The sequence below is a fragment of the Prunus persica genome, chromosome G5, assembly GCF_000346465.2.
Source record: "Prunus persica cultivar Lovell chromosome G5, Prunus_persica_NCBIv2, whole genome shotgun sequence".
NCBI classification, from domain to species: domain Eukaryota; kingdom Viridiplantae; phylum Streptophyta; class Magnoliopsida; order Rosales; family Rosaceae; genus Prunus; species Prunus persica.
This window is the reverse complement of record NC_034013.1, coordinates 6,567,083-6,639,171: the sequence shown is the minus strand read 5'-3', so window position 1 is coordinate 6,639,171 and position 72,089 is coordinate 6,567,083. Positions and strand designations below refer to the sequence as shown.

Below are 72,089 nucleotides of genomic sequence, written 5' to 3'. Positions count from 1 at the left end.
AGCAAAGTAATAAGCCCTTTTTAAATCCAAGGTGTTGGCTAGATGTGAACAAAGTAGATAAAGCTAAGATTGATATGATTGCCTTTATGCCCTCACCTACTTCTATCAAAGAAGTACGCCTTGGCCAAGCAGGTTTCTATAGGTGTTTCATTAAGGATTTTTCGAAGATTGCAAGGCCTTTGTGCAATCTCCTTGCCAAGGACATGGATTTTGTGTTTGATCAAGACTGTAAGAATGCTTTCAATGTTTTAAAAGAGACCAAGAATAGTCCACAAAAAGTTCGCGCCCCTCTTTATCTCTAAAGATAGGATGTCCTAACCACCCAACAGCTATTCCATCCCCGTTGTCCATTGAGCCCACTCTGAATAACCCCCCCTTTGCCGGATTATTGCCGATGTAATCATAAAAAGCCAGTTTTTTTAGGAATTTTAGACCAAGCTTTAGATAAACTTTGATTTTCAGCTAACCCAGCACCAATTTCTGCGATATATTTCTTGTTGGAAGTATCCTTGATCCCATTGATAACGAGTGGGACCAAATAATTCAATCGGGGTAGTTGCTGAACCATACCACATAGTTCCGGCAACTACAAAAGCTGCAAAAAAGATAGCAGCAATACTACTGGAAAGGACAGTTTCGATATTTCCCATACGTAATCCTTTGTATAGGCGTTAAGAGGTGGACGGACACTAAGATGGAATAGACCCGCCAATATGCCCAATGTCCCTGCTGCAATATGATGAGAGGCTATTCCTCCCAGAACAAAAGGATCAAAACCCCCCACACCCCACGCTGGATTTACGGATTGTACCCTTCCCGTTAGTCCATAAGGATCAGACACCCATATTCCAGGACCATACAATCCTGTTACATGAAATGCACCAAAACCAAAGCAAGCCACCCTGGATAGAAATAAATGAATTCCAAAGATCTTAGGCAAATCCAAAGAGGGTTTCCCGGTACGTTCATCAGTAAATATTTCTAGATCCCAATACACCCAATGCTAGATAGCTGCCAAAAAGCACAAGCCAGAAAACACAATATGTGCTCCGGCCACACCTTCGTAACTCCAAATACCTGGATTCGTTACAGTACCCCCTGTGATACTCCAACCGCCCCATGAATTGGTTATTCCTAAACGAGTCATGAAAGGTATAACGAACATTCCCTGTCTCCACATTGGATCAAGAACAGGATCAGAAGGATCAAAAACTGCTAATTCGTATAGAGCCATCGAACCGGCCCAACCAGCAACCAGAGCTGTATGCATTATATGGACAGCAATCAAACGGCCGGGATCATTCAATACAACGGTATGAACACGATACCAAGGCAAACCCATGGAATACCCCTTTATCAACGAAAAATAGACACAATGTAACTTTATTGCATTGGAAAAAAATATGTTGTGGACCGTGGATTATCTTGGGGAAAGGATTAATATTTGTTTGATTCTTTTCGTAATAATTACTTTTAGTAATAATGAAACTATTTTGTTCGTAGGAACAAAAAGAAGCAGATCTATTCTACACCCGATAAGTACCAATACGCAATGGTAGGGGAGTTGATACCATTTTATATGAGTGAATGCATATATATATATTTGTTCATCATCCAAAGGACTTATTTGTAAGAATTTTCCTTTATTCATTTTGTCTTCTTTATCTTTTTTTATGAACTTTATCAATCTATGGATAAAATATGATAAAAGGCCAATATTATTAGGACAATAAACCCATTGTTACGCTTTCACATCAAAGTGAGATATAGTACTTAATTTTCTTTTATTTAATGCCTATTGGTGTTCCGAGAGTACCTTTTCGAAGTCTCGGAGAGGAAGATGCATTGTGGATTGACGTATAGTGCGGCTTGTCAGATATATTGGGTCATATGGTATTTCCTCGTTCTCTTCCCCGATCGAGATATCCTCCCTTTCGCCCAAGAAAGATTGATTGAATTATCAAAAATTTGGAGCGTGAAGTGCAATTAGATCTATTTTTTCGGGAGGGTATACAGATTAATATTATCAATTAGAATACTTTATGGTTGGCTTGGTTAGGCCAATAAAATGAAGTATCCAGGCTCCGTTTAGAAAAAAAAACCAATGGGTAATAAATATATTTATGATTACTATTTATATCATATTCTATTTCTTTATAAATAGAAGTGATCTCAAACTGTTAATCAATCGAGTAATATGATGAATGCGGTGAATATTTGTTGTAAGACATGAAATAAATTGAAAAAAAGAAAAAAGAAAAAGGAAGCCGTAGCAAAAGGACGTGGTATTGGGGCATTTGTCCTATATGTGCAAATCCAAATTGGGCGTATCTTTACTCGGAGTAGAGCATAAACCTAAAAAAAATTGAAGAAGCCCATTCAGGAACAAGAAAATTACATCACGATTTAGATTGTATCTTGATGAAACAATACATCAACGAGAAGTTAGTTAGATAAGTTTAGTAAAAAAATTTTATAGATAAACAAAACAGGCTAAAAACCACCCTTCTTGAAAAATGAAAGAAAAGCCCCTTTTTATAAGTTAAAAGCCTGTTATGAAAAAAAAAAAAGTGCTAGAATCTACATTTACACATTGATTCTTTTTTTTTTCGTGATTTTTGTTGAACCGTATGCATCAAAAGGTGCATGTACGGTTTCTAAGGGATACAACTTTATCCCAATCAACCGACTTTATCGAGAAAGATTACTTTTTTTAGGACAAGGGGTTGATAGCGAGATCTCGAATCAACTTATTGGTCTTATGGTATATCTCAGTATAGAGGATGATACCAAAGATCTTTATTTGTTTATAAACTCTCCTGGCGGATGGGTAATACCCGGAGTGGCTATTTATGATACTATGCAATTTGTGCGACCAGATATACAGACAATATGCATGGGATTAGCCGCTTCAATGGGATCTTTTATTCTGGTCGGAGGAGAAATTACCAAACGTCTAGCATTCCCTCACGCTTGGCGCCAATGAGTTTTTTATTTGATTTGAGAGAAAAAAGAAGACTATGCCTTCGCGCTATATGAAATATAAATATTAAGTAATAATAGCATGGCACTTCGAATTCGATATAAGAATTTTTTTCTACCCTTAAATTATGTATCGAAAGAGTAGTATGAGATAAAAGGCATTTCCGATTTTATACGATCTATCGAGAGTCCTATTTCAGCGTCACAAACTTTTTTGTTTTCACACCGGGAGCTCTTAATCTTAACAATATTTATGTTATGAAAAAATATGAAAATAAAAAAAAGAAACTTTGGGATTGCTAAATAACAAACGAAATAAAATATAAAGCAACGAAGCCATCATAGTATTTTTGAACTAATCCAAAAAGAAGGGTGATTATTGGATCATTTACCAACCTGAGTCTGATAGGCCCTATATTTATTTATTTAAAATTTTTTCCATGTAAGTGTAAGTAAGGTAAAAAAAAAAGTTAATTCCATTATAGAGCCGTATGCAATGCGCAAAAGAAGATGCATGTACGGTTGTTCAATTATATCTTTTTTTTTATTATTATTCTTTATCTCTTCACCTTTCATTATGCGAGATAGAATAAACATTTATTATGTTATATCATCAGGGTAATGATCCACCAACCTGCTGCCTCTTTTTATGAGGCACAGACGGGAGAATTTATCTTGGAAGCGGAAGAACTACTGAAGCTGCGCGAAACCCTCACAAGGGTTTATGCACAAAGGACAGGCAAACCCTTATGGGTTGTATCCGAAGACATGGAAAGAGATGTTTTTATGTCAGCAATAGAAGCCCAAGCTCATGGAATTGTTGATCTTGTAGCGACTGAATAAAAAAGAAAAAATAACAAGGATTTCACACGAATTCGTTATTTGAGATTTTATCTTCTTACCGGATTTAATATTCTATTATTTAATATTCTATTAATTAATCTCATTAATCTATTAATATAGAAATAAAATAATTCATAAGCATCTAAACCAGCCCATTATGTATATGATTCAACATGCCAACTATTAAACAACTTATTAGAAACACAAGACAGCCAATCAGAAATGTCACGAAATCCCCCGCTCTTGGGGGATGTCCTCAACGACGAGGAACATGTACTAGGGTGTATGTGCGACTCGTTCAGATCATGGGCTAGGACCATAGAAAGAAAACAATTGATCCAGTATCAACGATCAGTACTAGTGAATAGAAGAACTCCAGTCAATATCTAAAAATAAAAAAGATCTATCCTTCTATTATGGTACCAAATGTATGGTTTCCGTTGGTGCAAATCCAATCACCTCAATTTAAAAAATTTAAATTTAAGATGAGAAAGAATTCTCCATTGATAGCAAATGGTATCCATTAAGCAGGGGAAATCCTATTTTAAAAAGCAGAAAAATTCTGCCTTACTCTTGCAAGAACGGACTAACAGGGTCAGCTACCCAGCTAATCTTCATAATTAAATACCGTTACTGTATAAGTGGATATCGTTGTGAAAGACCTAGGACTGGATAATTATGGGTAGAGCCAAAGAGTTTGAACTGTACAAGTTAACAATAACATTGATTAAATGAAAGAAAGAAGGGCTCCGGTGTATAGAGAAGACCTCACCGTTTAAGAAGTAACCATACAAACGATGGAACCCACTATATCCATTTATATTTATTACTTTTTTAAAATCTTTATTGTGATAATGATAATAAGGCGCTCTTAGTTCAGTTCGGTAGAACGTGGGTCTACAATAGTGATTCTGTGTTCTTGTTAATCGCGTTAGGTCGAAAATTACACTTAAAAAATTGAACAGCAATCTAAATTTGACCTCCCGCGGATTAAAGGAAGTAGGAGGTCAATAAAAAAAGAGATGTTAATTAATCAAAGGTCCAACTGATCACCACGTCTGTATTGTAAATAGGCAATTACGAATAATCCGGCCAAAGTAATAGGAATTATACCTAAGACGATTCCAAATAGAAAAACTTCAATCATTTCAATTTATTTGAAAGGGGAAAGGGGAGGTAATATTTATCATTAAATATTAATCTGTATTGAGTATAAATCTCAATGACCAAGAATTGGAAATTGATACGTTAAGTAACTGTAGAAGATATGAACTGCCATAGAAAGATTTTTTTTATGAATTGTTCATGTTCATTTAATTAATTTCAAATAAGTCGTATCTTGCTCAGACCGATAAATAGAGCTGAGGTGATAGTCAAAGCTGCTAGTAGAAAACCAAAATAACTAGTTATAGTAGGCATGAAAAGGCTAAATGAAATATGTTCTTTTTATACATATGTTTATAAAGCACTTCCCTAAGTTTCAATTTTTGAAAGATACGAGGATAAGCAAAAATACAAACCAATTGAAAGAATAAATTCAATTGAAAATGTTTGATTCATCTATTATTATAGACGATACTAACAAAAATAGAGTAACATAAGTAAGAAATCAATTCATCATTTGTGACATTTACTCATGTCGCACTTTTGAATCAACAGATTCATCGGTCAACTCTGGAGTTGACTAAACTAATATATGCATATAACTAATACATGTATATATATAGAATATTTAAATTTAAATTATAAATAAAGTAATAATAAGAACTTTTTTTTTATAACTTTATTCACAAAATTAAACTTTCTTTGAATCACTAATCACTGTGGAATAAAATTGGAAAATCATTTTGATCATTTTTTATTGTATCGAAATATCGAATACTTTTTTTTTTTTTTCGAACTACAAGTGCCCTTGTAATGCACTTTATTTTTTTACTTTAAAGTGAACTCAGTAGTAGTTCATTCACATAATCTTGCGATTGAAAAGAAAAAAAGTATCGCATGATAAGATCAATCGAAACTAGGTTTTACATTTTGTCTTTCCATATTAGAAAGCCCACACTTGTAATTAGGTCAAGAAGGACATTCCTTCCTGATTGAATAACGGAATTCCTACGGCCCCAACGAACAACGTAAATAAAACTAATACAAGCATCGGAAATAACATAGTATTGTCGGACTCGTGGGGATATGAGAAAGTGTTTTTAGTGCCAAAACGAGCAATACTAATAAACAGATGTACCATACTTCTTACATTTTCATTACTATCAATCCGATACGTGTTTAAAAAATAAGTTTTTTCGTTTTTTTTCGTAGTTAAAAAATCTAATAAACGAAAGCTTGTTTTAATAATTTTTTTTCCTTCTTTACCCCAGAGAGACATTGAATAGAACGAGCTATTTTTTTGGCCGCTGTAATTTTGAAAATAAACATTTAAATGTCCTTCAAAAGTAAGTAAATAGATACGAAACATATAACCAAAAACCTATTAATAGATAAGAACACATTCCAACCAATTCCCAAAAAATATAAATTTGTATCAAATTAGAACTAGTAACTAATCCCAACATTGAAGTATTGGAAAAACTCATATAAGCAAAAAATCTCAAATATCCCTGATCATGAGACATATAATTATCACTATAAATAAGAACCATCATTCCAACAGTAGTGATTAATATTGACATAATAGAAGTAAGTGGATCAACCAAGCAGCCAAATTCTAAATAAAAATCATTATTGATGGTCCAAGACCATACATATTGATATATGGAATTGTTATTTATTTCCTGAATAGAAAAATGGGCTGAAAAAATCATAACTATACTTAACAATAAAACACTCGAAAAAGCCCACATACGGCGAAGATTTTTTGTTGCCGTTGGAAAAAGTAGAAGTCCTGCTCCAATTAACATTGGAACTGGAAGTGGAATGAAAGGTATAATCCATGAATATTGATATGTATATTCCATAAAAAAAATATTTTTCTTAATTAATTGTTTCTGATTCACCGGTTCTTATTTGTTTTCTGTTGAAAGGGGTCAGTTAATAAAAAAAAATTAAGATATATAAAATAAAACTTAAATAAAATTTGCATTCTAATTATTACGTATTACAATAATTTATTTATATCTTTTATATCTATAGAGCGAGGATAAATAATTACACCAAAAATAGTGTTTGGTATGAATCATAAAGCGCATAACTTGACGCATAAAAACTATTTATTGTAATTGTAATTCGGTTATTCAGAATTATTAAACAATTTGTTTTGTAACTAACTGATTGTCTTCCATTACAATAAAAGCTATTTGTAGGAAATGCTATGATATCCAACACTTTATTTTATGTAAAATAAAAAAAAAGGGCAAATAAAATGCCTTTAATAATAAAAAATTATATATTTTGTATCCTTTAACAGATTAACTACCAGTCCCACTCGAATTTGAGAATTAAAGTTGGGTGTACTCTTTCTTCGAGTTTGACCAATTAAATTAATTAAAATTAATATAATAGAAAATTATTAAAGTTTTTTAATTAAGCAATAGAGGGGTTGGGTTATTAAACTTTTGATGTATTTTATTACATGTATAAATGTAACACGACGAAAATAGAAAGAAAACTAAACGCACAATCTTTTCTTTTTTGTTTGTATTGTATTTTATCAACTTCAATCAATTCTATTCTATTTGGCATAGGGGATTGTTGTTAGTAATATTTTATGCGATTTTTACACACCCCCCTTTTTTATTTTTTTATGGAGGGAGTATAATTTAGAGAATAAATAGATAGAGAACAGTAAAGAAATTTTTTTTTTGAACAATAGATGTCTTTCACATCCAACCGAAGAACCTATTATAATTTTTTAATGGCAGTTCCAAAAAAACGCACCTCTATTTCAAAAAAACGGATTCGTAAAAATATTTGGAAAAGGAAGGGATATCGGGCAGCATTGAAAGCTTTTTCGTTAGCGAAATCTCTTTCTACCGGGAGTTCTAAAAGTTTTTTTTGTGTAACAAATAAATAATAGTAATCAAACAATACAATAAAAAATCTGAATCGGTCTAATTAGAAAAGTAATATAATTTTGTTTCTAATTTTTTTATAAGATTTATAAGTTATAAGAATTTTAATTAACATCATAATAGTAAAATAATATAAATTTATATTTATATAAAATAATAAATAAAAATAATTAGTTTCATAATATTTTAATTTAGAAGGCGTCTTTTTTCTTTAATTTAGAAGGCGTCTTTTTTCTTTCATTTCTGATATAGATAAGAATTCTGTTGTCTACTTAATTCGAAAAATTAATGGTACTTTTTTGTTTGAAAAAAGGATAAATGCAAGCACAAGGGTTCACCTTTCGTTTTAGTATATTTTATAATTTTCAGGATGGGGATTCTCACTTTCCCCATCGACTTGACTCAATAATAAAAATAAATTTATTTTTTATTATAATTATATATTAATATTATAATTATATATTAAAATTAGAATTATATATTAAAAGAAGGGTTCGTTGAAACTAATTGATTTAGTTTTAAATATGTTTTATAATCTTCTAAATCATTATTTTTCTAAATTATTTTACATATTTAATTAATAAAATCCCCTTTTACATTTTTAGGTAGTTATATGACGAATGTGCCAATTTTGAGTGATCTGTTTTAGATCCTATGGTTCGATTGGAAGATCGATCAAAATATAATATATATCAAAGATATAATATATATTAATTTATAAATTTATAAAGTATTTTTTGAAGTACGGTACAATTTCGATAGAAATATAAAATATTGTTATATAATTGATACAACCATACTAATACCTAACTTAATCGGGTTGCTAAATCTTAACACAAATTCTCTACACAACGAAAAACCCTAAAAATTCATATAAAACTAACTATGCAAATATTTACAAAAACCCCTTGAGTGTATCGTTGAAATTGTGTTATATAAAAATTATATTTTATCAATAAAATTATTTTTTTATTTTAGATTAATAAATGATAAAATAAATGAATCATTAAAAAATGCAAACGAGACAGAACATTGTTTTTAGTTCTATCTATGGATTGAAGTCAAAATAATCTAGTTCCAACCGTAACATTTTTGTTTTAGGAAAACATAAAGTAATAACTTACGAAAAACTACATTTTTAGTTCAGTTAAATAAAATTGACATTCTAAAATAATAAATAAAAAGATAATAAATATTATTAACGAAAACGTTTAAATCCCTAATTCTTAAACAAGTTTTTATTCATCAATTTAATGGTTTCCTAAAAAAATATTGCATTTAATTAACTCCTTCAATCTCGATGATTGAATAAAAATAGGTTATTATGATTTCGAATAAGCCGCTATGGTGAAATAGGTAGACACGCTGCTCTTAGGAAGCAGTGCTAGAGCATCTTGGTTCGAGTCCGAGTGGCGGCATGGCATCTTCTAAAAGAGTAAGCCCTATAATGAATTCAATTCCCGATTTCAATTCCTATAATTGCGGGACCCCCTTTTAATATTTTTATGATATTTTCAACTTTAGAGCATATATTAACTCATATATCCTTTTCTATCGTTTCAATTGTAATTACAATTCATTTGATAACTTTATTAGTCGATGAAATCGTAGGACTATATGATTCGTCAGAAAAGGGTATGATAGTTACTTTTTTCTGCATAACAGGATTATTAGTTACTCGTTGGGTGTGTTTGGGGCATTTACCATTAAGCGATTTATATGAATCATTAATTTTTCTTTCATGGAGTTTTTCCATTATTCATATGATTCCGTATTTTAAAAAACATAAAAACCATTTAAGCGCAATAACCGCGCCAAGTGCTATTTTTACTCAAGGTTTTGCTACTTCGGGTCTTTTAACTGAAATGCATCAATCCGAAATATTAGTACCCGTGCTCCAATCCCATTGGTTAATGATGCATGTAAGTATGATGGTATTGAGCTATGCAGCTCTTTTGTGTGGATCATTATTATCATTAGCTCTTCTAGTCATTACATTTCGAAAATTCAGAAGGATTTTTAGTAAAGGCAATAATTTAGTATTAGTAAATGAGTCATTTTACTTTGGTGAGATTCAATACGTGAACGAAAGAAACAATGTCTTACGAAACACTTCTATTTCGTCTCAAAATTATTACAGGTATCAATTGATTCAACAATTGGATCGGTGGAGTTATCGTATTATTAGTCTAGGGTTTATCTTTTTAACCGTAGGTATTCTTTCGGGAGCAGTATGGGCTAATGAAGCATGGGGATCATATTGGAATTGGGATCCAAAGGAGACTTGGGCATTTATTACTTGGACCGTATTTGCGATTTATTTACATATTAGAACAAATAAAATTTTTGAAAGTATAAATTCTGCAATTGTGGCCTCAATGGGCTTTCTTATAATTTGGATATGCTATTTTGGGGTTAATCTATTAGGAATAGGGTTGCATAGTTATGGTTCATTTACATTAACATCTTATTGAATTAAATAAAGGACTTGACTGACTTGACGAATAGAAACATAGGATGGCATACGTGTATATATACGAAAACTTCATGTAAACCATTAAGAACCATTTGAATCATTCCATTTCCATTACTTGATTCAAATGGTTCTCAAAAATGCCAGACAATTTACATATAGTAATGTACATGTTTTACCAAAAACAAGTCATTTGTGGATATTATCAGGAGGTTCGTGCAGATCCAGTGCAGTCCCTTTTTCACTCCACAAGGATCAAGATCAAACGAACGTTCATTCTCTTTCTGCTGAAGGAAGATATATTTATAGCCTTTCAGTAAATAATGATCAAGTGAAACACAAAAGTTTGAATCTTACCAGCCAAAAGGGAGGACAAATTTGGCACTATATAAATAGAGATTCAAGGAGACACAGACATTCATTTCTTCTATTACTCATACACACATTCAGATTCCATCCTCCACCACAAAGAGAGAAGAGAACTAGTTGCAAAGGAAGGAGAGCTTGGAGCTGTCCTGGGAACTACCTTGTTGCCATCACCTAGTTCTTCTCTTCTCTTTGTCCTATCTATGTGTTTCTTATTTTCTCTATTCCTAGTTATGTCTAACTAATCCATTTAGTTAAGGCTTAGGATGAAGCCCTAGTCATGAATATTCAATGTTATGGATGATTTCATAGTTAATTGAATTCCTTGCTTTCAGTATCAAGTTGTTAACCTCCAGTTTATTATGTGCTTGATGTATGTTTCCTTGGAGTAGCTAACTAGGATTTTATGCATCTAGCACATGTTGGGAAGGGGTTTAGATTCACCAATTCTACTCTCCCATCACAAGCAACATATGAATGGCCTAAGAATCATTCAAGGGGTTAATAACCATAGGTTGACTAGGACAGATACCATGTTCTAAGACTTGTGTGATTATCATATTCTCAAGGATCTTAATGATTCTTGTATGCTTTATTCTAAGTAGATACCATGCTTAGGTTGCATATTAGAGATCACGTGTTGTATAGATACCATGCACAATCACATGCCTTAGGAGAATCATGCATCCTAACCTAGATACCATAGGCTTGTATGCGATAATCTATTGTTGATGAGCTTGAGTCAATTTCTATGTATTCATAACTTGGATAGGAAGACTAGTGGTGGATTCCAAGGCCCTAACACCTCAAAATCATTGTTTCACAACTTTTTGATTACTGTTAGTGTTTAGTTTTCAGCACTTTCATTTCGTGTTCTTGTTTTCATTTCAACAACAAAACCCCCCATTTCGAGTGCGTGTGTGGTGCTAGGATTGTATTCTAAACCTTGCCGTTTGTTAGTTAGTTTTGTTTCCTTGATTTTCTGTTATGCTGAATTCTAAGTAATTTACATAAGCTATTCTATAAACGGCTCGTGCACTTGAGAGAATTAAAATTGCTATGTTTAAAATTGCATAGTTTTAGTGATTCGATTTCACTCAAAACTCACCAATTCACTCCTCCCACCATATAATGATGTTGCCCATGTTTTGGGCTCAATCCAATATCGATTGCGCAAAGAAATTGGACACTTCAAGTTAGTACGAAGTTCGTTCCGAAAATGGAGTGGTTGGTGTATTGCATAGTTTAAGAGGTTGGATTTCGCTCAAAACTCACCAAATGACACGTCTCGCAATATTATGATGTTGCCCAAGGTTTGGGCTCAATCCGATATCGATTGGTCAAAGAAATTGGACACTTCAAGTTCGTACGAAGTTCGTTCCGAAAATGGAGTGGTTGGTGTATTGCATAGTTTAAGAGATTGGATTTCGCTCAAAACTCACCAAATGACACGTCCCGCAATATTATGATGTTGCCCAAGGTTTGGGCTCAATCCGATATCGATTGGTCAAAGAAATTGGACACTTCAAGTTCGTACGAAGTTCGTTCTGTAAATGGAGGGGTTGGTGTATTGCAGAGTTTTAGCGATTGGATTTCACTCAAAACTCACCAAATGACTCATCCCACCATATTATGATGTTGCCCAAGGTTTGGGCTCGATCTGAAATCAATAGGTCATAGAAGTTGGACACTTCAAGTTCGTATGAAATTCATTCCATAAATGGAGTGGTTGGCGTTTTGTATAGTTTTTGCGGTTGAATTTCACTCGAAACTCACCAATTCACTCTTCCCGCCACATTATGACGTTGGCCAGGTTTTGGGCTCAATCCAAGATCGATTGGCCAAAGAAATTGGACACTTCAAGTTCGTACGAAGTTCGTTCTGTAAATGGAGTGGTTGGTGTATTGCAGAGTTTTAGTGATTGGATTTCACTCAAAACTCACCAAATGACTGCTCCCACAATATTATGATGTTGCCTAGGTTTTGGGCTTAATTCGATATTGATTGGCCATAGAAATTGGACACTTCCGGTTCGCACGAAGTTCGTTCCGTGAATGGAGTGGTTGGTATATTCGTGGTTTTTTGATTTTTTATTTCACTCAAAACTCACCAATTCACTCCTCCCACCATATTATGATGTTGCCCATGTTTTGGCCTCAGTCCGATAACAATTGTCCAAAGAAACAGGACACTTCAAGTTCATACGATGTTCATTCCGTAAATGGAGTGGTTGGTGTATTGCATAGTTTTATTGATTGGATTTCACTCAAAAGCAACCAAATGACTAATCCCACCATATTATGATGTTGCCCAAGGTTTGGGCTCAATCCGATATCGATTGGTCAAAGAAATTGGACACTTCAAGCTCGTACGAAGTTCGTTCTGTAAATGGAGCGGTTGGTGTATTGCAGAGTTTTAGCGATTGAATTTCACTCAAAACTCGCCAAATGACTCCTCCCACCATATTATGATGTTGCCCATATGTTTTGGCCTCAGTCCGATAACAATTGTCCAAAGAAATAGGACACTTCAAGTTCATATGATGTTCGTTCCGTAAATGGAGTGGTTGGTGTATTGCATAGTTTTATTGATTGGATTTCACTCAAAAGCAACCAAATGACTCATCCCACCATATTATGATGTTGCCCAAGGTTTGGCTCAATCTGATATCGATTGGTCAAAGAAATTGGACACTTCAAGCTCGTACGAAGTTCGTTTTGTAAATGGAGTGGTTGGTGTATTTAGTACTTTTAGGGATTGGATTTCACTCAAAATTCACCAAATGATTTCTCCCACCATATTATGATGTGGCCCAAGTTTTGGGCTCAATCCGATATCGTTTGGCCAAACAAATTGGACACTTCAAGTTGGTAAGAAGTTTGTTCCGTAAATGGAGTGGTTGGTGTATTGCATAGTTTTACTGACTGGATTTCACTCAAAACTCGCCAATTCACTCCTCCCACCACATGATGATGTAGCTCAAGTTTTGGGCTCGATCCGAAATCAATAGGTCAATGAAATTGGACGCTTCAAGTTCGTAGGAAATTCGTTCCGTAAATGGAGTAATTGGTGTGTTGCACAGTTTTAGCGATTGGATTTCACTCAAAACTCACCAAATGACTCCTCCCACCATATTAAGATGTTGCGCAAGTTTTGGGCTCCATCCGAAATCAATAGGCCAAAGAAATTGGACACTTTGAGTTCGTAGGAATTTTGTTCTATAAATGGAGTGTTTGGGGTATAGCATAGTTTTAGAGATTGGATTTCACTCAAAATTCACCAAATGATTCCTCCCACCATATTATGAAGTGGCCCAAGTTTCGAGCTCAATCCGATATCGATTGGCCAAACAAATTGGACACTTCAAGTTGGCAAGAAGTTCGTTCCGTAAATGGAGTGGTTGGTGTATTGCATAGTTTTATCAATTGGATTTCACTCAAAACTCGCCAATTCACTCCTCCCACCATATTATGATGTTGCCCACGTTTTAGATTCGATCCGAAATCAATAGGTCAAAGAAATTGGACACTTCAAGTTCATACGAAGTTCATTCCGTCAATAGAGTGGTTGGTGTATTGCATTGTTTTAGTGAATGGATTTCACTGAAAACTCACCAATTCACTCCTCCCACCATATTATGTTGTTGCCCCAGTTTTGGGATCGATCCAAAATCAGTAGGTCAAAGAAATTGGATGCCCAAGTTCGTAGGAAATTCGTTCCGTAAATAGAGTGGTTGGTGTATTGCAAAGTTTTAGAGATTGAATTTCACTCAAAACTCGCCGAATGACTCCTCTCACCATATTATGATGTTGCCCAAGTTTTGGGCTCAATACGATATCGATTGGCCAAAGAAATTGGACACTTCAAGTTCATACGAAATTCGTTCCGTAAATGGAGTGGTTGGTGTATTGCAAAGTTTTAGAGATTGGATTTCACTCAAAACTCGCCGAATGACTCCTCTCACCATATTATGATGTTGCCCAAGTTTTGGGCTCAATACGATATCGATTGGCCAAAGAAATTGGACACTTCAAGTTCATACAAAGTTCGTTCCATAAATGTAGTGGTTGGTGTATTGCATAGTTTTAGCGATTGGATTTCACTCAATACACACCAATTCACTCCTCCCACCGTATTACGACGTTGCCCATGTTTAGGGCTCAATCCGATATCGATTGGCCAAACGAATTGGACAATTCAGGTTCGTTCGAAGTTCGTTCCGTAAATAGAGTGGTTGGTATATTGCGTAGTTTTAGTGATTGGATTTCTCTCAAAACTCACCAAATGACTCCTCCCACCATATTATGATGTTGACCAAGTTTTGGGCTCAATCCGATCTCGATTGAACTAAGAAAGTGGACAATTCAAGTTCATTTGCAGTTCGTTCTGTGAATTGAGTGGTTGGTGTATAGCACAGTTTTAGCGATTGGATTTCACTGAAAACTCAACAAACAACTACTCCCACCATATTATGTTGTTGACCATGTTTTGGGCTCAATCTGATATCGATTGAACCAAGAAATTGGGCAATTCAAGTTCGTTTGCAGTTCGTTCCATAAATGAGGTGGTTGGTGTATTGCACAGTTTTAGCTTTTGGATTTCACTCAATACACACCAATTCACTCCTCCCACCATATTATGAGGTTGACCAAGTTTTGGGCTCAATCCGATCTTGATTGAACTAAGAAAGTGGACAATTCAAGTTCATTTGCAGTTCGTTGTGTGAATGGAGTGGTTGGTGTATAGCACAGTTTTAGCGATTGGATTTAACTGAAAACTTAACAAACAACTACTCCCACCATATTATGTTGTTGACCCAGTTTTGGGCTCAATCTGATATCGATTGAACCTAGAAATTGGACAATTCAAGTTCATTTGCAGTTCGTTTCGTAAATGAAGTGGTTGGTGTATTGTATAGTTTTAGCGTTTGGATTTCACACAAAACTCACCAAATAACTTCTCCCACCTTATTATGGTGTTAAACCAGTTTTGGGATCAATCTAATATCCACAGGCCAATGAAATTGGACACTTCAAGTTCGTACGATGTTCGTTATGTAAATGGAGTGGTTGGTGTATTGCATAGTTTTAGTGATTTGATTTCACTCAAAACTCAACAAATGACTCCTCCCACCACATTACGATGTTGAACCAGTTTTTGGATCAATCTAATATCCACAGGCCAATGAAATTGGACACTTCAAGTTCGTACCATGTTCGTTATGTAAATGGAGTGGTTGGTGTATTGCATAGTTTTAGTGATTTGATTTCACTCAAAACTCACCAAATGACTCCTCCCACCACATCATGATGTTGAACCAGTTTTTGGATCAATCCAATATCGATTGCCAAAGGATTGGACAATTCAAGTTCGTACATAGTTCGTTCCGTAAATGCATTGCTTGGTGTACTGCTTAGTTTTGGCAATTGAATTTCATTGAAAACTCACCAAATGACTCCTCCCACCATTTTACGATCTTGACCAAGTTTTGGGCTCATTCCGATATCAATTCAACCAAGAAATTGGACAATTCAGGTTCGTACGAAGTTCGTTCCATAAATGGAGTGTTGGTGTATTGCATAGTTTTAGCGATTGAATTTCACTCAAAACTCACTGAATGACTACTCACACCATATTATGGTGTTGATCAACTTTTGGGCTCAATCGGATATCGATTGAGCCAAGAATTTGGATAATTCAAGTTCGTATGAAGTTCGTTCCGTAAATTGAGTGGTTGGTGTATTGCATACTTTTAGCCATTGAATTTCACTAAAACCGCACCAAATGACCCCACCCACCATATTATAATGATGACCATGTTTTGGGCTCAATTCGATATCGATTGGCCAATGAAATTGGACAGTTCACGTTCATACAAAGTTCGTTCCATAAATGGAGTGGTTGGTGTATTGCGTAGTTTTAGCAATTGGATTTCACTCAAAACTCACCAAATGACTCCTCGTACCATATCATGATGTTGACCAAGTTTTGGGCTCAATCTGATCTTGATTGAACTAAGAAGTTGGACTATTCAAGTTCGTTCACAGTACGTTCCGTAAATGGAGTGGTTGGTGTATTACTGTTTGGGCCAAAATCTGGCGCACCCAGCCCAACACTAAAAGAGCCTAGAATAACAAAAGGCCACCAGGCCCATATCCAAACTTTGCAAACAGGAATCGAAGGACCAAAGTCTAAAAGGACCCAGTCCGGAATCTATCAAGACATAGCAAAACTTGGGCCTAGGAAAAACCAGAAAGAGAGAAATCAGCCCATAGCTTCGGAAATTCAAACTGGGCCCTGCATGATAGAAAAAGAAGGAGAACCCAAGACCAAATCAAGGGGCCCATGATTTTTACAAAATGGCAAATCAACCACTGAAGCTGATCAAAAGAAAGCAAAAATCCTTTTTGGAAAACCTATTTTCAGAAATCGCGTGGCTACCTGACTTAGAAAAAGTCAACAATTCCAACTATCATTGAAGAAGTGATTGGGAATTAAATGAAAGCAGGTAATTTAGCAAAAAGACTTCTCTGGAAACTCTGGGGCTAAAAAATCAGAATCCTTTTTATATAGTTTTGTGTCAGAAAAGGTGATCCTTCCGAGAGATAAGCAGGCTATGTTCTCAAAAAGAGATAAGCAGGAAGACAGGGAGTTGTTCATACTGGAAAAGCAAACTGACCATCACGGTTGAGCTCTCACAAGGGGCAGTTGGAAATTAACTAAGGGTTATGTTCTCTTTCAAAATACAGGGAAGTGACTGCTGTAGGAATTGACTGTTGAGACCTTATTTGCCAGAATTGAGAAAACCCGTATTTCTTTACATTTAAAAATGAAAGATCTTTTGAGAATTTTGCCGCCCATTATTAAAAGAAAGAAACCCTACTCCAAAGCATTTCTTATAAATATAGGAGAGGGTGAACAGGGCAAAAAAATAAAAAATTCAACAATCAATCAAACAATCGAAAATCAACCAAAGGCAAAAACTCAAAATGATCACTTGATCACTGAGAACCTTCAAAACAAACTGGAGCAACTAAAAGCTCAGTTAATCCACAAAAAGAGGTCAACTATAGATTAGAACTTCCAAGTTCAGACTTAGAGAAATAAGTCATTCAAAACGAGAATTCTCTCGTTACAAATTTGGTTCAGCAAAAGCCAAGACAAGCAGAGTTTGAGTTTTCACAAATATGAAAACCTCAACAAATTTATGGAGAGCCCTGATCAAGCAGAACAGGTACTACAGTGCAGTTCCAGCTCAGTAAGTCCTTAAATCCAGCCACTTCCACCCCTTCAAACTGAAGAGGCCGCAGTTCTGCCCATTCAAAAGTCTCCCAAGGCTTGTGATAAATTAAAAGCTCTGCCAAAATTAAACTTTGGTATCGATTTACAACTGAAGCTAAGCAGTTGAAGTTGTTGACAGTTCAGTCCAGCACAGACATACCCAGTCCAGCCCGGATCCTCGTTACTTCTACCCAGGCAGAAATGGAATTCCAGCTTTCCTTTTGTCTTTCTAATGCTGATTCTTTCCTTTCTAGTTTTGTAAAGGGCAGTTCTGCCTAAAAACAGTCCACTTTATTATCATTTATTCTGGCTAGAAGTACCAATCTTGTACTGAGATAAATTTCGAAGTCCTCACCAATCTGAGGCAGGAAAAGAACTTACTTGGGAGATATTCCTCACCCAAATTCATGATCGCTTGTTGAGAAATCAGTAACTTGGGGCGCAAGTTATCTGCTTCAAAGAAATCTGCTAAGGTTTTCATTGCTAGCAGTGGCACGCACGCACACTAAAGAAAGCTGACTTGTTGACCAGTCAATGATTTTCAAGCCAGTAGGGAACTTTACCCTTCCATCATAGGAACAAACATAATACGGGCGAACAATTTGGCATGCCTAGTGGGACTGGAGTCAAGAGAAAGTGATGCCAGACACTCAGCTCATGGCAGCACCGGAAGCAAACGTTCCAGGACCAGCTCCAGGAGGTTGAATCAGATACATGAAGCTGTGTTTCGATAGAAGGCTAGAGCACAAAGGAGCCAGGATACTCTGAACAACATGACAGTTCAGGAAGGACCGAGAGGCTGCCATGGCCAGAATTCCAAACCCATATGTTGTAGTCCAGCAGCTAGACCTCCCTTATGGCCCTCCACCAGGATTAGCTTGGCACAGATAGTTGGAGTACAAGGGCATGGAGAGATCCAAGCTGGACAGAGGGGAGGAGCCCTTCCTGACCAAGAGCATGAGGGTCCAGTCAGGCCAGAAGGCCCTTCACTGGTTTAGGTTACTTAAAATCAGCCAGAACCTCCATCTATTCCACAACCCGTGGCCCCACGTGATCAACCCTTGGCACTTCTGCCTGAGGCACCAGCTGTGTTGCCTTATAGACCCAGAAGGATGGATCCCAATCCATTCCCTCCACTATTAAGAGGCAGAAGAGGCAAAGGGGGAATTAACCCCTTTGCCAACAATGACAGGAATAGACCAGGGGCAAATTGGAGAAACCATCTAGATTTTGAAGAAGGGGAAAAACACAGGGAAGAAGTTCTGCCCAGGCCATACAGAATGGAGCACAGGATTGACCACATCCAGCCAGAATAGGGATGAAATCTACACCTTGTCAATGCTTTAAATGACATAGGGGCACTACAGAGAATGATCAGGGAGATGATGGAGCCTGAAGCCAGAAGAGGAGAGAGGTCCACTTACAGAAAGCCATATCTATCTTATATTGATCAAATACCTCTATCCCCCGGTTTCAAGGTGCCAAACTTCACCTTGTTCAACGGAGAAGATCCCTATGCTTCATCAGTGGAACATATAGGCAAATTTTATGTCTAGTGCATAGCCATAAAGCTAAGGCTTTTTGGGAATTCTCTCTCTGGACAAGCCTTCACCTAGTACGCCAGTCTACCAGCTAACTCTGTTCAAACCTGGGAGCAAATGGAAAATGTTTTCCATGACTACTATTTCAGGATCCAGCCAGAAGTCACCATCAGTGATGTTGCTGCCCTCAAACAGAGTGAAGATGAACCTGCTCAAGACTTCATAATCAGGTTCAGAAAGCTCAAAATGAAATGCCGAATCCCTATGGAAGAGAGGCACTTCATCCAGATGGCTTAAGCTGGCCTTAAAATCTCTCTGAGGAAAAGATTTAATGGGATGCTGTTTGGAGATTTGGCAGAACTGGCAGATAAAGCATCTAGTTATGAGGAGTTGCTTAAGGAAGAACAACAGAAGAGAAACTCTTCCAAGAGCACATACTATAAAACCCCTTCCCCTTCAATCCATTTGGTTGAGGTGGAATCATAGGAAAACACAGAAGGCTCGGAGGAAAGAGAAATTGCAGTGGTAGAAATGGAAAAGTTGAAACATCCCATCAAAGGATCATAAGCCGCCACCATTCACATGAGGGTTTGTGCCAAACAAACCAACACAGAACAAGGTCTATTCCTTTGATTTAACCAAGGTTGATGCTTTGTTTGATGAGATGCTGCTACAGAAGGCAATAGAGACACCCCATAGGTTGCCCAAGCCAGAAGAACTTAAGGGCAGACAGTATTGCAGGTGGCACAACTCTTGGAACCATTCCACCATTTTTTGTGTTGTTTTCAGGGATGTCATATAGGAAGGAATAACAGTAGGAAGGCTAAAATTGGCGGAGAAACCTCCATCAGTTACAACAGATCCCTTTCCCCAGCCACAAGTCAACATGGCCAACTTAAATTGGCCAGAACAGAAGAGAAGCAAGACAGCGACAGAAGCTAGCTCCAGCAGAGGCAGAAGAGTCACGAAGGAGGCTAATCAAAGGCCAAAGGCAACTATCTCCGCTGGGGTAGTATTGTGCAGCAGGTGCAAGTGTGAGAGTGAGTTAGAAGTGATTCTTGACAGGCAGAATCAGCCCACACCCAACATGTTTGACAGGATTGGAACATCATACCAACATAGTCCAGTTTCGGTTTCATCTAAAGATAGAGCCAGACAAAAGGACTATCTTACGCCTGCTCAGAACAATAAGAGAATGGCAGAGCAGTCAAAGAAAGAAATACCAATCAAGATGCCCGGGAATGAAAAGCCCTTGGCAACTATTATAGAAGGCAGATGGTATTCTGTCGAAAAGAGCGGTAAACCGACTCTGGAGTTAACCAGAACTCAGAAAAAGAGAATTCAAAGGCAGTACTGCACCTTCCTCAAGAACAGGAATGACACACAGGCACTTCTAGGGACCAGTTCTGCCAGAGGAAGGAAAAGTCCAGAAATAGCTCCTCAGGCAGACCTTCTACCCATCCTGCCTCATCCCCAATCAATCGGCTTGAGCCTTCACAAATACAAGGTGAATCCGAACCTATTCTAGTTGAAGGACAAGAAGACTCGACTGAAGAGTATGAAGAGGGGGAGTTGGACTATGAGCCATCTGCAGATGACCAGACTAGGCTCCTCAAAACAAGAGAACAGGAAGACTGGACAGAAGAATATGGGGAAGAACAAATGAAGTATGACAGATAGCTAGATGAAGAAACTGAGGCTTTCGGTGCAGAATTAGAAAGCCTTTTGCAGGGTGATCTAGGTATCAACATGGTGTTCATCTTGCCGGAGAAATTTAGAGCAGCAGAAGGACAAGAAAACACTCTGGAAGGAGACGTGTTTTCTTAGGAAAGCTTTGAGTGCAGGTTGGCAGAGGTAGAGGAAGCACCAGAACAGCAAACACCTATTGCCAAGACAGGCGAAACTACCATGAAACTGGCTGCAGAACAGCTTTGTTTCTCCAAATCGACCAAGGAGATGGCTAATCACCTCAGACCTCCGTTCATAACATCAAACTTTGGGGGTGTTCCCATTCCTAAAGTCATGGTAGATGGAGGTGCAGCCATTAATCTTCTACCTCATAGATTGTTGAGCAAGATGGGCAGAACAGAGAAGGATTTAATCCCAACACGCTTGACTGTCACCAACTTTGCTGGGGGCATCACTAAAACTCACGGAATCCTGGATGTAGATGTCATAGTTGGAACCAAAGAGCTAAAGATTGCGTTCTTTGTGGTGGACACCACGTCAACCACTTACAATGCATTACTTGGCAGGGACTGGATTCACCAAAGCTTATGTGTTCCTTCCACTCAGCATCAGCAACTAGCTCGACGGAATGAAGAGGGTTACATGGAGATAGTAGAGGTCGATCCACAGCCATTTCTCCCCTCTACCATGTGTTTTGAGGCAAGGTATTATCATGATGACCTTGAACCTTTCACTTTCCTTAGAGTCAACCAGAACGGCCGCCCCCATGGTGTCACGGCCCAGAGACTCATTGAAGATGGTTTTGCCAGTTCTCTAGAAGACTGGAATAGACCTTTCGTTCTAAACCTTTAGAATTCTAATGTTTAGTCCTAATCAACAAGAAAAGGATCGAGCTGCAACAATCCGATCCATTAAAAAAATATTGTTGATATATTGGGAAGAAAGGAAGCTCTTTATGCAGACTCCAACCATCAATATGGCAGAATTCACTCATGAGAGCACGGAAGAACAAGAAGAAGAGAGTTTACAAGACGAAGTTTTAGAATTTGCACCAGCAGCACTAGATGATTCTTTACCATAAGTGGAAGATCCATTACAAGAGATAAACTTTGGGACAGAAGAGGATCCAAGACCAACTTTCATTAGTGCACTGTTGAAAGAACCACTCAAGAGTGAAATCATTACACTTTTGCGTGATTTTGGAGACTGTTTTGCTTGGCATTATCATGAGATGCCTGGACTAGACAGAAAACTGGTAGAACACAAATTTCCAATCAAAGAAGGCTACCTTCCAGTCAGACAGACCAGAAGAAGAATGTCTATGGAAACAGAACTCAAAGTCAAGGAAGAAATAGAAAGATTGCTCAAGGCAAGATTCATCAGACCGGCCATTTATGCTGATTGGTTAGCCAATATTGTGCCAGTCTTGAAAAGAAAAACAGGGACAGTTAGGATCTGTGTGGATTACAGGAATCTGAATGAAGCATCTCCCAAGGATGAATATCCTATGCCAATGGCAGATATGCTAGTAGATGAAGCTGCTCATAACCAAATGCTATCTTTTATGGATGGTAATGCAGGATATAATCAGATTATGGTGGCAGAAGAAGACATCCATAAGACAGCTTTCATATGCCCAGGACATATAGGTGCTTTTGAATACACTGTAATGCCTTTTGGCTTAAGAAATGCAGGGGTCACTTATCAAAGAGCAATGAATTCTGTTTTTCATGATATGATAGGTCATTCTCTAGAGGTATATATAGATGATGTAGTGATTAAATCCCCATAAGAGGGAGATCATGTATCAAATATGAGAAAAGCATTCTTAAGAATGAGACAACATAAGTTGAAAATGATTCCCAAGAAGTGTGTTTTTGGAGTTCAAGCAGGAAATTTCTTAGGTTTCTTGGTCCACCAAAGGGGCATATATATTGACAAAAATAAAGCAAAGTCCATCATAGAAGCTTTGCCACCTCAGAACAAGAAAGAACTGCAGAGTCTCCTTGGAAAAATTAATTTTCTAAGGAGATTCATATCCAATTCTGGTGGAAAAATTCAGCCCTTCTCCTCCTTGCTGAGGTTAAAGCAAGAACAGACATTTAAATGGGAAGAATAGCATCAACAGGCTTTTGAGAAAATCAAGCACTACCTCTCAAACCCACCAGTTATGTCCCTACTAAAGAGAGGCAGACCACTTAAACTCTATGTTTCTGCATCAGAAGTGTCCATAGGGAGTCTCTTGGTATATGTTCCCAACTAGCTTCTCTGAATTCTGTCAGAAGATTCTTGGCTGCTACTAAATAGACAGCTAAAGAAGGACTTAGACACTTGTATTCTCCAGCAATCTGCTTTAACACAAGCATAGAATCTCCCAAGATTTCCACATACTGGATTCCCAACTCCACCAGCATTTCAAGTCCTATGATTAAAGCTTCATATTCAGCCCTGTTGTCAGTGCATTGGAAGTCTAGTTGGAAAGAATAACAGTGTCTGATTCCTAGTGGTTCCTCCAAAACAATTCCTGCCCCAGAAGCTATATCAGTTTTTGATCCATCAAAGTACAACTTCCAAGGTGTGAGGTGGACTGAATAGATGGGATTGTTAAGGCAAGTATGGGCTCTAGTCAACAGATATGCATTTGCTATATCCAAAGAGTCCATGTTTTCAATCTCTTCCCCTGGATGATCTGCTAGAAAATCTACTACAGCTTGTCCTTTGACAGCTTTCTGAGGAACATATCTGAAAGAAAATTCTATCAAAGCCAGAGTCCATTTTCCAATTCTACCGCTCAACATTGGCCTTGTTAGCATGTATTTGATTAGGTCTATCTTGGCGATGAGGTAGATGGTAAATGGCAGCATGTAATGTCTGAGTTTCACAGCAGTGAAGTATAAGGCTAGACAAAGCCTTTCAATTGCAAAAACTTTGCAGCCAATGAATTGGCTCAGGTAGAAACAGGTACACAAATGCCTGAAGACTGTGCGTAAAGGATCATTATGGTAGGAAAGAGAAGTTTGCCATCTGTTCTGACAAGAAGGATAGAGATAGAAGTCAATTCTGCCATAATCACTGAAGATGACTAGAGAAATCCGATCATAAATTACTTGTAGTATCCAACCCTGCCCTCTAAGAAAAGAATCAGAATCATGGCTTTAAACTACCTTATGTGGAATGGAGATTTGGTCCGAAAAAGCAAAGATGAGGTGCTTCTAAGGTTCTTAGGAAAGAAAGAATACATGAAGGTCATGGGAGAGACCTATGAAGGAATCTGTGGAGCTCATCAAGAAGGAAGAAAAATGTGTTGGTTAATTAGGAGATATGGCTACTTCTGGCCAACTATGATGAAGGATTGCATTGACTATTCCAAGGGGTGTGAGGCTTGTCAAAGGCATGGTCCAATCCAGCAGGCTCCTTCAGTTCCTATGAATCTAGTAGTCAAGCCATGGCCTTTCAGATGATGGGCAATGGACCTCATTATCAAGATCTATCCTGCCAGCAGCAAGCAGCACTGTTTCATCATTGTAGCTACAGATTATTTCACCAAGCTTGTTAAATCCACTACATCTCAAGAGATCATCACTTTCATAGAAGAGCAGATTATACAAGGGTTTGGCATTCCATAATCAATCACAACTAACAGGGGATCTTCTTTCATATCTAGAGAGATGCTAGATATGGCAGAAGCGTTCAAAATCAAGCTGCTTCAATCAACCCCTTATTATGCTCAAGCCAATGGGCAGGCAGAATCAAGTAACAAGGTGATCATCAACATTATCAGAAAAATGCTTGAGAAAAATCGAAAACAGTGGCATGATAAGTTGTCGGAAACTCTGTGGGCATATAGAACTTCAAAAGGAGAGGCAACTGGCATGACCCCCTATGCTCTGACTTATGGCCATGATGCAATTCTGCCTATGGAAATAGTAATCCAATCCCACAGAATTGCTCATCAACACAATATGGTTGGAGAGGATTATTCTCAAGCCATGCTGCTAGAACTGGAAGGATTGGATACAAGCAGGATTGATACCCTCAACAAACTCTTAGTAGGAAAGCAGGCTGTATCAAGGGCCTACAACAAAAGAGTTAAAAACAAGAGTTTTGAAGAAGGAGAGATAGTCTGGAAAGCAGTTCTGCCCCTTGGAACACACATAGCTGGTTATAGGAAGTGGTCACCTACATGGGAAGGGCCTTTCATAATTAACCAAATCCTTGGATTGGAGGCATACATATTATAGGATCGAGATGGAGTTGTTCATGCTGCACCAATCAATGGAAAGTGGTTGAAGAAGTTCCATCCAACTATGTAGGATTCACAGGCAGTACCAACGGATCCTGGGATGGAAAAAGAAAAGGATAGAGCTGTTGTTTAAATTCTTAATTAGAGATGTGCTTTAAAATTTGCCTTAGTGTATTTCTGCCTCTTTTCATTTTTATTTAGGCCAAAGAAAACAAAAATGCAAAGTTTCACAAAATAATTAGGCTTTTTATTTAAATATAGTCATTTGTTATGACTAATTGTTTATTACATTCAAAATCTAAGGTCAAAATCCTAACTTCCTAAGGGTTTCTTGAAAACTGGTTTTCTTGATTGAAAGTTCCTTCTGAAGCAGCACCCCCTGGTGGACTGAAGCTTCTGTAATTTCCAAAGTTGGCCTGGAGGCTGAAACTATGCTTTGCACAAGAAAGGTAGCCTTGGTCTTAGAACTCAGGCCAGCCCCGAGCCTGCTCTGTACTTCCTTGCATTCTGTCAACTTCTTTTGAAGCTCCTCAATCTGTTTCTCCAGCTTGTCTACAGTGGCCTTGGCTTCCTTATACCCCGCAACCATCTGATCCAGTTCTGCCTTCCGTTTCATATAATCAGCCAAGTTGGCTTCATGAGTGGCTTTCCATAACTCAGAGGTCTTGTAGGTGGGCTTGAGATCCTCATAACGATCGTGGAGGTTGAGCACATCTCTTGCCAAGCCAATGCTCATCTCAAGTATGGGCTTGGGAGCCATGTTCTGTCTATGCAGAAGGTCCAGGTCCTTCATCAATTGACCAACAGCCTCCCTGTCCTCACCTAGTTCCAACTCAGAAGATTGCCAGATCTTCAGCCTCTCTATGGCCTCCTTCACTGCCTTGGACTTTGCCTTGCCTGGAGTGGAGCTAAGTTTTTCCAGTTTATCCAGCTGAGCATCTAGGTCCATAGCTTCAAATTCTGCCAATTCTGGTTCAGCAAAGGAGGCCGTGGTGGATGAACCTGGAAGAGAATGGATGGGCATCTGCAAAATAAGCTCAAGTCAGTCTTTCAAAAAGGAGTCAGAACAAGAAAAGAGAGGACTTAGGTACAAGAATACTCACAGCAACGATTGGAGGCTTTAGAGGGCTGGTCACCACTGCCAAGCTCTTAGCAGTTCTGCGCACTTCAACCTGCAAAGACTGAATAGTTAGAAAAGCAAAAATGGGATAGAACTACAGAAGGCAGGCGGAGGTGGAGTAAGAGTAGAAAGTTACCACAAGATGGGGAACATCAGTAGCTATCTCTACTTCAGATTCTGGGACCGCAACGGGAAGTTCTACTTGTTCCACAGGTTCTGAAGCAGACAGTTCTGCCTGCACCACAGGCACTTGAACTGAAGCAAAGTGTTCTGCCTCCACATCATCAAAAAGGGCCAATTCTGAGCTTGTGGGTTCAGCCCTCTGAGCCTCCTCTTGCTGTTTGGCCAAGGCAATGCTTTCTGATAACCTCAGCAGGAATCTCCTCTTGCAAATAGGTAGAAATCAGAAACAAAAGAAATACAAAGACAGAAATTGCTGGTACAGCCAAAAAACAAGACTCACCTCATTTTCCATCTCTTTCGTCTTCTCTTGAGCTTCTTCTTTTTCTTCTCCTTGCTCCTTCTCCTGCTCCACAGCTTCAAAAGCCTCCCTAAGTTCTTCATCTGTGCCAGAAGTGGTTGTGGGAGCTGCTGTAGGTTCTTCTATGGCCACATACTCTACCACACTCTTCTTTCTAAGTCTTTTGGACTTAGTAGGAGGAGATGGAGGACTTTTAGCTACACAGAATAGTGAAATGAAGGTTAGAAGAATGGGAAAACAGAACATATTCAAGGAAATAGTTGGAAATGTCAGAATCTTACCAGAAATGTCAGGCAGGACAGCACTGTCCTGAGCAGGAGCAGTTTCTTTTCTCTTCCTTCTGGCAGAAGGAGTAGCCTAAACAGGAGGTTGTTCTGCCAGGGTTTCATCCTCCTCATCTCTAGAAGGAAGCTCCTAATCCCTAGCAGCAATGACAGAAGTGACTGCACGGGAAATAGACAACATCAAAAATCAATCTAGCAGGAAAATAAATGAAGGAACAAAACAATGAAAAAACTTACCAATCACTTCTCCAGCCTGCATAGACTGTCCACCGATGTTCCTTGTCAAAGAAGGGTCTGATGCAGACAGAACAAAAATATTAAGCATCATCACAAAGGGCAGAATGAGCAAAACAAAGACAAAATTGAGAGTCTACCTTCTATGACTTGAGCGTTGATGTCCTTGATGGTCTGCACCATGAATTTGTGAGTTTCCTCTCCGGCATGAGCAACCCAGGAGTCCCAGCCATAAAAAAGGATTTTCAGTGCAGTACTGGAGGCAGGCAGACCTTGGAATCTAGCTTTCCACCAAGTGTCAAACTCAGCAGAACTGCAGGAATTAGACTCCTAGGATGGATAGAGGGCGTCTGCACTATTGTTTATCTTGTTCACCGCACACCTAGGATCCTTGTGCACTTCCAAGTTATCTAAGTCCCTCCAAGAAGTATCCCGATTGCAGCTCTTGTAGGATTTGAGCGGAACAAGCTGAGGGCAGCCAAGCTGTCTTGCGCAGAAGTTGGGATGGTATACTTCTGCCCCTAGATGATAATTTGGAGGCTTTCCATCTCCATGAGGCAGATCTCTTGGCAGGGTGATGCTCAGGAACTTCTTCCTGAAATCAATTCTGGCAGCCTCCTCTTCTGGCTCCTTCTCGAACAGCCAATATCCTGGCTGGAACCAAGGATAGGTCCTTCTGATCACCACCTGCCACTGAACTGCTGACCTCTTCGTACAATTCCTGAAAAACATCATATACTCCTTAATTGAACACTTGGGCACTTCTGCCGACATTAGAGGAAGAGCCAAGACTTGATTTTCAGGCAGAACTGTGTCTGGAAACCTCAACTCAGGGAAATACACCCGCAGCCAGATCTGGATCATCCAGAATGGCCGTGTGCAGAGAGGTTCAGTGGATTCTCCAAAGTGGCCGTGTGCAGATTCTTGAATAAGTGGGCCAGAATTGTAGGCCCTAGCCCGACATCCGTATGGTTGTGCAGTGCTTCTGCCAAGTGCCTGTATTCGAGCAGCACTGCGGAAGAACGATTCAGAAATATAAATTTGTTCAGCTAGTACAGAAGGAATAACATGTGCTACTGATCCTTGCCCTTCTCTGTGCTAAACTTCTTCAAATAGTTGGAGAAGGAGCAGTTCTGGTTGATTATGGCTGAAGAGACAGTAAATGGCTTTGTTAGTTTCTCATGTTTCTTTCTCCTGTGATAGTCTCCCACTACGTCTACAGGTCTTCCATGGGGCGTGAACACAAAAACCTGAGACATATCCAGTAAAGTTAGAGCCATGGGGCCCACACGAAAATCGAAGGTGTTGCTGCCAGAGTTCTAGAAGCAGAGGGCAGCAGCCAGAAGATTTCGTCTCTATTGATAGATTGCTTCGACAAAAGAACTGCATCATAGATGCCAGCCTTCTTCCAGTGAGCCCCATACCATGAGAGAAGTATGTCAGTAGAGTCTGCCCACTTGACTAGACTGTTTCTCACCACACAAAATGGGAACGAGCGGCTTAGGTTCTTGCTGACCCAGGTGTGAGAGGCCACGGCAGAAGAACTCCCGAAACACAGGGGAGCTTCAGCGTCATTTTTGAATAGTTTTGCCATCTCGGTAGGGACAGAACCAAACCAGTGAGAACCTAAAACTAGGGTATCCTCGAACAGGTGGAGGACATTCTCGTCCAGATTTTTCTTGGCAAAAGGGTGGAGCTTGCTTCTGACCTCTATTGCGTGATTGTCAACCCCAGTCCCAATGAAGTAATCAGGAGGAACTGACTGCTATAGGAATTGACTGTTGAGAGCTTATCTGCCAGAATTGAGAAAACCCCTCTTTCTTTACATTTAAAAATGAAAGATCTTTTGAGAATTTTGCCGCTCATTATTAAAAGAAAGAAACCCTACTCCAGAGCATTTCTCATAAATATAGAAGAGGGTGAACAGGGCAAAAAAAAACAAAAAATTCAACAATCAATCAAACAATAAAAAATCAACCAATGGCAAAAACTCAAAATGATCACTTGATCACTGAGAACCTTCAAAACAAACTGGAGCAACTAACAGCTCAGTTGATCCACAAAAAGAAGTCAGCTATAGATCAGAACTTCCAAGTTCAGACTTAGAGAAATAAGTCATTCAAAACAAGAATTCTCTCGTTACAAATTTAGTTCAGCAAAAGCCAAGACAAGCAGAGTTTGAGTTTTCACAAATATGAAAACCTCAACAAATTTATGGAGAGCCCTGATCAAGCAGAACAGGTATTACAGTGCAGGTCCAGCTCAGTAAGTCCTTAAATCCGACCACTTCCGCCCTTTCAGATTGAAGAGGCCGCAGTTCTGCCCGTTCAAAACTCTCCCAAGGCTTGAGATAAACTAAAAGCTCTGCCAAAATTAAACTTTGGTATCGATTTACAGATAAAGCTAAGCAGTTGAAGTTGTTGACAGTTCAGTCCAGCACAGACATACCCAGTCCAGCCCGGATCAGAGACTTCTATCCAGGCATAAATGGAATTCCAGCTTTCCTTTTGTCTTTCTAGAGTTGATTCTTTCATTTCTAGTTTTGTAAAGGGCAGTTCTGCCTAAAAATAGTCCACTTTATTATCATTTATTATGGCCAGAACTACCAATCTTGTATTGAGATAAATTGCAAAGTCCTCACCAGTCTTAGGCAAGAAAAGAACTTACATGGGAGATATTCCTCACCAAATTCATGATCACTTGTTTAGAAATCAGTAACTTGGGGCGCAAGTTATCTGCTTCAAAGAAGTCTTCTAGGGTTTTCATTGCTAGCAGTGGCAAGCTCACACACTAAAGAAAGCTGACTTGTTGACCAGTCAATGGTTTTCAAGGCAGTGGGGAACTTCACCCATCCATCATAGGAACAAACATAAAATGGGAGAACAATTGCGTAGTTTTCGCATTTGGATTTCACTCAAAACTCACCAAATGACTCCCCCCACCATATTATGTTGTTGACCAAGTTTTTGGCTTAATTCGATATCAATGCCAATGAAACTGGAAAATTCAAGTTCGTACGAAGTTTGATTCGTAAATGGAGTGGTTGGTGTATTGCATAGTTTTAGCGATTGGATTTCACTCAAAACTCACCAAATGATTCTTCCCACCATATTATGATGTTGACCAAGTTTTGGGCTCAATCCGATATCGATTGAACCAAGAAATTAGACATTTGAAGTTCGTACAAGGTTCATTCCGTAAATGTAGTGGTTGGTGTATTGCATAGTTTTAGCGATTTAATTTCACTCAATACACACCAATTCACTCCTCCGACCATATTACGACATTGCCCATGTTTTGGGCCCAATCCCATATCGATTGGCTAAAGAAAATGGACAATTCAAGTTCGTACGAAGTTCGTTCCGTAAATGGAGTGGTTTGTGTATTGCATAGTTTTAGCCACTGGATTTCACTCAAAACTCACCAAATGACTCCTCCCACCTTATTATGATGTTGACCAAGTTTTGGGCTCAATCCTTTCCTGATTGAACCAAGAAATTGGACAATTCGAATTCATTCGCAGTTCATCCTATGAATTGAGTGGTTGGTGAATAGCACAGTTTTAGCAATTGGATTTCGATGAAAACTCACCAAATAACTACTCCCACCATATTATGTTGTTGACCAAGTTTTGGGCTCAATCCGATATCGATTGAACCAAAAAATTGGACAATTCAAGTTCATTCGCTCCAAAAATGGAGTGGTTGGGGTATTGCATAGTTTTAGCCATTGGATTTCACTCAAAACTCACCAAATGACTCCTCCCACCATATTGTAATGTTGCCCAAGTTTTGGACTCAATCCGATCTCAATTGGACCAAGAAATTGCACAATTCAAGTTTGTACGAAGTTCGTTTAGTAAATGGAGTGGTTGGTGTATTGCATAGTTTTAGCAATTGGATTTCACTCAAAACTCCCCAAATGACTCCTCCCACCATATTATGATGACCAAGTTTTGGGTTCAATCCGATATCAAATGAACCAAGAAATTGGACATTTGAAGTTCGTACAATGTTCATTTCGTAAATATAGTGGTTGGTGTATTGCATAGTTTTAGCGATTAGATTTCAGTCAATACACACCATTCACTCCTCCCATCATATTACGATGTTGAACAAGTTTTGGGCTCAATTTGATCTCGATTGAACTAAGAAATTGGACTATTCAAGTTCATTTTCAGTACGTTTCGTAAATGGAATGGTTGGTGTATTGCATAGTTTTGGCAGTTGGATTTCACTCAAAACTCCCCAAATGACTCCTTCCACCATATTATGTTGTTGAACAAGTTTTGGGCTCAATCCGATATCGATGGACCAAAGAAATTGGACAATTCAAGTTCATACGAAGTTCACTCAAAACTCACCAAATGACTCCTCCAACCATATTATGATGTTGACCAAGTTTTAGGCTCAATCCGATATCGATTGAACCAAGGAATTGGACAATTCAAGTTCGTTCGCAATTCATTCCGTAAATGGAGTTGTTGGTGTATTGCATAGTTTTAGTTATTGGATTTCACGCAAAACACACCAAATGAATACTCCTACCATATTATGATGTTAACCAAGTTTTGGGCTCAATCTGAAGTCGATTGAACCAAGAAATTGGACAATTCAAGATAGTACAAAGTTCGTTCCATAAATGGAATGGTTGGTGTGTTGCATAGTTTTAGCGATTAGATTTCATTCAAAACTCACCAAATGACTCCTTTCACCATATTATAATATTGCCGAAGTTTTGGACTCAATCCGATCGCGATTGGACCAAGAAATTGCACAATTCAAGTTCGTACGAAGTTCGTTCTGTAAATGGAGTGGTTGGTGTATTGCATAGTTTTAGCAATTGGATTTCATTCAAAACTCACCAAATGACTCCTCCCACCATATCATGATGTTGACCAGGTTTTAGGCTCAATCTGATCTCGATTGAACTAAGAAATTGGACTACTCAAGTTCGTTCGCAGTACGTTCTGTAAATGGAGTAGTTAGTGTATTGCATAGTTTTGGCATTTGGATTTCACTCAAAACTCACCAAATGACTCCACCCACCATATTATGTTCTTAACCAAGTTTTGGGCTCAATCCGATATCAATGCCAATGAAATTGGACAATTCAAGTTCGTACGAAGTTTGATTCGTAAATGGAGTGGTTGCTGTATTGCACAGTTTTAGTGATTGGATTCCACTCAAAACTCACCAAACAACTCCTCCACCATATTATAATGTTGCCCAATTTTTGGGCTCAATCCCATGTCAATTGAACCAAGAAATTCGACAATTCAAGTTCTTACGAAGTTCGTTCCGCAAATGGAGTGGTTGGTTTGTTGCATAATTTTAGCGACTGGAATTCACTCTATACACAACAATTTACTCCTCCCACCATATTACGACATTACACATGTTTTGCGCTTAATCCGATAGCGACTGGCCAAATTAATTGGACCATTCAAGTTCGTACGAAGTTTATTCCGTAAATGGAGTGGTTGGGGTATTGCATTGTTTTAGCAACTGGATTTCGCTAAAGACTCAACAAATGCCTCCTCCCGCCATATTATGATGTTGCCCAAGTTTTGGGCTCAATCCGATATCGATTGAATCAAGAAATTGGACAATTCAAGTTCGTTTGCAATTCGTTCCTTAAATGGAATCTTTGGTGTATTACATAGTTTTAACGATTGGATTTCAATCAAAACTCACCAAATGAATCCTCCCACCATATTATGATGTTGACCAAGTTTTGGGCTCAATCTGATGTCGATTGAATCAAGAAATTGGACAATTAAAGTTCGTACGAAGTTCGTTCCATAAATGGAGTGGTTGGTGTGTTGCATAGTTTTAGCAATTGGATTTCGCTCAAAACTCACCAAATGACTCCTTCTACCATATTATAACGTTGCCCAAGTTTTAGACTCAATCCAATGTCGATTGGACCAAGAAATTGCACAATTCCAGTTCATACGAAGTTCGTTCTGTAAATGGAGTGGTTGGTGCATTGCATAGTTTTAGCAATTGGCTTTCACTTGAAACTCACCAAATGACTACTCCCACCATACCATGATGTTGACCAAGTTTTGGGCTCAATCTGGTCTCGATTGAAATAACAAATTGGACTATTCAAGTTCGTTCGCAGTACGTTCTGTAAATGGAGTGGTTCATGTATTGCATAGTTTTGGCATTTGAATTTCACTCAAAACTCACCAAATGACTCCTCCCACCATATTATGTTGTTGACCAAGTTTTGGGCTCAATTCAATATCAATGCCAATGAAATTGGACAATTCAAGTTCGTACGAAATTCGATTTGTAAATGGAGTGGTTGGTGTATTGTATAGTTTTAGCGATTGTATTTCACTCAAAAATCACCAAATGACTCCTCCCACCATAGTATGATGTTGACCAAGTTTTAGGATCAATCTGATATCGATTGAACCAAGAAATTGGACAATTCAAGTTCGTTCGCAGTTCGTTTCGTAAATGGATTGGTTGGTGTATTGCATAGTTTTAGCGATTGGATTTCACTCAAAACACGCCAAATGAATACTCCCACCATATTATGATGTTGACCAAGTTTTGGGCTCAATCCAATGTCGATTGAACCAAGAAATTGGACAATTCAAGATCGTACGAAGTTTGTTCCGTAAATGGAGTGGTTGGTGTGTTGCATAGTTTTAGCGATTAAATTTCACTCAAAACTCACCAAATGACTCCTCCCACTATATTATAATGTTGCCCAAGTTGAGGACTCAATCCGATATCGATTGAACCAAGAAATTGGACTTTTCAATTTCATACAAATTTCGTTCCGTAAATGTAGTGGTTGGTGTATTGCATAGTTTTAGCGGTTGGATTTCCCTCAAAACTCACCAAATGACTCCTCCCACCATATCATGATGTTGACCAGGTTTTGCGCTCAATCTGATGTCAATTGAACCAAGAAATTGGACAATTCAAGTTCATACGAAGTTCGTTCCGTACATGAAGTGGTTGGAGTATAACATAGTTTTAGCGATTGGATTTCACTGAAAACTCATGAAATTGTTGACCAAGTTTTGGGCTCAATCCGATATTGAACCAAGAAATTGGAAAATTCAAGTTCATTCACAATTCGTTCCGTAAATGGATTGGTTGGTGTATTTCACAGGTTTAGCGATTGGATTTCACTCAGAACTCACCAAATGACTCCTTCCACCATATTATGATGTTGACCAAGTTTTGGCTCAATCTGATCTCGATTGGAGAAAGAAACTGGACAATTCAAGTTCGTACGAATGGAGGGGTTGGTGTGTTACAAAGTTTTAGCGATTGGATTTCACTCAAAACTCACCAAATGACTCCTCCGACCATATTATGATGTTGACCAAGTTTTGGGCTCAATTTGATATCAATGCCAATGAAATTAGACAATTCAAGTTCATGCGAAGTTCGATTCGTAAATTTTATGGATGGTGTATTGCATAATTTTAGTGATTGGATTTCACTCAAAACTCACCAAATAACTACTCCCACCATATTACGTTGTTGACCAAGTTTTGGGCACAACACGGTATCGATTAAACCAAGAAAATGGAAAATTCAAGCTCATTCGCAGTTCGTTTCGTAAATAGATTGGTTGGTGTATTGTACAGGTTTAGCGATTGGATTTCACTCAGAACTCACTAAATGACTCCTCCCACCATATTATGATGTTGAACATGTTTTGGCTCAATCCGTTATCGATTGAACCAAGGGATTGGACAATTCAAGTTCACACGAAGTTCTTTCCTTAAATGGAGCGGTTGGTGTATTGCATAGTTTTAGCGATTGGATTTCACTCAAAACTCACCAAATGACTCCTCCCACCATATCAAGATATTGACCAAGTTTTGGCCTCAATCCGATATCGATTGGCCAAAGAAATTGGACAATTCAAGTTCGTATGAAGTTCGTTCCGTAAATGGAGTGGTTGGGGTATTGCATACACTACTACAAAAATCGAAATAGACGACGGGAAACCACTGTCGTCTTGTAGGTTTTTCAACCGTTGTGAAATCGACCGCCATTTTTGTACAAAAAACGACCGTTAATACCCAATGTCGTTAAGTCATTCAACGTCCAGATTTATTACTAACCGACGTTTAATTACTATATAATTAGCCTAAAAGAAAATTTTCGACAACATTAGATGACGATTTTATAAAAAAATGAGACGTCTAAGGAGTATTACATGTCAAGATCAAAAGAAGAACCGACGTACAGATAATTATCTACGTCCCTAAATGAAGGAAAAAACACTTAGATAAGCTAGAAACCGTCGTGGTTAATTTATACTACGTTAAACAAATAAAGAAACTGACGTCTAAAATATAAACGACGTCGTTCACAAAAATCAAGAAACGTGTAAAGAAAATTACGTGTCATTTATCTCTCAATAACCGTCGTAACATGACATAACCACGTCCTGCAACTAACCTCACCGATGCTTATGTATTTATCCACGTCGCTAATTATAACAAAAACTGACGTGTTAAGCTTTTTCCACGTCTGTTTCTTGCGAGACTCGTCGTTTAAATTGCACAAAGAAGGCCCTTTGATAGAGTTAGACGTCACTTTTTCGACGTCTAAAAGATTTAAAATGACATAATATTACTCAATATCAACGTACAAAACACTCTCCCACATCGGTTTTTTTTTTCTAGATGATGACGTTATAAATAGTATTGAAGGCTTGGATAGGAAAATAACCGACGTGGAATATATATTCAACGTCCGTTTCATTATAATAAAGGACGTGGTTAATTATGTCACTACATCTAGAGATCCAGCTGCTTGATGTTGTAATTGCTTACCACGTCGATTTTGATTACATAATGATGTAGTTGTCCTTTTAACAAGTCCTGATCAACTAAGATTATTGTGCAACCTGATAATGGCTTTGAAACTCCCATCTTCTGGCTTGAAGGCACTCCAACTGTACTAACATCATATCAATGCTCGGTGCAAAACTCTACAGCTTCATCAGCTATATACCGCTCAGCAATGCAACCTTCCGGATGAGTAAGGTTCTAAACATACCCTTTTAGCACTTTCATATACCTTTCAAATAGATACATCCACCTAAAATATACTGGGCCACATAGACGAACTTCTCTGACAAGATGTACTACTAGATGAACCATGATATCAAAGAATGAAGGGGGAAAGTACTTCTCAAGCAAACACAAAGTAACAACTACATCTTCTTCCAACTTATCTAGCTTGGAAACATCTACCGTCTTTGCACATGTAGCATTGAAGAAGAAGCACTATCGAGTTATTGCATATCTTGCAGCTTCTCCAAAACAGAACGAATTGTCATACGGAGCAATTGTTGCATCAAGGTATGACAATCATGATCTTTAAGTCCAAGAAGTCTTGAATCTTTTAAAGATACAAGATTTTTTATATTTGAACAATAACCTTCAGGGACCTTCATACCTTAGAAAGAATTTCAAACCGCTTTCTTCTCGGCTCTTGACAAATTCCAAGGCCCTGGAGGCAAGCGAGTACGTTTTTCTCCATACTTGGGTTGCAAATCAGTTTTGACCTCCATCTTCAATAAATCTAACCGAGCACCAATCCCATCTTTATTTTTTCCAGGGATCTCCAGCAATGTACCAATGATACTATCGCAAACATTCTTCTCAATATGCATAACATCTGGGACATGCCTCACATAAAGGTATTTCCAATACTCGAGATCAAAGAATTTTGATTTCTTCTTCCAACAAACTCTGTCACCATCATTCTCACCAACACTTCCCCCATTTTTTGAGCCCCATATGTAATTAATATCTTCAACAATGTGCAAAACACTTCTTCTCCGTTTAGTGGCTCGGGTGGTGTGCCATATTTAGGTTTCTCATTAAAAGCTGCACGCTGCCTCCGATATGGATGATTAATTGGTAACCATTTTCTATTCCCAATGTAACAAATATTGTTGTCATTTTTCAACCTGTGACTAGGTGTATCATCGCCGTGTATTGGACAAGCTTTATATCCTTTAACGACACAACCATATAAGTTCTCATAGGCAGGAAAATCATTAACAGTCCACAGTAATACACCTCTGAGTGTAAAGTATTCTCCTATATGTGCATCATACACTCCTCTAATCTCATCCCATAGAGATTTTAAATCATCAATCAAAGGCTCTAAGTAGATGTCTATATCATTTCCAGGCCGTTTAGGACCGAAAATCAATAAGGTCAACATCATGAACTTCCGTTTCATGCATAGACATGGTGGGAGATTATATGTAACTAAGATAACTGGCCAACAATTGTATCTACTACTTAAAGAACTGTGGGGATTGAATCCATCAGATGAGAGAGCCAATCTCAAGTTCCTCGGCTCTTTACCAAACTCGGGCCATTTATCATCAACAAGTTTCCAAGACGGGGAATCCGCTGGATGAGACATATGACCGTCAACTGATTTTCTAGCAATCTTAAATGACGTTTTTGAGAAATGTCGTCGATGTTTTCTTTCCCGCTATAACAAGACGGCAGTTTTCTATATCTATGAGACGTCGGTTTTTGAGAATTAATTTAAATTTTTATGATTTATTTTCATTTTATTTCATTCCACAACATAAATATTTTATACAAAAAAACACTAGAAACAAAAATATATTTCATTTGATTTTTTTGATGAATGTTTAATTAATTACCAAAAATATGTTTATATACATTATCAAAAAATTAAAATAAACGTAAAATTTTTTAAAATAAATATATACATTATCACTTATATATTGTTCTGTAATTACTTGTTCACGAATTCTGCCCATTTCAGCCTGACTTCGTCAATATGTTCTTGAGTATACACAACTGGTTCCTTTTTCTTGTCAAACTGCAAATAAAGAACAAAAATTGACGTGTTACAAGTAATAAAACGACGGTTTTGAAAGAAAACGTTGTGGTATTAACATAAAGAAATTATATATTAAATTTTACCTTCTTCTCAAATGCTAGACCTAGATCATATATTATATCTCTCATGAAACGCATCATGTAATAGCCACACTCTACATTTATTGGTTGTCTAGGAGTGCCTTGTAGATTTTTCCATATGGGTGATTTACTTGATGATTGTTTGCCTGTGTGAGAGTTATATATTTTGATTGAACTGTTGCAAGAAAACAAAAAGTGTTAATAACAAAACTAAAAATAGCATCAAAACTATAAACCGTCGTGGTAAATAAGTGCAAACGACGGTTTTGTAAAACAAATGACGTCGTATTTGATTTCAAACGTCAGAAAATAAGAACCGTCGTTGTGTATCATTATAACGTCGGTGACGAAGAAAAACGACGTATAACCAAAGTTGTTTTTAAATGAAAGTTGAACAGAAAAAATTAAAAGGTCCTAAAATGAAAAATACAAACCACATGGTATTTCAATTAAGACAACGGTTTCAATAAAATACTGACGTTGTAAATGATTTCAAACGTCGATTATAATACATCGTGGTTGTGTTTTCACTACAACATCGGTATTTGAAAAAGCCATCATATAATTCAAATGCAGTAATAAAAAATTTTAGATTTTCATTAATAAACTTATGTATTCACTATATTTCTCATGTCCTCGTCAACAGGGTAGTTTGGCAATGAATCCTGTAATAGACAGTCTCCTTAGTTGGTTTCACAATTAATAACACCCAATGACCCCTACACAAATTGATCCATATAGATTAAATATACTACAAAAAAATATATATATATTACAAGGGACCAAGAATAGAAGAGGACTAACCCTGGATTATAAGGCACCAAGAGAAATTGATCCCCATCTGAGTTTTTCAGGCGTTCTGAGAGATGTTTTGAATGGTGAGATAATGTTCCAGATTGAGAGCTGACTTGTCCAAGCTCCACGAGGCCAGCAAGGTTTACCATATTTGCCATTTTTAAATAGTCAAATAGGTACCTAATTAAATATATGAAATTCAATTAAATGAGATTTTAATTTAAAAGAAAGGAAATGTAAAAAAAACAAAAGTGGATTTCTAGAATTACCTCATGTACAGTGCAATCACTGTGGATCCAATCTCAACCATGGAAGCAAACTGTAAAACGTCTTCACACAAGAGCCAGGTATCATGCTCAGTGCCAAACACTTCCTCTGGCATGTGAATTGTAATGGTCTCGTTAGCAGGCTTCAACTTGGTCTCGACATATTGGCATAGGGCTAACAGAGGAGCTGGCATGTCAAGCTTTGAGAGATCTTGTAACAAGAAATATAAATAAAGAAATAAAAGTTAGTTTGTACATGAAGTAAAATAGACGACTCCAACAAATAAACAAAACCGAGGTGGTATATAATATCAACGACGGTTTCTAGAACATACTGACGGGGTAAAGGTTACAGACAACGGTACATACATAACAGTCGTGGTGTAAATGTTATAACGTCACTGCATAATAGAAAGGTCGACTAGGTTAAAATAGACGACGGATGGTAAATTTAAACCCGACGTCTATTTAAAATTTAAAAATTAGAAAAATCAAATGTCAGAGATTTTACCGTTTCATCTTGACTGTTTTCAGCAGCATCAGCATCAGCATCATTCGTGGGATTGTCTTCCTCCAATTGAAGGACATTAGAGCAGCTTGCTTTGTCAGACATTGCATTTTTTGGGCTTTGCTCTTGAGGAATTGGAGGTGTTGGAGTAATTGGAGTAACTGGACTAATTGGAGTAATTGGAGTCATTGGTGCAGTTGGAGTTTTACTGAGCAAGTTGGAATCAAAGTTGGGAATTAGTTGACTGAATTGTTTCAACAAAATTTCCCTCTCTACTCTGACTGCCTCCAAAACACCTTGCTTTGCCCTGGCCTCCATCTTTTTGGTTTCCTCTCTCACTGCTTCCACAACACTTTCCTTCAATTTGTCAGCAAATTTTACTCTCTGCTGTGTCGGCAAATTGAAGAATTGGGTTGGGGAAACCCCAGCTCCAACACCTCTGACCCTCCCACCATGCTCAGGGGTTCCCAAAGCCAAGGTCAGAACATCGTTACTCCCAGAGACAGCCAGAGTGCCCTCGGAGACTTCTTTTTTCAAATCATCCTAAAAGTGAGAGAGAGAAGGTTAGTGACTGAACAGATTGTAAAACTGATTAAATTAATTAATTAATAAAAATATTAACTGACGTGGTAAATAGGTTACGGCGACGGTTTATTTAACAAACAAACGCAGAAAAATATTTAATACGTCGGCCCAAAACTACCATCGTTTTGTGTACATTAAAACATCAGTCAATGAAATAACCGTCGTTTATTTGACATCAGAGATAAAAACCCAACCAAAATATTCATTGATCCAAAAATAGTGTACGAACCAGTTGCAGAGAAATAGAGAGGGAGAGAGAGTGTGTGTGCGTGTGAATATGAAGAAAGTTCAAAATTTAATTTAAAAAACCTAACACATAAACACAAAACTGTCGTTGTAATTTAATACAGACGTAGGTTTTATAAAAAAACAAGCGGTAAATAAAAACCGTCGTGGGGTTTCATTTATAACGACGGTTAATAAAAAGATCGATGTCTGAATGAAAAATTAAACCTCTGTTTTACAAGTTTAGAATAGAGTCAGTGAGAGTTACGATTAATTTTGCCTTCTCTGCAACCTTTGGATCAGGGATGTTTCCCTATTTATCTTCTCTTGCCTTCTTCCAGAGCAGAGATCGATCAATTTCTTCACCGGGCATGGTTTCTTCCAATTGATCCTCCAAACCAACGTACCCTTTTCGAGACAACCTATGGTTGTACTCGCATTTCTCCCTTCTCTGTGGCTGCTCAGAATGCACAGCCTCAAAATCTTGGGATAACCTTGAAGCTACAAAGGCATCCCATTGAGATTTCTCTATGAAGTTATAAAGCTGAGGGGGCACTTTTAGATTTCTCTACAATGACGGTTAGGTAAAATACAGACGTAAAATGAAAGTTCAGACGACGGTAAAACAAAAGAACCGTCGTGCTAATCTATAGATGTGGTCATTAACTTAACACGATGGTAATTAAATAAAACTGTCGTCGTATTATAAGTTCAAAAATAAAAAAACTTCCCATTTCAAATGAGACGACGATTTTCTCTTCAAACGTTGTATTTATTAACACACCATGTCGGTTAGTATGAACAGTCGTGCTATCGAAATAGCACGAATGTAATTACCATCGTGGTGTGTCAACAAAAACGTCAAATTCGAGAAAACCCCGTCATCCTCAAATGACCTGTGAGTGATAATAGTGAAACGTTTGGCAATTTCAAACCACCTTATTGTCTCAAACATCAGTGGGACTCGTTCTTTTAAAAAATAAAAACTTCAACTGATAAGGAAAGTAAAGAACAAAAAAAGGAGTGAGAAAGTTTTCAAACCTTTGGCTAACAAAGAAAGTTTTCTTCGGAATCAAATTTTGGAGATGAAGACGAGAAAGAACGTAAAAGTTGAGAATCAGAAACGCAGCTTTTTGGAAATGAGAGGGAAATTGAGAGAAAACTGAAAATTTTAGAGAGAACGTAAAAGTTTAGGTTAGGTGACCAAAAAGTTTATATAGTGTCCCAATGATAAATACAACGACGGTAGTCATGAAAACCGCCTTAGTAAGTATTTATTACGACATTAAAATAACATCAACTGACGTGGTTAGTAAAAAAACTTTTTGACTTTTTGTATTCCGAAAACGACGTGGTTAGTTGGACGCTACATGACAAAAGTTTACTTTTGAATACGTGAAATTACAAGTTACCACGTCATTTTTTTATATGGACCGACGTTGTTTGTCGAAACCTCGTTGCCTTTAGATTAATTTCCGACGTTGTTTGTATGTTTAATACGTCTTTCGTGTTTCACAAACCGACGTTGATTCCTTCTGTTAAACGTCGTTAAGGTTTATATAACCGACATGGATATGAATTTTTTTTTATAAATTGATTTTTTTTCTACGATTTCTTTCAGTTTCAGTTTTTAATTAGGGTTTCAGTTTTAGTCTCACCTCTTAGGAGGCAATTGTTTGGATGTTGGTGTGTGTGTATGTTTGTGTATCTGATTCACAAACATACACACATCACCAACATTCAAAAAAATTCTCTCTGAATGAATATATGTGGCTGCCGTCATCAAAATTTTAGAAGACAATGGTTTGGATGTTGATGTGTGTGTGCGTTTGTGTATCTAAAGGACACAAACACACACACATCATCAACTTCCAAAAAATTGTCTGTCTGACTTCAAATCTCAGGCTGCCGTCGTCAAATTTTAGAGAAAAAATTTTGGATGTTGATGTGTTTGTGCCTTTGTGTATCTCAAACACACAAAGACACAAACATCATCAATTTCTTAAATATTGTCTTTCTGTGGTCCGATTATGATGAGGAATAGAGTTCCATCTGGTAAGATTTCGAAACTCTTGGGATCTCAGGAAAAATCTGATTATGTCGGCGGTTTTCTATATAAACCGTTGTGGTTATTCTCAATTCTTGTCATTAAGTTGATCTATCGACGTAAGACACAAAAATACAAGAAATAAATAATAATAATAAATTACAATTAAGACGACAGTTTAGATATAAGTTGAGACGTATAAATTGAATAAATACGACAGTCTCAGAAAATTGATTATGTCGGCGATTTTCTATATAAACCATCGTGGTTATTCTCAATTATTGTCATTAAGTTGGTCTACCGTCGTAGGATATACTACTACAAAAATCGAAATAGACGATGGAAAACCACCGTCGTCTAGCAGGTTTTTCAACCGTCGTGAAACGACGGCCATCTTTTGTACAAAAAATAATAACGGTTAATACTCGACGCAACGTCCAGATTTATTTGTAACCGACCTTTATTTACTATATAATTAGCCTAAAATGAAATTTTAGACAACATTAGACTAGGGTTTTATGAAACACGAGACGTCTAAGGAGTATTACATGTCAAGATCAAAAGAAGAACCGACGTACAAATAATTATCCACGTCCCTAAATGAAGGAAAAACACTTCGATAAGATAGAAACCGTGATGGTTAATTTATACTACGTTAAACAAACAAAGAAACCGACGTCTAAAACATAAACGATGACGTTCACAAAAATCGACAAACGTGTAATGAAAATTACATGTCATTTATCTCTCAATAACCGTCATAACCTGAAATAACCACATCCTGCAATTGACATCACCGACTCTTATGTATTTATCGACGTCACTAATTATAACAAAAAACGACGTGTTAAGATTTTTCCATGTCTGTTTCTTGCGAGATTCGTCGTTTAAATTTCAAAAAGAAGGCCCTTTGACAGAGTTAGACGTCACTTGTTCTAAATAACCGACGTCTAAAAGATTTAAGATGACATAATATCACTCAATATCGACGTACAAAACAATCTCCCACGTCGGTTGTTTTTCAAAGGATGACGTTATAAATAGTACTGAAGGCATGGATAGGAAAATAACCGACGTGAAACCGACATCTAAAACATAAACGACATCGTTCACAAAAACCAACAGACGTGTAAAGAAAATTACATGTCATTTATCTCTCAATAATCGTCGTAACCTGAAATAACCACGTCCTGCAACTGACATTACCGACGCTTATGTATTTATCCACGTCGCTAATTATAACAAAGACCGACGTGTTAAGCTTTTTCCACATCTATTTTTTGCGAGACTCGTCATTTAAATTTCAAAAAGAAGGCCCTTTGACAGAGTTAGACATCACTTTTTCTAAATAACCGACGTCTAAAAGATTTAAAATGACATAATATTACTCAATATCGACGTACAAAACTATCTTCCACGTCGGGTTTTTTTTTTTTTTTCAGAGGATGACGTTATAAAAAGTATTGAAGGCGTCGATAGGAAAATAACCGACGTGGAATACATATTCAACGTCCGTTTCATTAAAATAAAGGACGTGGTTAATTATGTCACTACGTCTAGAGATTCAGCTGCTTGACGTTGTAATTGCTTAACACGTCGGTGTTGATTACATAATGACGTGGTTGTCCTTTTAAAAGTCGCTTGTTTAACCTGCCTGACGTATGTATGCTCGGAGACGTCAGTTGTTTTAGACTAGTCGACATGCAGAACATCTGTCACGATAGTTAATGGAACTAAACGGCCTTTATTTTGCTCTTTAAACGACGGTTTATTTTAAGCAAACCGTCTTGATTTCTTTTTCAGATGTCTGTTTTTTTGTTTTACGGTCTTTTGCCTTTTAAAACCCAACGTCGTTTTTATTTTAGACGTCTGTGTTTCCAATTTTTTTACCGGACTGTCGTACTTTACAGCTTTAACCCATGTTTTTTAATGTTTGATTTGTAATGCCCAAAGCCTGCATAATGAAAATGGGATCATAATTCAAATGATGTACAGAATTATTAATTAATGTCATACAATTAACTGGATAACTAATGTCATACATTACAACAATCAATCAATCCATATATCTTCACACCCAGCTCTAAAATTTTCATTCCCAAACTCACCCACTAGGTCATCAAATGTGTCAACATTTGGTATCCCTCTAGTAAATGGGTCACACTCAATTCTAGTATCACCTAGCACATCATCACCAATAACATCATTATATTCTCTATTAGGCATTAATAACACTACCGACCAACCACGATGCATTGGGTCGTCAACATAAAATACTTGTTTGACTTGAGAAGTCATAACAAATTGGTCATTCCTATGTCCAATTTAACTCAAATCTACAAGGGTAAATCCAAGTTCGTCGACTACAAGGCCCAAAGTGTTATCTACCCAATCACACCTCAAGACTGGAATTCTAAACTTATGGTAGTCAAGGTCCCAAATTTCTTGAATAACACCATAAAAACCCATATTGGAGACAATAGGGTTTTTATCCTTGGCACTAGCAACTTGCATAGTATATGCAAGTAAATAAACTCCACTATTTTGGACAGTTCGCACATCATCTTGTGCCTTGGTGTTAAATTTAACACCATTAATAAGATAGCTCCTATATGATGGCACTGCCATGCTTGGACCAGCTGCTAGCCACCTCAAATTTTCTGATACGCCATTATGCTCTTCCCCATTAAGTTCACTTTGAACTTGCAAATTAATCATATATATCTTAATTCAATCTAACATATAGAATGGAAGAAAATTTAAAGTTGAATATGCATGTCATCATTCAATAACTTATATATATACCTTAAAGTGGAGCCATTGAATAAAAGTGCTATTGTGCTTATCTTGCAGCACTTTGTTCTCTTTCTAATTTTTGGATTAGTGGTCTTGATGTGGATCATATGTTCCCTACATTGACACGAAAAAAATCAAGCATTATGGTTCCTTGTATATAAGATGAACATAAGGAATAATAATATTTAAAATGGCTTCATATGAACAATAAAAGTCATACGTACTCTATATAAGGCAGGACTTCCTCACGGATACATCCATCTAAAATATACTGGGCCACATAGACGAACTTCTCTGACAAGATGTACTACTAGATGAACCACGATATCAAAGAATAAAGGGGGAAAGTAATTCTCAAGCAAACACAAAGTAACAACTACATCTTCTTCCAACTTATCTAGCTTGAAAACATCTACCATCTTCGCACATAAAGCATTGAAGAAGAAGCACAATCGAGTTATTGCATACCTTGCAGGCTTCTCCAAAACAGAATGAATTGCCACAGGGAGCAATTGTTGCATCAAGGTATGACAATCATGAGATTTCAGTCCAAGAAGTCTTGAATCTTTTAAAGATATAAGATTTTTTATATTTGAACAATAACCTTCAGGGACCTTCATACCATAGAGAGAATTGCAAACCGCTCTCTTCTCTGCTCTTGACAAATTCCAAGGCGCTGGAGGCAAGCGAGTACGTCTTTCTCCATACTTGGGTTGCAAATCAGTTTTGACCCCCATCTTCAATAAATCTAACCGAGCAGCAATCTCATCTTTATTTTTTCCAGGGATCTCCAGCAATGTACCAATAATACTATCGGAAACATTCTTCTCAATATGAATAACATCTAGGACATGCCTCACATGAAGGTATTTCCAATACTCGAGATCAAAGAATTTTGATTTCTTCCTCCAACAAACTCTGTCACCATCATTCTCACCAACACTTCCCCCATTTTCGAGCCCCATATGTAATTAATATCTTCAACAATGCGCAACACTTCTTCTCCTTTTAATGGCTTGGGTGGTGTGCCATATTCAAGTTTCCCATTAAAAGTTGCACGCTGCCTCCGATATGGATGATTGATTGGTAACCATTTTCTATGCCCAATGTAACAAATTTTGTGGCTATTTTTAACTTGTGACTAGGTGTATCATCGCCGCTTATTGGACAAGCTTTATATCCTTTAACGACACAATCAGATAAGTTCCTGTAGGCAGGAAAATCATTAACAGTCCACAGTAATACACCTCTGAGTGTAAAGTATTCTCCTATATGTGCATCATACACTCCTTTAATCCCATCCCATAGAGATTTTAAATCATCAATCAAAGGCTCTAAGTAGACGTCTATATCATTTTCAGGCTTTTTAGGACCGGAAATCAATAAAGTCAACATCATGAATGTTAGATAAAAAGTGTAATAAAGAAATTAAAAATTCACCCAACATAATCTCACTCTTATTTACAAATAGGAGTTTTTATTTATCATAATTTTTAATTGAATATGACCCACTCAAGATAAAAAATATCTCTTAATTATAATCTCTTTATAAAGAGAAAACCCTTTGATTCCAATATGAAAAATGAAATAAATAATGGAATTTGATTTGATGTTACAGCTGCATCCAGGGAACCCTAGACTGCCTACATACCCCATTTTGGGGATCAAGCCTTTTGTAGTTCTCACATAATTTGATTGGACTTTCAAGGAATGAATGACCCCTTGAAAGAATTTGTGGTATGAGAAATATTTTATGAAATTTGGATGAATGTGGTTGGACCAGGGATTCAATTTGATTTTGTGGTTGGAAAAGTGTTTGGGGCGAATTTGGTTAAGGACACCAGGGATTCTGTTTGGGCTTGCGGTCGTATCTGGATTGAATTTCCAAATTGCCTACGTATCCTTGGCGGAATCAAACCGGACGTAGTTCAGAAATTTTGATTGGATTTTCAAAGAATGAATAACCCCTTAAAAGAATTTGTTGTTTGAGAGATATGAATTTGATCTCACTGAAATTTGCACAGGTAGATGACCCATGAGGAAATTTGGAATAATTTTGTACTATTTGAGAAATTTGGGATTTTCTTATCAATTATTTGCTAATTGATACGTTTTTATTTTGAAGGGAATTTTGGAAGGACAAATTTTGATTTGAGGAAAAGGTCCATCCAACTTTATTTGATGGTTTGTTAACTGGTATTTTCTAGCACTTGAGAATTGTCAATGGTTGACCCCATTAAACATGTGAGAGTTGTTATACTGTTCGAACACTTGAATTTGGAAGATGACCCACTTGCCCTTCATCCTTCTTTGACGATTTTTGGATATTTGGCTGGGAACATGTGAGTCTGTGCATGTCCAGCAAAACCAATTGGTTGGGCTTTGGGTTTGCTATTATCACATCTTCACTAAACAACAAACTCTTCACCCCACTTTCTTCCTTTACTTTTTCACTAAACAACGTCAGTGCATTCCTTCTTTGATTTGTAACTGGAGCTTTTGCTGAGGCAAAGTCCCATTTAGCTTGGCCTATAAACAAAAAGCCCACGTCAGAGAGGCTTTGAGAGCCAGCTGCCAACTCAAACCAAAACCGATATCTATTTGGAGTAGTAGAGATCAATTCAAACTGAGTCACCCCCATCTTTATCCGGAGTAGTTCAAATTAAACTCAAACTGGACCAATTTCTATATCTCTTCAGCTAACTCATCTGCCACAATCAATACGGAGCATAGAGTCTTAGACGCCAAAACCAAAGCAAGACCTTTGCTTTGCTCCTATCTGTCAGACTTAGACTACATAAACCATTAAAATATTAATTTGAGGTCTTGGGAACTTGAAGGCAGACTTGGACTACATAACCCATTGGAAATAGGGGAGCTTAAAGGCAACACGTCAGTTTGTCAAAGTACAAAGGTACTTTTCCTTTGCTTTGTCCCTTTTTGGCTTTTTCTTCCTTGTTTTGTTTTGGTTTCTTTCAGTAATACGAAACTCTCTTTTTTTTTGGTTGCTTTTCTTCTTCAATCTCGGGCATGGCAGGAGGGGTTTCTTTGAGCAACAAGTTTCTTCATTTTTTGGTCTAAAGACCAAATTTTGGTTTGAAGAAAAGCTGCTGGCAGCAAGCTGTGCATCCATTTAGCTTTGGCAAGTCTTTCTTCTTCTCTTTTGACTTTGTTTCTCTTTCAGCTTCTTTGTTTTTGGCTAAAGTTTGCTTTTGGGTTCTTCAACAGCCGCAACACAGGAGGCTTCTTAGCCTGAAATTAGTGAGCCATTTTCCTTTTGCTTTTTGCCTGAGACACTAATTTGGGGTCTGGCCTTTGGTGTCGAGAGAAAAGAAAAATCATCTCTTTTTGAATCTTGCTTGTGATTTTGTTTTCATCATTTCCTTGTAGACTTGACTGCATTTTTTTTGGGTCCAAAGACAATTTTGAGTTCTCTGCTTCCTTCCGGTCTCTTGGTAACAATGGTATGATGCTTCGGTGCATTTTTTCTTCATTTGATTGCAGACTGAGATCTTTTGGGAAGGGCTATCATAGTGCCAGTGACAGAGTGAGAACCCTTTGTGGTTTCTGCAAATTGTTGCAGAGGAATGCTGCTTTGGTGACCTTCGTGGGTGTGAATCATCAGTCTCTGTAAGCTTTCTGGCAATCATTAATTTCTGTCTGTCTTTTAATATCTTCTTTTATATTTTCTTCTGTTTATGCCAAACTATGAGACTAAAACAAGATTGTTGATTTTTTTTTTCTCCATTTGCAGCAAGTTTTGGCCCCTGTTTTTTTTTCTCCAATTTGCAGAATTTTTGCTCTGCTGAAGGTGGGTTGGGCAAGTAACAAAGCGTCTGGTCTGTTGATGTTTTCTATTTTTTTGGTATTCAAGAACACTCGCAAGGTCTTCTCTGAGTATCACAATGTGCCTATGGACACTCACAAGGTGTTCACAGCACTTGTACAGTGGGGTTCTTGCAGAAGCCCATCTGTAATTCACAACAGAGAGGTCCTTGTGAGAGCTCTCTTTGTGTAAGTAGCACAGCTATTCCAATTTGGGAGGATTTGTTTGCATTTTTTCCACTGCTGAAGTCTCTGTTGATATGATACATTTCTTGATATCAAACATGGAGGAAGTTCAAACTTCTGTACGATGGCCTCACATACATATTTTTTGCCTGCAAGTCAGTTGTACATAAAAGGGTACTCAAATGAATTTGTTTATACCTTCTGAATGGTATTATGACAGAGCTTCGTATCTCTTTTGCTTGCTTCTCTTCTTTGGATTTCTGTAGCAGTTTTTTTTCTTTCTGTGTATTTCTGCAGCAATTTGGTGCTTTTTCTCCTCTGTCCTCTTTGCCTCCTTTAGTCCCTTTTTATAGACTTAGAGGAACTGACAGAGTGGAGCCAGTTATGGCCTCACGTATTGTGTGGGTGGGAGTAACTTCCCATTTCCAGTCACTCCTCAACGTACATGTTCTGTTACTGCTTAATATTTTCTTGTAAAAATATTAATATTAATTTATTTGGGCCTAAACCAATTTAGCAACAAGTCCACAACACCATTTTATCTATGGGCTCAACTTCTTTAAACTTGGGCCAAAATTTAATTTGCTGTCAATGAACTTTTTTATTTCAACAATGAACTTCCATTTCATGCATAGCCATGGTGGGAGATTATATGTAACTAAGATAACTGGTCAACAACTGTATCTTCTACTTAAAGAACTGTGGGGATTGAATTCATTAGATGAGAGTGCCAATCTCAAGTTCCTTGGCTCTTTACCAAACTCGGGTCATTTATCATCAACAAGTTTCCAAGACGGGGAATCCGTTGGATGAGACATATGACCGTCAACTAATTTTCTAGCAGCATGCCAAGTCAAACTCTTAGCTGTCTTATGTGATTGAAACATCCTTTTAAACCTTGGAATTGGAGGAAAATACCACACCACCTTTGCTGGCACACCCTCTTTCAAGATTGCATCTTTGCCATCCTTCCACCTTGAGACACCACAAGTAGGACAATTAGTTGAATCTTCATAATCCTTCATGTACAAGATGCAGTCATTTGGACATGCGTGGATTTTTTCATAACTCATCCCTAAAGCAGACAATATCTTTTTTGCCTCGTACATTGAGGAAGGTAGTGTATTTCCTTCTGGAAGCAAATCTCCTTGAAGTATCAATAATTCTGTAAAACAAACATCACTCATCCCATGTTTTGCTTTCAAATTATATAACTTCACCAAAGCCGACAACATCGTGTACTTACTGCTACCAGGGTACAAGGGTTGATCTCCATCCCCAATCACATTGGCAAACTCATAAGGATCAAATCCAATATTGCCCAAATCATTATCATCCATCCCTACTTCTTCAGAAACAAAACTGAACCTGCTTTGCTCATCTTCTTCCACATTTCTACTAGCATTAGTAGTCCATTCCCAAGGTTCTCCGTGCCATATCCAAATCTTATAGCTTTGGTCAATTTCATTAAAGTATAAGTGGTCCCTTATAATTCCAACTCCAAACAATCGAATATTCCCACATTTAACACATGGACAACAAATATGAGTTGTATTTACAAGATTTTCTATAGTAAAATTCAAAAATCCTTCCACACCTAACTCATATGCCTTCGATCTTCTATCCGCATGCATCCATGACTTATCCATCTCACACACTATAAAATCATACATATAATAAAGTGAAAAGACCAGCAATGAAACACTACTAGATTGACAGAGAAGAGAACAAAATGGGAAAAAAGGGAAGAAAAAAAAATTTAACAATAATTAGACGACGGTTTTTACAAAATAATTGTCGTGTAACAAGATTAAGACGACGGCATATCTATTTACCTTCGTCTTTAAGCAAACAACAAGATATTTGTTTTCTTTTTGAAGAACAGGTCTGGGTTATGGTCGCCTAACAACAACGGCAGTAGTAAATAAAAACCGACGTATAATAAAAATTTAGATGATGGTTGGTTTGTGGAAACCAACCGTCGTCGTGGTTTACAAAAAACCAAAGCCTAATTATTCCATCCCCATTCCATTTCAAAGAACCCTTAACAGAATGCAAACATCAAAACATAAAAAGAACCCATATATAGCTCCCAATCAAGAACCCATAGCTCCCAAAACATAAAAGAACCCATATTAAGAAACCAAAGCTGAGAGAATATACAAACTAACATAATATTTAGAGAGATCTAAGAGAATATACAAACTAAGAGAGTGCTGAGAGAATATTGAGAGATAGCTAACAGAATATACTTACATGGATATTGAGAGAGAGCTGAGAGAAAATATCAAATGCTTGAGAGAGCTCAGAGAATATACCCAATGCTTTGAGAGAGAGCGAAAACTTTAAGACAAATTTACGTTGAAGAGAGAGAAGGAAATACTTTAGGGTTAAAGGGAAATTCTGAAAATTTTAAATCCCGGTCAAAAATTTCAAAGGACCGCGTTTATTAAAGACGACGGTAAATACAATACAATAGTCGTTTAATTTCAAATTTACAACGACGGTTATGTTACAATTACGCCGTTGTATAACATTTTGACGTCACTAGTACAAAAATCGACGTCTAAAATATTACATAATTAGCTTTGGTGTGCGTTTCCTGGGATTCGAACACGCGTATTGACCAAAAAGAGCGAACGCAAACCGGCGTCGTTTCAATAAAACCAAAACCCTAAACCCTAAACCCTAAATTTTACAATAATTATAAATAAATAAAAATACACAAGTAAGAGAAAAATGAACCGAAAATTGCTACGGACTCCTTACCACCAATGGATCACATAACCTTAGGGTTATGTTATGGAAAGTATAATGACTATTGTGCTTTGTCTCTAAATCTTTTTCACATTTGTTATCACTTGTAATTTTGAAATCTAAAATTAAAATTTTCAGGTTTATAGGGGGTAGATATCGTCTCCATGAGTGCATAGAATTTGTCGGTTTCTTTTTCGAATTTTTTTTAATCTATTATGAATATTAGTAATTAAATAGAAATAAAAATATTTTTCACATTAAATTTTATAAAGATTTAGGGGAGATAAAATTTTTCAATGAGTGCATAGTAGTTATCAATTTATTTTATGGAATTTGTTTTGAAATTATTATGAATATTAGGAAAAAAAATATAAAATTCATAAAAAAAATTAAATGACAAATGTAGATAACTGACGTTGCATCAGTTTACAACGACGTTAAATAACACATAACGTCGTCCTAGAAATCATTAGACGTCGCAATGTAATCACCAACGTGGTTAGGGAGTTACAACGTCAATCTTATTTCAATAACCGACGTGGGTATAGTTTACACCATCGATTATTCATAAATAAATGACGTTGTTTATAAATACAACTTCATATTTTAACCTATAACAGTCGTTGTATGTCTCTACAACTGTTTTCATATATTACAGTTTTATAAATTAACCGACGTGTATATCAACCTTAAATGACGTTTTTGAGATATGTTGTCGATGTTTTCTTTCCCGATATAATAAGACAGCGGTTTTCTATATATATAAGACGTGTAAATAAAAATAAGACGTTGGTTTTTTGGAACAATTTAAATTTTAATGATTTGTTTTCATTATGAATATTTGTAATTAAATACAAATAAAAATATTTTTAACATTAAATTTTTTAAAGATTTATAGGACATAAAATTTTTCAATGAGTGCATAATAGTTGTCAGTTTATTTGATGGAATTTTTTTTTGAATATTAGGAAAAACAATATAAAAGTCATAAAAAATTTAAATGACAAATGTAGATAACCGACATTGCATCAGTTTACAACAACGTTAAATAACACATGATGTCGTCCTAGACATCATTAGATGTCGCAGTGTAATCACCATCGTGGTTAGGGAGTTACAACGTCAACCTTTTCTCAATAACCGTCGATTATTATGTCGATAATGACGTTGTTTATAAATGCAACGTCACATTTTAACCTGTAACGGACGTTGTATGTCTCTACAACTGTTTTCGTATATTTCAGTTTTACAAATTAACCGACATGTATATCAATCTTAAATGACGTTTTTGAGAAATGCCGTCGATGTTTTCTTTCCCGCTATAGTAAGACGGCAGTTTTCTACATATATGAGACGTATAAAGTAGAATGAGACTGATTTTTGGGAATTAATTTAAATTATTAAGATTTATTTTCATTTTATTTCATTCCATGACATAAATATTTTATACAAAACAAAAAACACTAGAAACAAAAATATATTTCATTTGATTTTTTTAATGAATGTTTAATTAATTACCAAAAATATGTTTAGATACATTATCAAAAAATTAAAATAAACCTATACATTATCACTTATATATTGTTCTGTAATTGCTTGTTCACGAATTTTGCCCATTCCAGTCTGACTTTGTCAATATGTTCTTGAGTATAGACAACTAGTTCCTTTTCATTGTCAAACTGCAAATAAAGAACAAAAACCGACGTGTTACAAGTAATAAAACGACGGTTTTGAAAGAAAACGTCGTGGTATTAAAATAAAGAAATTATATCTTAAATTTTACCTTCTTCTCAAATCCTAGGCCTGCATCATGAATTATATCTCTCATGAAACGCATCATGTAATAGCCACACTCTACATTTGTTGGTTGTCTAGGAGTGCCTTGTAGATTTTTCCATATGGGTGATTTACGTGATGATTGTTTGTCAGTGTGAGAGTTATACATGTTGATTGAACTGTTTCAAGAAAACAAAAAGTGTTAATGACAAAACTAAAAATCAGCATTAAAAAAAATTAACCGTCGTGGTAAAAAAGTGAAGACAACGGTTTTCTAAAACAAATGACGTCGTATTTTATTTCAAATGTCGGAAAATAAGAACCGTCGTTGTGTATCATTCTAACGTCGGTGACAAAGAAAAATGACATATAACCAAAGTTGTTTTTAAAAGAAAGTTGAACAGAAAAAATTAAAACGTCCTAAAATGAAAAACACAAATGACGTGGTTTTTCAATTAAGACGACAGTTTCAAGAAAACACTGACATTGTAAATTATTTCAAACGTCGGTTATAATATACCGTCGTCTTGTTTTTACTACAACATCGGTATTTGAAAAAGCCGTCGTATCATTCAAATGTAGAAATAAAAAATCTTAGATTTTTATAAATAAACTTACGTATTCACTATATTTCTCATGTCCTCGTCAACAGAGCGGTTTGGCAATGAATCCATGTAATAGACAGTCTCCTTAACTAGTCTCACAATTGTTAACACCCAATGACCCCTGCACAAAATGATCCATATAAATTAAATATACTACACACAAAAAATATTACAAGGACCAAGTATAGAAGGGGACTAACCCTGGATTATAAGGCACCAAGTAAAATTGATCCCCATCTGCATTTTTCAGGCAGTCTGAGAGATATTTTGAACGGTGAGATACCATTCCAGATTGAGAGCTGACTTGTCCAAGGTCCACGAGGCCAACAAGGTTTACCATATTTGCTATTTCTAAATAGTCAAATAGGTACCTAATTAAATATATGAAATTCAATTAAATGAGATTTTAATTTAAAAGAAAGGAAATGTAAAAAAACCAAAATTGGATTTATAGAATTACCTCATGTATACTGCAATCACTGTGGATCCAATCTCAACCACGGAAGCAAACTGTAAAACGTCTTCACACAAGAGCAAGGTATCATGCTCAGTGCCAAAAATTTCCTCTAGCATGTGAATTGCAATGATCTCGTTAGCAGGCTTCAACTTGGTCTCGACATATTGGCATAGGGCTAACAGAGGAGCTGGCATGTCAAGCTTTGAGAGATCTTGTAACAAGAAATGAAAATTAGTTTGTACATGAAGTAAAATAGAGGACTCCAACAAATAAACCAAACCGAGGTGGTATATAATATCAACGACGGATTCTAGAACATACTAACGGGGTAAAGGTTATAGACGACGGTAAATACATAACTATCATGGTGTAAATGTTATAACGTCGCTACACAATAGAAAGGTCATCTAGGTTAAAATAGACGACGGATGGTAACATGTTAATAACCATGAAAGATGTTTCATTGAATGAGTTTGATCATAGTAAGATGTTTCAATTGCTACCTACACAAATGATGGACTGCAACCAGGAAAGCAGTCCAAAGACGCCTACCAAAGGGAATCAAACTGTGGAAATAGGGATAAACAGGGTTGGGAAGACAGTCGCGTCCCACAAAACTTCTGTGGCTGAGTTTGATCCTAGTAAGATGTTTCAATTGCTACCAACGGAATTGATGGATTGCAACCAGGAAGGCCCTTCAAACAGTAAGGTTGATATTTATGACATGGAAAGAAGACTCGAAGAGCTCAATGCAATTCTGGATGCTGAACGATCACAAAATCAGGTTCTTTCTATGGAGAATGAGAAACTAAAAACTGATCTGGACTTGTTTAAAAAGGGAAACGAAACTGACAAATCACCAGAACAACGTAGCCTGATTATTAGGATGAAAGCGAGGACAAGGCAGGCTTTGGTTCGGCCAGAATACGCCTATGAAGACATTAAGGGCAAGGCTAAATGCAAAAGGCTTAAAGTTGATGATGGAGAGACCAATAATGTGGAACATCAACCCAAAAAAGTACAACCAAAGAAAGATGTTTCCCACACTGTTCAAACAGTAGCTGTAAGAAGATTGAGGGTTGGCAAATGTTTATCACTCCATGACGCCGACATACTGAAAAAATATCTTGATGCCAACAATCCTTTGTAAGACTAACATTATCTTGTTCATAAATTTATGCAACTAAAGTGAGCTATTATGTGATACAAGTTTTAAGAATTTTCTAAATGATGATCCATAAGGTAAAGAAATTGCACTAAAAAGGCTTTCAAAGGATTCCTGACAAGGACTGAGGGAGTTCAAAAATGAAGTTATGCTGATATCCGAACTTCAACATCGCAATCTTGTAAAGCTTTTGGGTTGTTGCATTCAAGAAGATGAAAATATTTTGATATATGAATTCATGACCAACAAAAGCCGGACTTCGTTACAGGTATAATCAGGTATAGATGCGGTGTCTATGTACTTTTAAGGAGAGAAAACATGTGGTATAGTCATAGTATGATAATACTACCTATTTGTGGAGAGAAAACCTGTGGTATAGGCACAATACTTTTTTGGGAAGAAAACCATACCCCCATTACAATCTATTGATATTTGTACAACATATTTCATAAGCCACCTTAATCTAATGACAACAAATAAGCTTGTAAAAAAAAAAAAAAAAAAAAACCCAACGATAATGACAATTGCATATGCCAAGGTATCTCTTTATTTCAAACTGGAAATCAAAATGTTTCAATGTAGTTGAAGACATACAAATCAGAAATTTTTCAACAAAATGAAATGAAACAAGCAAAGCAAAACCTACTGGCAGCAAGTAACCATTATGTAAACACTCAAATCTGATGATTACAAGTCTTCCTGTTGCGTTGACTGGCGTGACCACATCGACTGCATTTGTTGGCCCTTCTATCCTCGACTCTAGATTTAATCCTCTTCGTTCTTGGTCTACCTGGTGGATTTTTAGTTAAAGGAGGTTTCACTATAAAGTCTTCGAGACCCTCCGGGCACTCTTTCTCAACATCAGGAACAGGAACAATTGGGATATCATAACAATTTCTATAATATTCTGCAGTGAAGTAAGGTTCAAAATAATCATATGGGTCACCATAATCAGCAAGGATGGCTGCAATAGCGTGGGCACATGGGAAGCCATTAAGCTGCCACTGATGACAAGAACATGTACGTTGCTGGATATCGATGACAAAAGAGTACTCAGCACTGATAGATTCATATTTTGCATATATAATCTACCTTTATTTGCATTGTTTTCATGTGAAATTGGTTAGTTTAATGTGCTTGGTGGAGATTTTGTAGGAAATCATACTTAGCAAGGCTTTGGAGCAAAAACTATATTTTTGGAAGCTTAAGGGATCAAAATGGGTGGAATTATCATCTCAACAAAATCTCAAGAAGTCACTCTGTCATTTCATCAAACACCTGGAGTGCATCTGTGCAAGTGTCAATTTATATCCACAACTGGTCTCAGTGACCAGCGCCAGAAAGATTGAGTTAGAGAAGCTTACCATCACATCACTGCCTTTCTCGTGAAGAAGAACCCATCGTGAATTGCTGAAATGGTGGTTGCATCATTTGAGCAATTGCAAGAGATGCTAGATGACAAAATAATGAAATGGTCTGAAAGGAAAGAAAGCAACATGAATGAATTGCACTAAGCAACATGAATGAATTGCACTATTGCCAACGTAAAAGGCTGGCTTAACAATTGTGAAACAATTGTTGGTTACCTTTTTTTTTGTTGAGCCACCACCGTCAGCTACTTTTGGAGCAAAGCATGGGTATTGGCTGGACACTTGATATACTTTCCTATTTTTCCCTTAAAACCCCAAAGCCAATTACCTCTATCTTTTGAAGACGCATGTTACTCTTCCTTTTGAGAATAGGTATTGTTTTTTTTAATACATTCCTATTTTTCCTTTCCTTCCTAAATAAATATTATCTTCCTTATTTTTGGAGGAGTCCCTTGGCCTATAAATACAAAGCTTTAACCTAATAGCCAGAAGATCTTTTTTCCACCATCGTCTTCTCTACCATATTTTTCCACCAACTTTCAGTCAACCAGAGAAATATCAGAGAGAGCCAAGAATTTGCTGCTGCTTTATTTGAGGAGCTTTTGAAGGTGTTCCTGTGAAGATTTTGAAGATCAAGTCCATCAGCCAAATTGGTTTTATGACAATAATTCTCTTGTTTATATTTTCTTCTGTCATGAACTAATTTCCCTCGCTAGGGCTACGATGTAGCCTAACCTTGAATACTTAATTTCTATCGTTATATTAATTTCTGCTTATTATCTCATGTTGAGTATTTGTTACTGTTTTTAATGATTTAAATATCTAGCTAATATTTAATTGACGATCCAAGCGGAGACCGAGAGGAGATGTTTGGTGTTTGCTTCTTGTAACAAATACCATGACTTGAATGAGTGCCCGAGAGGGACTAACATGACTCATGCAGTTTTCTTGTAGGTTCTCATAGAACTTAATGGGTTCTTGATTTTCTAAATCCGTTGCTCGAGAGAGAATGGGTTGTTAATTGAGAATACTTTTGGTTGAGCCCGAGAGGGGATATCGAATGAATTAGGAGAAACCAACTGTCAACATGGATAGTAATTAGGGTTAATTGGCTATAAGAATTAAGTAGAATTGGTTATGGTGAAGTCGGATGCTCTAGTGTCTCATCATCTTAATTTTCTATCGTTAATTAAATTGTTATTTTTCATAATTGTTTTAGTTTTCTTAAAATTAATCAATTTTCTTAATCAACTATTCAAATTAGACTTATGCATTAATCATAATTGGTAGTTAATAGGAAATTACAGTCTTCGTGGGAACGACACTCTACTTATTTCTATATTACTTGTACGGATTGTGCGCTTGCAATAATAACACAACAAGCACGAACCTCAAACACGTGTTCACTTAAACGGCTAACATCCCAATGCCTCCCAATGTCCACAGCTTTCTGCAATTTTTTTTCCATATTAGGGCAGAGATATGTAGTCCATTTTTCTGCTTCGCAACGCCGAGCAGCATATTTGACCATCATCTTCACCCGTAACCGTTCAAACAATTGGAAAATAGGCAACTCGTGCTCAACAACAATCCATGAGTTGAAGCACTCTGCCAGATTTGAACACATCTCACCATATTTTTTACCTACACAATTTTTAATTTAATTAACAGGTAAGAATATAAATTGGTAAACAATAAAGCACTTAACTTGAACTATGAAAGTTTTACCTGGAGAAAAGGCATTTGACCAATTCTCATTAGGTATTGTGTCTAAAAACTCCAAAATAGTCTTACCATCATCTTTTTGTAACTTTTTCATATGATGATTAAATGCTTTCTCAGTAGGAGCGTATGCGCACCTTGTAAAACACCAAACAATCCAATCTCTGTATCTTTTGCCGAAAGAAGTTGGATATCTACCTAGAACATTATGCTTCAAGTGGTGGAGACAGAAAAAATGATTGAACTCTGGAAACACATTTTGTACGCCTTCTAGCAACCCTTTGCAACGATCCGAAATAAATGTGATGTTATGACCTTGGGGAGACAAAATGTCTGAAAGGTTTTCCAGAAACCATGTCCAATTGGCTTCATTTTCAAAATACAATGGCAAAAGCAAGTGGAAAGAACCCTGTTACAATGAAACTAAAATGTAATTACTACCAATAGAATACATAAACTAATACCAATAGAAATTAAATTTGAATTTAATGTGTCTGTAATTACTACACACACATTAAATTAAGATTTGTTCATCACCCTATTGTTTGACATGTCAACTTGTTCTGCACAAACAGTTCGGATTATACAACTATTTTACAGTTATACTCTAAACATTATACTTGTCACAAACAAAGGAATTCACACTGACTTCACATATAATATAAAACCACTTCCAGCACCCATATTTAGCACATTTGAGTGCCTGAAAAAAGAACTTCCAGCAACCACTTATAGGTGTGCAATAAAACACAATTTATAATTTAGTTCTCATACCTTGATTTCATTTTTTCCTATAGCCGCAAGCATGTGCCCTTTATACTTGTTCTTCACAAATGTACCATCCAAACAAAGGAATGGTCTGCAGAATTTGAACCCTTCAATGGAGGCAAGATATGATATGAACAAGCGCTCAAATCGTGATGAGTTTGCATCACACTCTAAGTAACAATGAGATCCCAGATTTGTTTTCAACAAAGCATCAATGTACCAAACCAACTGTCTATAGGAGAAAGCTTCATCACCATTGACTTTTTTTTTGGCCAATTCTTTACCATACCAGGCATTATAATATGAGATGTTCAAGCCACAATTTTGCTTGAAATCTGTGACGATGTCCACTGGTTTAAGTTGAGGTTTTGTTCAAATCTGTTCAGCTACAACTGAGGAAACAATTTTCAAGCCCATAAAACGTCTTTGACGAGTACGAATCCTGCCCTTGCAAGTATGCTCATTCATCAAATATTTAATGTAGAAGAAGCCATTCACCGGATTTACAGTGGCATGAACGCGCCAAGGACAATTTTCACTTTGCTTATTCAAACATTCCGCTGTGACACGCTTCAAATCATTTTTAACATAAATGAACCTAAACCGCTTCTCAAAAGCATATTTGCATAATTTGATCCTAAATGCAGTAACCCCACCTTCATACTTTTGCCCTACCTCCCTAATATATGTTTTCCACTCATGGGACAAATAAAGTCTACCTTCTTTTGCAGCATACTTTCCCAAATACTCATTTTCATTAGTTGACGTATTACCTTCACTATCGGATGAATCCATCTTGTCTTGTTCACCATTGCCAGATACTTTACTTCCCCCATGTATGAAATTTATATCCACCGCATTTATATTTTCGTTACATAAAGAAATATGCAACACACGAACATCCATGTCAGTCTCCAGAAGACAAGATGAGTGTTCTTCAACTGCATATGTCAACTCGATTTCATCAACCTGCAATTCTTTAAACCTGGAACAAATTTGACTGCATATATCTGAATGCTTGGTGTCCTTACAAATCAATATTGACAAGGTTTTATAACCAAAACGACATCTGCCTATGATTGACCCGTCCATCCGCTGTGCAATTATAAAATATGATTGTAAGGACATAACAAACAAATCGCAACATATGTATGATACAACCAATGAGAATACTTTGACAGAACCTATATATACCATGACAACATCTATATATCTCTATTGTACCAAATCAAACAATTACTATATATCTGTACAGTAGGTAATGTCATGCCTACATAGAAAACAGAACGACATCTATCTCCTCAATTTCTCAACTTGCCATCAGGCTTTCTCAGAAACAAACAAATCGCAACATATGTATGACACAACCACTGAGAATACTTTGATAGAACCTATATATAACATGACAACATCTATATATATCTATTGTACCAAATCAAACAATTACTATATATCTGTACAATAGGTAATGTCATGCCTACATAGAAAACAGAATGAAATATATCTCCTCAATTTCTCGACTTGCCATCAGGCTTGCTCAGAAACCCAGAAAAGCATTACCCAGATAGTATGAAACCCAGAAACCCAGAAAGTATGAAACCCAGAAAATATGTCTCCTCAATTTCTCAATTCAACACGTCTGATACCCAATGTCAGGGACCAATTCCTATTTTTCAACAATAGGTAAAATGACTACTTCATACCAAACCAAACGCAAAAACAACAACACACAAAGCAGATTGTTGAAATTGAAATACAAACAATAAAAATACCTGTACGTGAGGAACTGCACTCCAGCAACCCAATGTCAGAAGACCCAATCCCTGTTTGGTCAACAATTGATTTCTGGCTTTTGACAATCAGGTTCCTAAAATTTTCATACACAAAAAGCTCACCATTACTGCCGCAACAAATCTGCAGTGATTGGGAAGAAATCTGGAGGGCTTTGGACGGAAGGAGCATGATTGCAGGAAATAACCATGAAAGCTGGATGTGTCGATTTATTTACCTTTTCTATGTAATGGCATTGGAAGTAAATAAGTTTAAAAAGAAGGACAAATACTTCGCTTATGTGTACACACGCTGGCTAGGAGGACTTCTATTGAAGAGTCGAATTGAGATGTCCTCCATCCATTATATATAAAGAAAATAGGACCTGCATCTAAGAAGCCCTTAAATAAAACCATCGTCGTATTATAAGTTCATAAATAAAAAAACCACACAGTTTTCTCTCTCCCACGTTATCGGACGACAGTTTTCTCTTCAAACGTAGTATTATTAACACACCATGTCGGTTAGTATGAATAGTCGTGCTATTGAAATAGCACGAATTTAATTACCGTCGTGGTGTGTCAACAAAAACGTCAAATTCAAGAAAAACCCGTCGTCCTCACATGACCTGTGAGTGATAACAGTGATTTGTTTGGCAAATTCAAACCACCTTCTTATCTCAAACATCAGTGGGACTCGTTCTTTTTTATAATAAAAAACTTCAACTGATAAGGAAAGTCAAGAAAAAAAAAAGGGAGTGAGAAAGTTTTCAAACCTATGGCTTGCAAAGAAAGTTTTCTTCGGAATCAAATTTTGGAGACGAAGATGAGGAAGAATGTAAAAGTTGAGAATCAGAAACGCAACTTTTTGGAAATGAGAGGGAAACTAAGAGAAAACTGAAAATTTTAGAGAGAACGTAAAAGTTTAGGTCAGGTGACCAAAAAGTTTATATAGTGTCCCAATGATAAATACAACGACAGTAGTCATTAAAACCACCCTAGTATCTATTTATTACGACAGTAAAATAACATTAATTGACGTGGCTAGTAAAAAAGCTTTTTGACTTTTTGTATTCCGAAAACGACGTGGTTAGTTGGGCGCTACACGACAAAAGTTTACTTTTGAATACGTGAATTTACAAGCTACCACGTCGTTTTTTTATATGGACCGACATTGTTTTCTAAAACCTCGTTGCCTGTATATTAATGACCGACGTTGTCTGTATGTTTCATACGTCTTCCGTGTTTCACTAACCGACGTTGATTCCTTCTGTTAAACGTCTTTAGGGTTTTTATAACCGACGTGGATATGAAATTTTTTTTATAAATTGAGTTTTTTTCCACGATTTCTTTCAGTTTCAGTTTTCAATTAGGGTTTCAATTTTAGTCTCACCTCTTAGGAAGCAATTGTTTGGATGTTGGTGTGTGTGTTTATGTTTGTGTATCTAATTCACAAACATACACATATCACCAACATTCAAAAAAATTTCTCTCTTAATGGATATCTATTGCTGCCGTCGTCAAAATTTTAGAAGGCAATTGTTTGGATGTTGATGTGTGTGTGAGTTTGTGTATCTAAAGGACACAAACACACACACATCATCAACTTCCAAAAAATTATCTGTCTGACTTCAAATCTCAGGCTGCTGTCGTCAAATTTTAGAGGCAAATTTTTGGATGCTAATGTGTTTGTGCCTTTGTGTATCTCAAAGACATAAAGACACAAACATCATCAATTTCTAAAATATTGTCTTTCTGTGGTCTGATTATGATGAGGAATAGAGTTCCATCTGGTAAGATTTCGAAACTCTTGGGATCTCAGGAAAAATCTGATTCTGTCGGCGGTTTTCTATATAAACCGACGTGGTTATTCTCAATTCTAGTCATTAATTTGATCTACCGACGTAGGACACAAAAATACCATAAATAAATATTTAAAAAAATTACAATTAAGACGAGAGTTTAGATATAAGTTGAGATGTATAAATTGAATAAATACGCAGTCTCAGAAAATTGATTATGTCAGCGATTTTCTATATAAACCGTAGTGGTTAATCTCAATTATTGTCATTAAGTTGGTCTACCGTCGTAGGATAACAAAATCCGATAAATAAATAGTAAAAAAATTATATTAATAAGACGACGGTTTATATATAAGGTTGGATGTATAAAGTTAATAAATATGACGGTAATTTTAACTTTACGACGTGGTAAATTTTATTATACAAGTTAATTGAACAAACCAACATGGTTAGTGTTAAAGACACCATCGTAGTACGCTTGAAGAAATAAGACGATAAATTTATCTTTACCGTCGTTGTACATGCATTTAATATGGTGGTACATGGATGGTCTTGAAAATATACGGCGCCGGATACGAAAACTTGGTTGTATTTATTACAGAATAAAAACGGCGGCTGTTTTTTAACATCGTCGTCTTTACTTTCTACGTCCGTGGATTCATACCTTCTTCTGTCGTTTGTTTTCTCCGAGTTTACTCTGAGGAAAAACTTTTTCAATAAGACGTTGCTACTTTAATTAGGTGTGTCGTGTTTTAAAAACAGCAATTGGAATCTCCATTTTTTAGATGTTTAAGTTAATCATACATGGTGGTGTTATAAAACTGTTGTCATTTCAAACACAACGACGGTTTTTCATCAAACACAACGACGGTTTTTTCTGGTCGTCTTTTTCACTTTTTGTACTAGTGATACCAAAATCCAATAAATAAATAGTAAAAAAAATTATATTAATAAGACGACGGTTTATATATAAGGGTTAACGTATAAAGTTAATAAATACGACGGTAATTTTAACTTTACGACGTGGTAAATCTTATTATACAAAGTTAATTGAACAAACCAACGTGGTTAGTAGTGTTAAAGATACCATCGTAGTACACTTCAAGAAATAAGTCGATAAATTTATTTTTACCGTCGTTGTACATAGGGGTGGGCACAGTTCAGTTTGGACCGGTTTTTGCCTCAAATTAGAACCGATCCGGTACTATTCATCCGAATTGGTTTGGTTCGATTTTAATAAAAAAATTCAAGCGGTTCGGTTTGAACCAATTTCGGTCTGGTTTCGATTTCGGTTCGATTTTGAACCGAATTATAAATAAAAAAATTGTATACAATTCTCAACTGAAATATTAGTTTTTTACTTAAAAATTAACAAATTATTCAATTTCATATAAAAATAAATATTAAAGTTAGAAAATAGATATATTTTGAAATTGAACTTGGATAAATATTAGTTTTTTTTAGTGTAATTAAAAATATAGCATTAAATATAAATATATATTGAAATTATATATTTTTTTAATTTGACCGGTTCGGTTCGTTTCAGCCCGGTCCAGTTTTTGAAGACATGGAACCGGATCCGAAACCAATCCAAACTGGTCCAGTTCGGTTTGGTTTTTCACCGATTGTTGACTTTTTGGTCAACTCAATTTTTTTTCGGTGCAATTCGGCTCGGATTTTCAGTTCGCTGGTTTGAGTGCGCACCCCTAGTTGTACATGCATCGTGGATTGTTTTGAAATTATACTGCGCCGGATATGAAAACTTGGTGGTGTTTATTACGGAATAAAAACGGTGGCTGTTTATTTACACCGTCGTCTTTACTTTATACGTCTGTGGATTCATACCTTCTGCCGTTGTTTGTGGGCTCCGAGTTTACTCTGAGGAAAAACTTTTTCAATAAGATGTCGCTTTTTTAATTAGGTGTGTCGTTTTTTAAAAACACCATTTGGAATCTCCATTTTTTAGATGTTTAAGTTAATCATACACGGTGGTTTTATAAAACCGTCATCTTTTCAAACACAACGACGGTTTTCCGTCAAACCGTCGTTTTTTTCTGGTCGTCTTTTTCACTTTTTGTAGTAGTGATAGTTTTAGCAATTGGATTTTGATGAAGATTCACCAAATGCCTCCTCCCACCATATTATAATGTTGCCCAACTTTTAGGCTCAATCTGATATCGATTGAACCAACAAATTGGACAATTCAAGTTCGTATGAAGTTGGTTCCTTAACTGGAGTTGTTGGTGTATTGCAGAGTTTTAGCGATTGGATTTTACTCAAAACACACGAATTCAATCCTCCAACCATATTATGACGTTGCCCAAATTTTGGGTTAAATCTGATATCGATTGGCCAAAGAAATTTGACAATTCAAGTTCGTAATAAGTTCGTTCCATAAATGGTGTGGTTGTTGTATTGTACAGTTTTAGAGATTTGATGTAATAACCCGATCCTTAATTAATATTTAATTCTTAATTTATTAAGAGGAAAGGACAATTTTGCCCCTAGAACAAACTATTAAAGAAAAGTTGACTTTTTTTTTAGGTTTTTTTTTTTTACCGAAGAAGAATTTGAAAATTTCTCTTGTACCGTTGCACAGAGTGTGATGAAATGAGTCCGTAGACACATTGTGAGCTCAAATCGGGGTTATAACGAAGGAAATACGATCAAAATACTTTGAGGGGTAAAATCGTAATTTTTGCAAGCCAGATTTTTAAATCTGATTCTTCTCCTCTCTCTCTTCTCCCCTGCGATTTTTCTTCTCCTCCCTGCAACAAAACAGCCAGCCATTGTTGGCCGACAAGCTTGCTCATCTGGCAGCCATTTTCAACACCACAAGCACCGAAATCTTCCTTTTTCTTCCGTCTTTAAAGCCTCCTAACAATTTCTGATCAAAACCACCAAGTTTGAGCTCAATTTTGAGCCAAACCCCGAGCCCAAAAACTGGGCTGTTTTCAACACTGGTTGTTCGTGGTATTTTCCGATCAATTCCGGCCGCCACAACTCAGGTAATTGCACCTAAAATACTCTCATACATTACCTTTGTGTTATCCTTCGAAAATCCAACGAGAATCTATTCAAATTTCTTTGATTTTGAAACTAAAAATTCTAGGTTTTCAAGAGACAGAAAGCTTCTTTCGAGGGCTTTACCGATGGAATTGATCGTCAAGCCAAGGTATAAAGTTACTCCCCTTGATGTGCTTAATCCGTAGGTATGATTATTGGCCGGCAGTTTGGAGTTTTCCGATCGCCGAAAAATTACTCAATGCACCCGCCGGCGATGGCTGTGCGTCGCCGAGGTGTCTATATTGGGTTTTTGTCCTAGAATATTTCTCAGGTCATTCCGTGCACGACGGTACGCTCGGATTCCAATTTGGATACCGTTTGAGCCTCGAACGAATTTTGCATATTGTGCAATTCTCTGGTTCAATAGGTTCATACCGTTGGATCAAACCCAAATTCATGTATGTCGTACCTTATATCTCTAGGATCGTGTAGAAATTCGCGGATCGAGAATCGGAGTCCCGGATACTCCAATTTAATATGTCAAAGATTAAGTTAAACAATAATCGTCCGATCGTATGATCGTGAGCAATCCGACCGTCTGATTTGGACCAGACTTGCAGGACATGGTTATTAAAATGTGAGGAACTTATAGGAACTCTCATATTGGTAATTGGAAGTCATGGACCCCACGGGGTCCCGGATTGACCAATATGGAAGTTTATCGCTTAGCGAGTCTCGGGTCCTTTCAGACCATTCTAACCATCCGAAATGCTTAAGTGAGCATAGGAATGATCTTAAATTGGTGCACGCACTCTTAGGAGACGGGGGTCAGGATTTTTAATTAAAGATTATATTGAGCAAGATTATTAATAAAATATTATGATGGTTTAATCAGGCATACGGGCTCAGGCAGAACCGCAAGAGGGACCTTCAAAAGGTCCAGCTAGCTCGGACCAATAGTGAGTGGACTTTTGTTTTATAAATAATTTTTATGCAATTGAATTTCCTTATTTGATCTTGAATAAGTTTTATTGATTATGGCTTTCCTAGCATGATTTGTTGAAGTTAAATATCTTTGTTTATATGTTGCCTAGTTGAATATGCTAAAAGGATATGGAAAGTAAAGATTGAGATATTATCGGATTGAATGGCAGCAGGATTTAAGGATAATTAAGAAATAGTTTTATAAATTCTAATCTTTTTCAAAAATATTTATTTATTTTAAAAACCACCTTATGTACCCAAGGTTGCCTTCGGATTAAATGTTGCCTTCGGTTATGATAATGTCCATGGACATAATAGTTGTCTTCGATTTAGTCAGCGCGCTTGACAGTTGCCCCACGAGTTTTAGGGACCCCTGGACCGTAGGAGCGAGGAATGCGGATCAAGTTGACTAAAGGTCACCTGAATCCTGCGAGATTGCGGCTCGGGTCGACCTTGTATTACCGAGACCTGCGAGTACGTGTCACCAATGGTGACACGAGGAATTGACAGATATCAGGAATTGACGGCATATAAGGAATTGACAAATATCAGGAATTGAAGGCATATAAGGAATTAACGGATATCAAGAATTGACGGAAATAAAGGGGTACACTTAGGTGGTAGTTTTAAATTGATTTCAATACTTTTAAGAGAGTTTTATTGACCATGAGTATGATTGGCATATATGTATATAAATATATGAATGCATTGATTTCAATACGAATATAATGAATAGGATAATTCAGTTTTGCATAACTGTTTTTACAGTGGGGTTAGTATGTGAATATACTATTTTCTAAACCTTTATTTTTGTCCACTCACATTTTTGAATGTTTTGCACCCCCAGCCAATAGACGTGCACCAGAGCGCCACTACTGGGCAGATTCCACACTCCACTCCACTCTCCCTCTTATTTAGAATTTTCTTTTGAAATCAAATTGTTTTGTTGTATATTCTTGAATTAGTTGCTCTGATGACTTGCCCTAGGACTTTATGTGTGGCCTGAGGCCGTTTAGTTTATCAGAACTGTTTGGAGGTAAATTAGAAGCATGCTGGCAGTTGAGATATTTATATATATGCTTTATTGACAGGTCGAAATTTTGGGAAATGATCAAATTACAGGGAAGGCTCTGCCGAATTTTCGGTAGAAGTCGAACTGGTAATAAACTTGAATTTTAACTAGAAGGGCAAGTTAGTTATTGTGCCCAACACTTGCCAAGTGTCGGACACGCACAGGGTTCGGCTCGGATTTCAAAGTGAAATTTGGGTCGGGTCCTGTCATTGGATTCCACTCAAAACTCACCAAATGACTCCTCCCACCATATTATAATGTTGCCCAAGTTTAGGGCCCAATCCGAACTCGACTGAACCAAGAAATTGGACAAATCAAGTACGTAAGAAGTTCATTCCGTAAATGGAGTGGTTAGTGTATTTCATAGTCTTAGCGATTGGATTTCACTCAAAACTCACCGAATGACTCCTCCCACCATCTTATAATGTTGCCCAAGTTTTGGGCTCAATCCCATCTCGATTGAACCAAGAAATTCGACAATTCAAGTTCTTATGAAGTTCGTTCCGCAAATGGAGTGGTTGGTGTGTTGCATAATTTTAGCGATTGGATTTCACTCAATACATAAAAATTTACTCCTCCCACCATATTACGACGTTGCACATGTTTTGGGCCTAATCAGATATTGATTGGCCAAAGAAATTGGACCGTTCAAGTTCGTACGAAGTTTGTTCCGTAAATGGAGTGGTTGGGGTATTGCATAGTTTTAGCGATTGGATTTCGCTGAAGACTCAACAAATGCCTCCTCCCACCATATTATGATGTTGACCAAAACTCACCAAATGACTCCTCCCACCACATTCGGCTCAATCTTATCTCAATTGTCCAAAGAAATTGGACAATTCAAGTTCATATGTAGTTCGTCCCGTAAATGGAAGGGTTGGTGTATTGTTTAGTTTTAGCGATTGGATTTCACTCAAAACTCACCAAATGACTCCTCCCACCACATTATGATGTTGACCAAGTTTTGGGCTCAATCCGATCTCAATTGCCCAAAGAAATTGGACAATTCAAGCTCATATGTAGTTCGTTCCGTAAATGGAGTGGTTGGTGTATTACTTAGTTTCAACGATTGGATTTCACTCAAAACTCACCAAATGACGCCTCCCACCATATTATGATGTTGACTAAGTTTTGGGCTCAATCCGAAATAGATTGAACCACGAAATTGGAAAATTCAAGTTCGTATGAAGTTCTTTCCTTAAATGGAGTGGGTGGTGTATTGCATAGTTTTAGCGATTGAATTTCACTCAAAACACACCAATTCACTCCTCCATCCATATTATGACGTTGACTGAGTTTTTGGCTCAATCCAACATCGATTGGCCAAAGAATTGGACAATTCAAGTTCGTACGAAGTTCATTCCGTAAATGGAGTGGTTGGTGTATTACATAGTTTTGGAAATTAGATTTCACTCAAAACTTACCGAATGGCTCCTCCCACCATATTATAATGTTGCCCCAAGTTTTGGCAATTGGATTTCATTAAGAACTTACAGAATGACTCCTCCCACCATATTATAATGTTGCCCCAAGTTTTGGCAATTGGATTTCACTAAGAACTTACAAAATGACTCCTCCCACCATATTATAATGTTGCCCAAGTTTTGGGCTGAATCCGATCTCGATTACAGCAAGAAATTGGACAATTCAAGTTCATATGAAGTTCGTTATATAAATGGAGTGGTCGGTGTATTCCGTAGGTTTAGCGATTGGATTTAACTCAAAATTCACCAAATAACTCCTCCCACCATATTATGTTGTTGACCAAGTTTTGGGCTCAATCCGATATCGATTGGCCAAAGAAATTGGACAATTCAAGTTCGTACGAAGTTCGTTCCGTGAATGGAGTGATTGGGGTATTGCACAGTTTTAGCAATTGGATTTCGCTGAAGACCCACCAAATGCCTCGTCCTACCATATTATGATGTTGCCCCAGTTTTGGGCTCAATCCGATCTCAATTGAACCAAGAAATTGGACAATTCAAGTTCGTACGAAGTTCGTTCCATGAATGGAGTGGTTGGTGTATAGCATCGTTTTAGCATTTGGATTTCACTCAAGACTCACCAAATAACTACTTCCACCGTATTATGTTGTTGACCAAGTTCTGGGCTCAATCTGATATCAATTAAACCAAAAAATTGGAAAATTCAAGTTCGTTCCGTAAATGGAGTCGTTGGTTTATTGCATAGTTTTTGCAATTGGATTTCACTCAAAACTCACCAAATGACTCCTCCCACCATATTATGTTGTTGACCAAGTTTTGGGCTCAATCCGATATCGATTGAACCAAGAAATTCGACAATTCAAGTTCATTCGCAGGTCGTCCCGTAAATGGAGTGGTTGGTGTATTGCACATGTTTAGCAATTGGATTTCACTTAGAACTCACCAAATGACTCCTCCCACCATATTATGATGTTGACCATGTTTTGCGCTCAATCTAATATCGATTGAACCAAGAATTGGACAATTCAAGTTCGTTCGCAGTTCCTTCTGTAAATGGAGTGGTTGGTGTATTGCACAGTTTTAGCTTTTTGATTTCACTCAAAACTCACCAATTCACTCCTCCCACCACATTATGACGTGGCCCATGTTTTGGGCTTAATCCGATACCGATTGGACCAAGAAATTGGACAATTCAAGTTCGTACGAAGTTCACTCCGTAAATGGAGTGGTTGGTTTGTTGCATAGTTTTAGCGTTTGGATTTCACACAAAACTCTCCAACTAACTTCTCCCACCATATTATGTTGTTGAACCAATTTTGGGCTCCATCCGATATTGATAGGCCAACGAAATTGGACACTTCAAGTTCGTACAAAGTTCGTTCTGTAAATGGAGTGTTTGGTGTATTGCATAGTTTTAGTGATTCGATTTCACTCAAAACTCACCAAATGACTCCTCCCACCACATTATGATGTCGACCAAGTTTTGGGGTCAATCCGATCTCAATCGCCCAAAGAAATTGGACAATTCAAGTTCGTATGTAGTTCGTTCTGTAAATGGAGTGGTTGGTGTATTGCTTAGTTTTAGCGATTGGATTTCACTCAAAACTCACCAAATGACTCCTCCAAC

General features: G+C 37.0%; 2 protein-coding genes across 2 annotated transcripts; one reads left to right on the top strand and one right to left on the bottom strand.

Moving 5' to 3' along the window:
- On the top strand, window positions 24,878–25,441 carry LOC109949317. Its single transcript, XM_020564713.1, has one exon. It carries the CDS (start codon window positions 24,878–24,880, stop codon window positions 25,439–25,441), a length of 564 nt encoding a protein of 187 aa, XP_020420302.1.
- On the bottom strand, window positions 54,096–62,341 carry LOC109949316. Its single transcript, XM_020564712.1, has 12 exons — window positions 62,157–62,341; window positions 60,391–61,479; window positions 59,623–60,025; window positions 59,285–59,538; window positions 58,111–58,508; window positions 57,889–58,000; window positions 57,171–57,552; window positions 55,363–55,570; window positions 55,103–55,273; window positions 54,916–55,023; window positions 54,305–54,476; window positions 54,096–54,200 (listed from the first exon to the last, which is right to left on the bottom strand). The coding sequence occupies exons 8-12, from the start codon at window positions 55,551–55,553 to the stop codon at window positions 54,096–54,098; spliced, it is 747 nt and encodes a 248-aa protein (XP_020420301.1). The 5' UTR covers window positions 55,554–55,570; window positions 57,171–57,552; window positions 57,889–58,000; window positions 58,111–58,508; window positions 59,285–59,538; window positions 59,623–60,025; window positions 60,391–61,479; window positions 62,157–62,341.

What these genes read in the sequence shown, in the direction of transcription:
- LOC109949317 (XM_020564713.1), top strand. Translation starts at nt 24,878, where the DNA reads ATGGCAGAAGCGTTCAAAATCAAGCTGCTTCAATCAACCCCTTATTAT.
- LOC109949316 (XM_020564712.1), bottom strand. Translation starts at nt 55,553, where the DNA reads ATGCCAGCTCCTCTGTTAGCCCTATGCCAATATGTCGAGACCAAGTTG. An exon ending in ATGAGAAATATAGTGAATAC is followed by an intron (nt 54,477 to 54,915) that starts GTAAGTTTATTT and finishes TTCTTGAAACAG; the next exon opens with TTCAATCAACATGTATAACT. An exon ending in GCCTAGGATTTGAGAAGAAG is followed by an intron (nt 54,201 to 54,304) that starts GTAAAATTTAAG and finishes CTTTATTTGCAG; the next exon opens with TTTGACAATGAAAAGGAACT.